General features: G+C 38.8%; 2 protein-coding genes and 1 pseudogene across 7 annotated transcripts; 2 read left to right on the forward strand and 1 right to left on the reverse strand.

Moving 5' to 3' along the window:
- Positions 1-271: 271 nt before the first annotated feature.
- Positions 272-8,806, forward strand: LOC124845649 (SNARE associated Golgi protein family). 2 transcript variants are annotated; one of them, XM_088096732.1, is made up of 8 exons: positions 272-919; positions 1,004-1,056; positions 1,278-1,370; positions 2,014-2,237; positions 3,278-3,344; positions 3,969-4,082; positions 4,787-4,829; positions 8,591-8,806. In XM_088096732.1, exons 1-8 carry the CDS (start codon positions 469-471, stop codon positions 8,671-8,673), a joined length of 1,128 nt encoding a protein of 375 aa, XP_087952858.1. In that variant the 5' UTR covers positions 272-468; the 3' UTR covers positions 8,674-8,806. The 2 variants fall into 2 exon arrangements, with proteins under 2 accessions (XP_087952858.1, XP_047178740.1); XM_047322784.2 differs by lacking the exon at positions 4,787-4,829 and having other exon boundaries at positions 281-919.
- Positions 8,807-12,100: 3,294 nt separating this feature from the next.
- On the reverse strand, positions 12,101-39,730 carry FANCM (DEAD/DEAH box RNA helicase family protein). 5 transcript variants are annotated; one of them, XM_088097300.1, is made up of 23 exons: positions 39,594-39,730; positions 39,316-39,508; positions 39,094-39,237; positions 38,915-38,997; positions 38,715-38,829; positions 38,506-38,597; positions 38,340-38,394; positions 38,136-38,257; positions 37,948-38,061; positions 36,934-37,127; positions 36,017-36,147; positions 35,014-35,074; positions 34,845-34,915; positions 27,830-27,879; positions 27,601-27,766; positions 27,338-27,465; positions 26,923-27,258; positions 26,759-26,813; positions 19,246-19,593; positions 18,703-19,158; positions 18,482-18,533; positions 18,155-18,295; positions 12,101-12,833 (listed from the first exon to the last, which is right to left on the reverse strand). In XM_088097300.1, exons 1-23 carry the CDS (start codon positions 39,642-39,644, stop codon positions 12,287-12,289), a joined length of 3,705 nt encoding a protein of 1,234 aa, XP_087953426.1. In that variant the 5' UTR covers positions 39,645-39,730; the 3' UTR covers positions 12,101-12,286. The 5 variants fall into 5 exon arrangements, with proteins under 5 accessions (XP_087953426.1, XP_087953425.1, XP_087953424.1 ...); XM_088097299.1 differs by having other exon boundaries at positions 37,948-38,085; XM_088097298.1 differs by having other exon boundaries at positions 27,601-27,879.
- A 28,951-nt stretch (positions 39,731-68,681) lies between these two features.
- Positions 68,682-72,089, forward strand: part of LOC148194208 (uncharacterized) — a 5,515-nt pseudogene continuing 2,107 nt past the window's right edge.

The following is a 72,089-nucleotide window of genomic DNA, read 5'->3' on the forward strand; positions in this document are numbered from 1 at the left end:
TAATAATATTATTATTATTCTTATTATTATTATTATTATTATCATGTGACAGTTTAACTTAAAATTTTGAAAGAACGCACTTTCAAAGTTATCTATGCTTAATAAATTATAAGAATAACATAATTTATGTTTTAATATTTATGCATAACATGGGTAAGTTGGTCGGAGATAATAGGGTAGCTTTGACGTGGCGAAGATGAGGTGTGGTTGTAAATGCAACCACAAAAATAAAACATAAAAAAGAAAGTGATTGCCCCACGACGTGACGTGACGCGAGAGGAAGAGGAGTTTCTTGAATCATGATTCATCCATTTTCGGAATTTCCATTCATGCGCGAGCTGAGAGCGGTGGAGTGCAGTGGTGGGTGGAGCATTTGAACATTCTGGTTGGAACACACCAACTGTTTGTCGTTGGTTCATAACATCCTATCCTATCCTATCTCCTACCTCGTACTCCATATCTCGTACCATGCGCACTCTCTCCCTTCCCTGCCTCTCCTCTTCTCTTTACACTCACACTCACACTCTCGCTCTCACTCTCTCCCACCGTTACCACTGTCGCCTCTCTCCCCGTTCTTCTTTCATCTTCACACCCCACAGACGCTCTCACTTCCTCACCCCATGCTCCTCCCTCAGACAGACACAGAGAGACCCCAAAAAGCAATTGGGGGCCAAGATTAGCACTGCCCCCTCCGACTCTGCCTTAAAGCGCTTGTTTAGCCCCAACGATTCCCAAGGAGACGGCGACGCCGCCGACAACACCGACTCCCGCTCTGACTTCCAGGACGCCACAGCCTTCAAGGGCACCCTTTTGGCCGGTTTCTTACTCCTCGGTGTCATCGGCGGTTTTGCCTCCGTTGGCTATATCTACAGGGACCAGATCAACTCCTTCTTAAACCAACTCTCCCTTTTTATTGAAGGTATCTTTCCCACTCTCTTTCTCTCGTCTCATTTATTTATTCCTATTTCTCGCCCCCAACACCTCTCTGTCTTTTAACCACCAGGATATGGCCCTGCTGGGTATGCATTATTCGTTGCCGTTTATGCTGGATTGGAGGTATCAATGTATCATATTACATTCCATTTTCATTCAACTTCTTACTCTACTCAACCCTCTGTATATCTCAACCTTGACATCCACATTCTCCACTCTAAGCTACATGCTACTCTACTCAGTAAACCACAATAATGCCCATTCACTGTTTGCTTTCAAGTTACGTGTCTTCTCTGTACATGTGCAACGCTTCCTCTAACTTCGCTTTGTTTATGTTGTCCCAGATCCTTGCTATTCCTGCAATTCCTTTGACCATGTCAGCTGGACTTCTATTTGGATCCGTTGTTGGCACTATCATAGTCTCTATCAGTGGAACGGTGAGTAAATCATGTGAAGGACACAAAGCAAACCTACTTGCACACAAAGTTCATATATAGTTTCAATCAGTTGACTGCATCATGAACAATTTTTTTCGTTTTATTGAGGTTTTTTTATGTTAACAAACTAGTTAGTATTCTTGCACATGTAATTTACAGTCTACTATTTGGTCATCTACTTGTTAATTTTCAACACTATTTACTTATCAGAAAACTAGATTGTAAGAGGTGATCAGCTGCTTATATACTATGATATACTATAATTTGGTCATAGCTCTTGTTAATGTGATCTCTAACTATCTAACACCCTGAGCCGAAAATGGGACATCTCAAGCATGAAAATAAATATTTATGATAGCCTTTCTGGGAACATTTAAGAAACTGGATTATAAATGTAACTGAACCTCAACTTATAAAGTGTATAATTTGACTCTAGCAGATTTGGAATCTCCAACAATTAAACATCTATAATTTGGCATGCAAGAGCAAACAATTACTTATAACTTAGAAGTGTATTATTGGACTGAATAACATCATATTTTATTTGAAATTATTATTGGGTAAAGAAGTATACAATTTTTTATGCTGTTAATTAATTCTAATGGAATGTGTATTTTCAATCTAATATTTTAAGGCATTTCAGGTGGCAGCTAGTGTTGCTTTTCTAATTGCAAGATATTTTGCTCGTGAGCGAATTCTAAAACTAGTGGAAGGAAATAAGAAGTTTCTTGCTATTGACAAAGCTATTGGAGAAAATGGCTTCAGGGTTGTGACACTGCTTCGTTTGAGTCCTCTGCTACCATTTTCTTTGGGGAATTATTTATATGGATTGACATCTGTTAAGTTTATTCCATATGTACTGGGAAGGTATGGTGCTTATTACTAATCAATTACCAATGTTATACGGATTTCTAGTGTCTTAAAATAATTGGTATGTTAGAAAAACTTCATCCTCTAGAAGAGCATATTTGAGCTCGTCTATTGTTCTTAGTATTTGGATTTAGGTTCTAATATATACAAAACTTACTTGTAAATTAGGTGTCTGGTTAAGCTTATGTGTGTGAATTATGACCTTGTAAACTCTGTCAGCTAATTTGATTAGTTTCGTGACAAAGTTGATTAAATTAAGCTATACACACTGATGGAACATGTTTTTGTTAAATAGTGCTTAATTAAATTATTTATCCTAATGCAATTTTATGTTGTCTTGAGTTCTAGTCTGATCCATGCTAAATGGGTAAAAAATAAGACAATAGGACAAAATGATTTTATGCTTGATTGTGCTTACATCTTCAAATTCACAGTGCCATTATTTGGATTTTGTGTTCAATCTTTACCACCATATAAATGCTATCCTAAAAATTAGGTAGTTTCAGTAAACCTATTTTTTTTGTTTCCCTTTGGCTAAACATAAAATTCAAAATAATTATAAAAGGGTAATTGTACGATTACCACAACATAGTTTCATAAGACTAAGTGAGGCCGACTACATTAATTACATAGTTCTATTTTGATAGTTTTACTTATGGACTAGTCTTTGAACTGCTGTGTTACTTGCAACAATAATGTAAACCTCTTGAAAGTCTCTAAATTTCGGCATGCAATATCTATAGCTTCATGATGACTGCAGTTGCTCTTCTATGTTTTTTAGTGTCTTGTTTTTATGAACTGGTGAAAGTACTGAGAACATTGAACTTATAAATTTTCATTGAAAATACTGAGAACCAGCTTCATGAAACCCTTGTTTTGAATTCATCAGAGTGGTTATTATAGATTTTCATTGATTAGTTGAAGTATAGGTAAATTGTAATGAAACGTAGTTAAAATTAAACTGGGTATATTTTGTACCTATTTGGCACTGTCTCAGTAAGATTATCCATGTCTTAAAACTGATGATTGTTACGCAGTTGGTTGGGGATGCTTCCAGGAACTTGGGCTTATGTTAGTGCCGGTGCCTTTGGAAGAGCAATAATTGTGAGTTTCTACTTGGTTTTTCTCCCTATTCTTTGTACTCTTGGTTATTTAATCATTATTGGATTGTTTTTGTTAAGTGAAAAAGACGGAGAGCATATAGAATGTAAGTTAATCACTAGGTACATCAAACCTCGCTTAGAGGTGAAAATTGGAGACTATACCATAATACAATTAGTATGGTGAATATTTTGGGTCCATCATGCAAAACATAAATAAGTAGAAAGAGATATAAAGGAATTGAGCAAGATGGATACACATACACTGATAATCTAAGTAAATCTTGGTGGAGTAATGGGCATGGGCCCAGCCCAATCAGACTAATATATTGTAAGACTCCAAAAGCAAAAGGAATCTTTATATTCTAACAGAATGGTTAAAATTAAGGTGTTGGTTAAATCATCTCCTTTGTTACTGTTTTAAAATACAGTGTATATTAGCCGGTTCCCCGCAGAATATGTACAAATCCTATATGATAAGCTATATTGAAGTGATTTTTTGCCCTTCGCTTTTTCAATTCATCAATTTAATGGTTTTATTTTACTTTTATTTATGTATAATGGATCATGGAAAGAGAGTAACTTCGCTCACTACTTCTTTAATGTAATTGTTGCTTCTACATTTCAGCAAGATGAATCTGAACTTAGTAATATATTTGGAGGAAACAGTCAGCTGCTAACTCTTGGGCTGGGACTGTTGGCCACTGCATTGGCTGCTACATATGTCACACGACTTGCAAAGGTATTATCCTTTGATTTTTGTAAAATTTAATATTTGATAACAAACAAAAGTGAAAGAGTTTCCATTTAGTGTCTCAACAGCAATGTCTACTCTTGGGAATTGGGATAAAGAGTTTAGATTTTGTGTGGTGAAGATGAAAAGAATTTAAGAATTGTAAGGAAATAGCTCACAAGGCCACTAGACAGTCTACCACACAAATGAATGAAATACTATAACGAAGAACCTGCAAGAACAGTTAAGCGCTTAAACTGAAGGAGTAAATGAAGCATGATAACTAACTTCAATCTACATAGTATGTTAGAAATTCAATAAGAACATAGTTTACAACTCAAGGTTTCTCTTATAGTGAACTCTAAACTTTCGGTTGGTTACAACAATTCATACAAGATCCTGTTTATACAAAAAATAGCTGTCTAACTAACTTTCATAAAACACAAATCCCCCAGTCTTTCCACACTGGTGTTATGGTTAATCAATTATTTAAGATCGTAAGGTTGGGTTATAAGCCACCATGTGGTTTGAATGTGACTTGATTTGGGGCTGAGTTGGCTAGTGTTCACCGTGCATTTGAATCTGTAGTATGAGATATAAATTGTACCCAATTGAATTCCATTATTTCTTGTTTTAACCGTTATATATCATTACATGTTTTCACTTTTTGAAGATGTTTGTCTTTTTAATATTTACCATTATGCGAATTCTAGGTAGCAATGTGCCTTTATTGTCTTAACGTACATTCAAACCTGGGTAAGGCCAACTCACCTCATTCGGCTGGCCTTTGGCTTTTATGCTCCGGTTCGAGAAATTAGAAATGTCAAAATGGGTAGTCAACTTGGTTTATCATGGGTTCAAAACAAGTTAGTTAAAAAAAATCGAATTTTTTTTAAATGTAGAGCAAATAGAATCCGACTCGTGTAACCTGTGGGTTAACCAGGCTTGAGTAGGATTAAAAAAACTTGATAACTTTTTGGCAAGTATACCAAATCGTTCTGAGTAATATAGAGTAAGTTCAAAGTATCGTTCTCCCAAGGGACTTGTTTCGTTTCTTTCTTTTGTCCGGAACTTCTATAAGAAGAGAATGAATCTGTCGCTCTGTCACGTCTTTTAAAGCCACTTAAATTTATTAATTCGCTCAGCGCACATGTACTGGTGCGCTATGCGAATTTTCTTAACTGCTGCACTTTAACTGATGTTATTCGCTAAGCGCACATGTACTGGTGCGCTATGCGAATTTTCTTAACTGCTGCACTTTAACTGATGTTATTCGCTCAGCGCACAGGTACTAGTGCGCTATGCGAATTTCCTTCTTCTGGTAGTGCGGATTTTGGCTTTCGCTTTGCAAAAATTGGCTGACAAAGTCTAAATAATACACCATTTCCTGTACAATATTTTACATAACAATCTACTACCTATTATAACTTTTCAATGAGGGACAACGTGAATAATTACAAGATTGAGCTCATTTATAAGTATAAAAATAACTCTTTTTCACACTTATCAGGTGGTTTGACCTATAGTCCCGTCAATCCCGTCAACAATAATCCTTTATTAGTTTTTTTATCATTTTTTATAAGTTTTTTATTATAATTATTTATTATTTTTTAATTATGTAGGTTGACAATTTGAATTTTTTAAATAGTAGAATTTGTTAAATAATGTTTGAATAGTTTGGATGTGTAACATCCTAAAAATACAATTTAAAACTATATAGTAGAATAATCACATTCAATAATAATTCAGATCAGTCTTACACTAGATTAAAGCGAACGCTCATGGCTGAACGACCTTACATAAAAGAGTTACAAAATTTACTAAACAGTTTAAGGACGGTTTACAAAACTTATACTGAACGGTCAAATAAAAGTTAAAAGGGCAGGTGATCGAACGACCACCTTACTATACTAAACTACTAATCGAACGTCCTATTGTTCGGCCTTCACTTCTACTTCTACCAAATTTTCTTCTTCTAGGAGCTCGACTCTTTCTGCTCACATTCACACGGATAATCATTACAATGACAAGGACGGACGTACAAAACCAAACAACACAGGAAAAACACAGGGTAAGCTTATGTAATTTAATTCAGTTACAATCATACAATTCATACCATCACACACAAGATAACTTAGTCATACGTTCCATTTAAAACCTAATACTAGATTGACTGTCCGGATTGTATGAAATCTGTGTAGCTACGACGTTCGTGCACTCAGGTGATGTAGTAACTGGAATGTTCTCATCAGCTGCCACCCCGAGGTTAGTCCTATCTGTCCAGAGTACTCCTAAGGACTAGGACCTCCTGCCGTTCCCACACATGACCTACCCTCCTCTACGTGAGGACGAGTACTGACGGAACATCAGGATGAACCGCCAGCTTAGCATAACCACATTCATACTTTACAAATTCAATAATCATCCATGAGTCGTTCCTCCTGGAACGCTTGTTCAAAATTCATAACATTTCTTCCATCTCATATTCTCTTCATCTTTCATTATTCATCATTTGAATTTCATTTTTGTTCACCGATTTTTAAGGATGTCAAATACTGAACGTTCAATCCTCACTCAGAACGAGGATGAATACTTGGAACGAGATAGGGAAGTCTCCCGTTCCGGAATAGAATAAAACCAAGAGAGTTACTGTCAGGTTGAGAAAGAAACCGAGTACCATTATACATATCCCAAGAACGAAAGTTACTTACAACATGAATCAGTTAAATGAACTGATTCTCGTGAGCTCAAATCCACACTTCAAAGAATACATCAAGTACTAAGGCTCTAGGTTGAAACTAATGAATGTAGACACGTCAAGACGTTTAAAGAACCATACTTAGAATAATTCTTATACAGGAACCTAATGCTAGTCAATGACCGAACACGGTAAAGGGAAATTTTACTAAAGTTGGACGAACGCTATTTCATCAAGATTGATCAAACCATAAATGAGTACGAGCACTTGGTATAAAATCGAGCACTACTCATTACGAGTGCTTGGTGTGAGACCGAGCACTACTAAATTTATAATAGGAAACTTAATGATTATAATAAAATACTATTGGAATAGTGTTTAAGAATAACTAAACTATACAAATACATATATTTACAAAATTTCAAGTTTATCACAGAATACTCAGATGTAACTACGCTTGGCCGAACGCTCAAGCATAGTATTACCACACTAATACGCTCGTCCTCAACTAGGATTATTTCCAAATGAAAGAATCCAATTTCAACCAAGTTTACTAGAAACACTGAACGGTCAAGGACCATTCAGTGCCGAACGTACCATTTTATAGTGTAAATTTCATACCAGAATCATTTATATTCAAACTCATTTCTCAACATAAAATTTCAAAATTTCATACCTTCATATCATAGTAAATTTCATATACTTCATACATCAGAGCATAGCAACCATCATATTTCATATAGACAAATATCTCAACAATTCATGCTTCATTTAATTTAACAAACCAACTAACGTTCATACAGAACAGTAAACATGCAAATTAAATTAAATAAGCTTTCCTTACCTCTGAGCGTGAACGAACGTCTTAAAGGCCGAATTTAGGCTCGCATGACTACAAATATTTTCTACCCTTATGTTCCACAATTCTTCAAACTAAACCAAACAACAGAAAATCAAAAATAACTCAGACTAGATGACCTCATGCAACCAGAACTTGGTTTGCATGTACCAGAAAACGAACGGCTAAAGACAGAGAAACTTACCTGTTCAAAACTTGAAATTGTTTGGTTCAAAATGAAGCTTGGGATGCCGGAAGTGCTTCCACGATGCCTAAAAGGAGATCAGAGTAGAGAAATGGTGAGTTTCGGTAGAGAGAAGAGAGAGCATTTTAGAGAGAAGGAGGAGAAATGAAAAATCAGATTTTTGGAGAAGAAGGTGCATGCAGAGAGAGTGAGACTAGACTTCAAAAACTCAGTTTTGCTTAAAACGAGCGTCTGCTGACACCTGCATTCCACTATCTGATTTCTGACTCCTCTCAGCTTGACACCTGGCGTCCGTTCAGAGGGATCTGGATGCGTTTTTAATGGTTCTGACAGGATGCTTAATTTATTTGTTGATACTTTAATTTAAGTAAACATTTTGATTGTACTTATCATAAAAAAATTGAGTTGATTCATTTTATTTTGATTATACTGCAATAAATATATAAAATGCAACAAATATATAAAATAAACTTGAAAGATAAAATATTTTTAAGTGAGTCAATCCATTAATCCGGAGTGAGTTGATTACAAAATTGATGTCTGATAAAAAAGTGAGGCGTCCCTAACGAGCCTAGTCGTGGGAGCCAACCTGTGGTGACACCACCTTCCACCGTTCTATCTAGAAGACACTCCTCACTGCCTTAGGATTAATACCGATAAAATAATAGTGCTGTTGCAATTACTTGTACAAACTGTTACATTTTTTTCTCCGTTACCATTAGTTAATGCTTTGATCTGACTCACTAATAACTAATTTTTTTAACGTTGTAATGCAGGATGCTATAAAGGACATCGAATAGACCTTCTAGATTGTAGACAAAACTCAGCATTGGGAATGAAGAGAAATTTACTTGAATAGATTGGAAACTGATACCTGAGTAAATAAACATCGATAATGATAGATTAAAGATAACTGAAGAAAGTGATAGACACAGCACGTCCCTTGTAAATTAGAACATTCGTATTGAATTCAGGTAGGATCATTTTATATCTTTTGCAATGCCCCCCTTCAATTGCCCCAAAAGTTTTCTTGTGCCATGTTTAAAATTATGACGCATTAATTTCTTAACGGGGTTGCTGGGAACGATTAAAATTTATTTTATTTAAAATGTTTCCATTGTAATTAGCTAGCACAATAGCAATTCATTATCTGATGAATCATCAGCGATACGAAAGAAAAAAAGGTGCAGAAATCACGGTGCTGACAAATGGGTAAATGTAAGTTGTGACTGCAGAAAGCCCTAAAAACTCGTTGATAAAGTTGGTGCATTGTGTCGGTAAAAGCCATTTACGAAAGGGTGCTGAAGGGTCGTCTTTTCCATGAAAAAGAAAAAAGGGTGTCGTTTTAATATTTTTTAATTCGATTGGTAATTCTAGAGTAATCAGTTTTGAACAATTAATCCATAGCCCATTCTCTGGACGCACATGTGATTAATGTCAGAACCTGTTTAAAATACATCTACGTCACCTGTCTACTCTCATAAATGCACCCACGTCACTTGTTTAGAGGCATTAAAAACCCACTCCACGTTCCATGCATGCACGTCACTTGTCAAAATAGAAGCTTCTGAAGTCAGTAGTGGGGGTGCAGGTGTCGATAGGGGGGACGTTCGTCCGTTTGAAAGTGGGATTGAACAAAACTGATTTTTTTGAAAAACCCTCCCACTCTCCTGCGCGCACCTTCTCCTCTCCCAAAAACTCAGATTTCATTTCCTCCTTCTCTCTAGAACCCCCTTCCTTCTTTCTACTGAAACTCATCCTTTCCCTTCTCCTTTCTCTGTCCAGACACCATAGAAGTATTTCCGGTACCGTAAGCAGTAGTTGGACCGAACAGTTTCAGAATCTGAAGCTGCTAAGTTCTCTTTTCAAAAACGTCTGTTCGTGGGATACATGCAAAGCCCAGATTTGGTTGCATGCAGGGGTATTATCTAAATATTTTCATATTTTCTTTTGGATAGACTTAGTTGGAAAACTTAAGAAAATCATTGAGGGTAGAAAGCTGTAGTTGGACGAGTCAAAATAATTCTCTTAAGACGTTCACCACTGATTCAGGTAAGGAAGCTTATTAAATTGAATTCCTATGTTTGCACTGTACTGTATGCACGTTCTATGTTGTATGAAGTATGAATTTGTGATATTTGATTTTTGGTATATGAATATGATCATGAGTTGATGTATGAAAATAATGAAATGTACTATGGTATGATTATACCGAAATATGAAATGTATGATGAGATGAATATTTGAAAGTATATGCCGGGAAATGTGTTTAATGAAAATGAAACTTTGATTATGAAATTCTTATAATAATGAACGTTCGTCATTGAATGGTCTTTTACCGTTCGGTATTATTAGTAAATTTTATTTGAAAGAGAATTCTTTCATTCGGAAAGGATTCCAGTCGAGGACGAACGCCCTCTTGTATTAGAGCTACGTTTGAGCGATCGGCCGAACGTAGATATCCTGAGTATTTTGTGAGAAGTGAGAAGCTTATAAATATACCTTTGGACTCTTAGTCATTCTGAATTCTAATTTCACTATCGTATAGTACCCTTACTACTTTTCTTTATTATGAACTCAAATCAGCGAAGGGTCTCGACCCAAAGCGTACGTCTTAAGTGGCGCTTGGTCTTATACCGAACGCTCGTTCTTTCCCTTAATTACCAAACGGATAGAAATAGCGTTCGTCAAAAAGTACAGTAACGTTCGTCCAAAACTTCAATAAATACATATTACCGCGTTCGGTCATTGACTGGCGGTTATTCTCTTTAATTAAATCGTACTCGGTATAATTATCTGAACACCTTGTGGTGACTTTATCCATTTGGATTCAACCTAGAGCTATGGTACTCCAATTTTTCTGAGTATCATTCGTATTGTTCTATAATCAGTTCATTTAACTGAGTCAAGTGGTCATACCGTTCGTCATCTGAAAAGTGTTCGTTTCTTTCTGTTCAGAAACGACGATTCCTCTATCTCGTGTTAACGTTCGTCCTCATTTTGGAAGAGGGCTGAACGTTCGTCATTTTATGAAAGTGGAACGAAAGATGGAGTTGAGATTAATGTGGAAAATTATAATTAATGAACAATATATGAGGTGAAATGATGGTGGTGGAATTTGAACGAGCGTTCCAGGGAGGAACGACTCTTGAATGATTATGAGAATTGTAAAGTATGAATGTGGTAAGCTTAGCTGGCAGTTCATCCTGATGTTCCGTGAGTGCTCGTCCTCATGTAGATGGGAGTATGTCATGTGTGGGAACGGCAGGAGGTCCTAGTCCTAGACTGTACTTAGGACGGAACAGACTAACCTCGGGTGGCAGCTGATGATAAATGCCAGTTACTACACCACCTGGGTGCACAAACGTCGTAGCTACACAGAATTCATACAGTCCGGACAGTCAGTCTAGTTTTAGGAATTGATTGAGTTGATGAATGGATTGAAGTATATGTTGTGAATTATTTGATCTGGTTGATATGTTATGAAATGTATGTTTTACTTGAATTAAATTCAATAAGCTTACCCTTCGTTTTTCATTGTGTTGTCCTGTATCTGTACGTCCGTCCTGTCATTGCAATGATCATCCATGTGGATGTGAGCAGAGGGAGATGCATTGCTGGAAGAGACGCTTGAAGAAGGAATCTTAACGGAAGAAAATCTCGTCGAGGTAGAAGTAAAGGCTGAACAGTAGGACGTTCGTTATATGTTAGTTTAGTTAGGTTAGCGAGCTGTTTTAGAACGAGCGCCCTTTTTCTTTCTGCTAAGTGTTGGGACGTTCGGTATTTTCTTCATCTTTGTAAACCGTTCGTTCGTGTTTCTTATCGAACGCTCCTAAAAATTGTATATAGTTATGTAAGGCCGTTCGGCCAAGAGCGTACGTTATTTCTTTACTGTAAGACTGATTTGATATATTAATATATGTGAATATTCTATTATATAGTTGATGACTGTATATTTTGGGATGTTACAATTAATCACTTGAATTTTGAGAGTCTAAAATCATCCCATATTTCCATGCCTAATTGAAATAATTCATAAATCAATAAATTATGTACATTTACATCCTTATAAGTTCACATTAAATTATTCAGTTTATTAAAGCGAATATAAAGTGCAACTTTTATTTTTGTCAATGTAATTGGTTTTTTTTTTAATATAAAACGGGTTGATACAAAAACACCGATACCAAAAACTGCCCTGGACAATTACTGACACCGATCAAGACTGTCATGATGAGCTGGTTAATAACAATCGGGGTTAGACGAATATACAAGAGGCATTGAAATACCCTTCGAACCAAGTGTTTGTTAGACGAAGCTATAACCGTAGTCTCTTCCAAACAATGTTTAACTATACAATAAAATACCACTGTATAAATATGTAGTCTAAAAGACTTGTATTTGGCTTACACCACGTTGATTAATTAATTTCCAAATGCAAATATCATGCTGCATGAGTTATGTCATGCTTTTCATATCCCAAGATCAAATGAAGGAGACCCAAAAATATCAAGGTTGGGTAAGTGAGATTGAGAGACTTTATCTTGCTTCTGAATGGACAAATCTAATTTCCGTTTTAGAAGCAAAGTTGCTTTCGCCTCCAACTCGTCAAGATCGAGATCATTATAAAACTGATCATCACACAAAACATTTGTAATTGCATCCACTTCCCCCACTTCTTTCTTTGATTGAAGAGCAAATTCTTGTTCAAGGTTCATAGTCGGGAAGTGTTCAGAGTGGTAAAACGACAATCTTCGTTTGTGACTTTTTATCTCTGTCCCATTTCCCTTAGGACAACAACTTGAAAACACTGCTTCTGAGGTTAACTGGTCGATGGTGACGGATTCTGAAGTCCGATTTGCTGACTCTTTGGTTGGCTCTGTATGTAAATGATTGAATGACTTCCCTGAAGAATCCCCACATTCACTAGTACTGGCTGCCACAGTCACACAGTCGGGAGTGAAGGTGGCAGAAAAATCAAGCGGTCCATTACTCGGTGCTTGACTGAGCAAAGAACGCCTGCATCAGAGCTAATTTCAGTTATATAGCTTTAACATTAAGATAATAACAGCACTGCATAGTTCAGAATTAATTCAATGTGATATTTGTAGGCGGATATAAGGATGACTTCTTGGGAGGAGGGTGACAGAAGTTGTGGGTTCAACTCTTTTCACTAATAATTTGAAGATATAAGGTTGGTTTAGAAGGGGGAGTAAGAGAGATTATGGATTCAATTCTCCCATTAACAAATATTAACAACTAATATTGCCTATAAAAAAATGTGATATTTGTAAATTCAAATAATTGGGAAAGATTCTAACAAAGCTGATATTCTCACGTTTAGATAAATATGTAATGAGAGGTGTTAGATATTAAGATGTGTGTTTTTGTTATTTGGGCTTAGTCTATTCTGTATTAGGGCATTGGCCCATATCTTACAATATAAATAAACTACCCTATGTGTATGCTAAACACACAAGGGATATTTTCTCCCAATCTTCTCTATTTCTCATATGGTATCTAGAGCACAGGAATAGTTCCAGTCAACTCCACGGTCTCCGGCACCTATCACTGTCGCCGTCGTCACCGCCGCCGCCGTCGCAGCCGCCGTCGCCGCCGCCGCCGCCGTCGCCGCCGCCGGAGTTCCAGAATCGACCGGCGACCACACCATCGGGATCGTCTCGGCCGGGCGACCACCGTCGCACGAAGATCGCGGCGATCGGAGCACCCACGCGCCGCCACGCGCCGCCGCAAGATTCGCCGCTGCCGCCGCTGCCGCCGCGCGTGCCGGCGCGTCGCCGGAGCTTTCCGCCGCCGATCAGCACCGCCGTGATCGCCTCCTCGCCCTCTTTCCGGATCTGTGGTCGTTGCGTCAATCGGAGCACTTTGAATTTTTAGGGTTTCTCCCTCTCTATGGCGTCTTCCTCGTCTACAAACACCTCTGTTGGTGGCTCATCTTCTGATCCCTCAATATATACCAATTATGTGAATGTACACTTGTCCATTGACAAGTTAGATGGCACAAATTATGCAACATGGGCGTCCGACATCAAACTTTGGTTGAAGAGTCAGGGGTACTTAGATCATCTTACTCAAAATGTGACTATTGCTCCCATAGATGACACTTCCCGCTGGATGAAAATTGATGCTCAGTTATGTATTGTTATAAAGTCCACCATTCACTCCTCACTGAAACAAATGTTTCGATCCTATGAAACATGTTCAGAAGTATGGGCACAAGCGAAGTTGTTATACACCAATGACACTCAGCGTCTTTATGGTGTTTGTCAGGACCTATTAACTGTTATTGGTCCGCGCAATCCTGGTCCCATGGCAGATTATTTGGGTAAAATTCATGCCCTTCTTCATGACTTTAATGATATATTACCTCCTGCTTCCACTCCTGCTGAAGAATTGGAACAACGATCAAAGTTCTTCATGTTGTTGGCATTATACGGACTCTCTGATGATGTTTCTCATGTCCGTGATCAGATTTTGGGTTCTCCTGTCATACCCAACTTTACTTCTACTTGTTCTGCTCTTTTGCGTATACCGAGCAAACCCGTCACTGAGACATCCTCCCATACTGATGATTCCTCTGTTATGGCTGCTCAACGTGATGATCGAAGTCGGTCTCGCAAGCCAAGTAAAGGACGTCCAAAATGTGACCATTGTGGCAAGTTAGGCCACAAGATTGATAATGTTATGCTCTCCATGGACGTCCTCCTCGATCTGTAGCAATGGCAAATTCTGATCCACCTCCCCGATCACCGTCTGCAGACCATCCTACTTCATCTAATACCATAGACAAACCTGCACTCTTCAACGAATTTCTCAGATGGTATGAGGATCATCAGCACTCTGGTTCCACTACATCTGCATCTGTTGCACGTACAGGTACACCTTTTGTTGGTCTAACTCACTCTCTCGGACCTTGGGTCCTTGACTCAGGCGCCACTGATCACATCACCGGTAACAAGTCTTTGTTTTCTTCCTTGTCATGTCCTGATAATTTACCCTTGTAACAATGGCTGATGGGTCTAGAGTCTCATCTCATGGTATTGGTACTGTTAATATTTTTCCATCCATATCCATTGATCATGTACTTTATGTCCCTGGGTCTCCCTTCAACTTATGTCCATTAGTCGTTTAACTCGCACTCTTAATTGTGTTATTTCATTTACTAAAGATTCTGTTTGGTTGCAGGACCGGAGTTCGAAACACATGATTGGCACAGGATGTGAGTCTCATGGCCTTTATCATCTCCGCCTTCTCCACATGTTGGCGTAGTCATGGAGTCACCATCCCTTCTTCATGCTCAGTTCGGTCATCCTAGTCTTGCCAAACTACAACAACTTGTCCCGAGGTTGTCCACATTATCAAGTTTGTCGTGTGAGTCTTGTCAGTTAGGGAAGCATACTCGTAGTTCCTTTCCTCGTAGTGTCTCACAACGGGCGTCGTCTCCTTTTCATTGGTTCATTCTGACATTTGGGGACCTAGTCGTGTTAAGTCCATTTTAGGTTTTCAGTATTTTGTTACCTTTATTGATGACTATTCCAGATGTACTTGGTTGTTTTTAATGAAGAATCGTTCTGAGTTGTTTTCTATTTTCAATCTTTTTTCAATGAAATAAAAACACAGTTTGGGGTTTCTATTCGAAATTTACGTAGTGATAATGGCCGTGAATACCTTTCTCAACCGTTTAAACAGTTTATGGCTTCTCATGGCATTCTTCACCAAACCTCATGTGCTTATACCCCTCAACAAAATGGGGTGGCTGAGCGCAAGAATAGACACCTTATTGAAACAACTCGTACACTTCTTATTCATGGTCAAGTACCCTCACGTTTTTGGGGTGATGCAGTTCTCACAGCATGTTATCTTATCAACCGCATGCCATCTTCCGTCCTAGATAACAAAATCCCTCATTCTATCTTATTTCCTCAAGACCCTCTGCATCCATTACCTCTTCGAGTTTTTGGGTCTACATGTTTTGTTCATGATTTTAGTCCTGGTCTTGATAAGTTATCTCCTAGGTCTCACAAATGTGTCTTCTTAGGATTTCCACGGTCACAAAAGGGCTATAAGTGTTTTTCCCCTTCTCAATCGTCATTTTATCTCTGCTGATGTCACTTTTGATGAGTCTTCTTTTTACTTTTCACATCTATCTTCTAGTTCTGTACCTCTCCCTGTTACTGTTGATATTCCTCTTATCTGTGATCCTCCTGGTGATGCTCCACCCATTTTGTCTTCTCCTTCTTTAGACTCTCATTCACCACAGGATCATCCTTCACCTCCACCCCTTCAGGTTTATAGTCGCCGTAATTCTCCCTCATGACTCACTTCCGGTGCCGCCTCATGTGTCTCCTCCGGCTCCAGCAACTGAGTCTGACTTGCCTATTGCCCTCCGTAAAGGTATACGCTCTACCCGTAACCCTTCCCCCCATTATACTGTTCTTAATTACCACAGATTATCTCCATCTTTTATACTTGTCTCTCATCCATTTCTTCTGTGTCAATTCCCAAATCTGTGGTGATGCCTTAACTCATCCTGGTTGGCGTCAAGCTATGATGGATGAATTAAGTGCTTTACAGGAAAGTGGAACTTGGGAGCTGTCCAATTACCATCTGGAAAGTCTGTTGTTGGTTGCAGGTGGGTGTATGCTATCAAGGTTGGTCCTGATGGCACATTGATCGTCTGAAAGCTCGACTGGTTGCCAAAGGCTACACACAGATTTTTGGTTTGGATTATGGTGATACTTTTTCTCCAGTGGCAAAATGACCTCTGTTCGCCTCTTCATTGCCATGGCCGCTCTTCGACAATGGCCTCTTTACCAACTTGATGTCAAAAATGCTTTCCTCAATGGTGATTTGCATGAAGAAATTTATATGGAGCAACCGCCTGGCTTTGTTGCTCAGGGGGAGTCATCTGGATTGGTATGTCGTCTTCGCAAATCCTTATATGGCCTAAAACAGTCTCCTCGGGCCTGGTTTGGTAAATTCAGTTGTGTTGTTCAACAATTTGGTATGTCTCGCAGTGAAGCGGATCATTCAGTGTTCTATCGCCACTCGAGTGCTGGATGTATCTACTTAATAGTGTATGTCGATGATATTGTTCTCACAGGAAGCGACTATCTTGGCATCTCTCAGATGAAACAACACCTTTGTCATCATTTTCAAACCAAAGATCTTGGCAAACTCGGTACTTTTTGGGTATTGAAGTAGCACAATCCAATGATGGTATTGTCATATCTCAGAGGAAGTATGCGTTAGACATCTTGGAGGAAACAGGGTTAATGAACTGTAAATCTGTTGAGACACCTATGGACCCTAACATCAAACTCCTACCAAATCAGGGGGAGCCTTTCTCAGATCCTGAACGGTACAGAAGACTAGTTGGTAAATTAAACTATCTTACTGTTACGCGTCCTGACATTTCCTTCGCAGTTAGTGTGGTGAGTCAATTTCTAAACTCCCCATGTGAAGACCATTGGGATGCAGTTGTTCGCATACTGAAGTATATTAAAAGATCACCTGGAAAAGGTTTGCTATATGGCCCTAACAACGATACAAAAATCGTTTGTTATTCAGATGCTGATTGGGCTGGTTCCCCTTCTGATAGGAGGTCTACTTCTGGATATTGTGTCTCTATTGGTGGCAACCTGATATCTTGGAAAAGTAAGAAGCAAAGTGTTGTGGCAAGGTCCAGTGCAGAAGCAGAATATAGAGCTATGGCATCAGCTACTTGCGAGCTTGTGTGGCTTAAACAATTGTTGAGTGAATTGAAATTTGGAGATGTCACTCACATGATACTTATATGTGATAATCAAGCTGCTCTCCATATTAGCTCTAATCCTGTCTTCCATGAGAGAACCAAACACATTGAAGTTGATTGCCATTTCATTCGAGAAAAAATCATATCCGGAGATATCAAGACTGAGTTTGTTAATTCAAGCAACCAGTTGGCAGACATATTCACTAAGTCCTTACGAGGACCTAGAATTGATTATCTTTGTAACAAGCTTGGAACATATGATTTATATGCTCCAGCTTGAGGGGGAGTGTTAGATATTAAGATGTGTGTTTTTGTTATTTGGGCTTAGTCTATTCTGTATTAGGGCATTGGCCCATATCTTACAATATAAATAAACTACCCTATGTGTATGCTAAACACACAAGGGATATTTTCTCCCAATCTTCTCTATTTCTCATAAGAGGAAAGAAGCCTTGTATGATACGAGCTTTTTTTCGAAGGATGACATTTGCTACCCAATTCCTTTAATCATGAATTCAGAAGAAACCTACGAATAACAAAGCGCAATGGAAGGAAGATAAAATACCTGTAAATTGTCATCATGTCCATTCTACTAGCTTGAGGCTGACTGGCTGCTGTAGGGTTGGTCCTGTCATCTATGAAACTGTCAAATGAATTGTCATCCTCACCATCTTCATCATTAGATACATAGGCATCTGAAGATACCCTGACCATATTGAACTGCTCGTGAGACCGGATATTTTCACAAAATATCGTCATATACAACTTATAAGTCATTATATTTTCTGAAGCAGCAATAAAAGATATGCTAACTATGATACTGAATATTGTGTAAAAAACGCTAAAACAGGATGAGAATACAGAATTAAGTTAATCTTCAGCAAAAGCTTACTCCGCTTCCTCCTCAATGAAGTCTCTCACATTGTATGCTGATTTCCTTTTACCTAAAAAGTAGAAATGAAACAGCACGGCGCTCAGTTTTCTAAAATACATCCTTCTAGAAAAGAATTTTGTTAAATATATTTCCAATTTCGTTTCAAAAAAACAAGATATGATCTAAAATACTTTCAATAAATAAAGGAGTAAAGAATGCACTAAACGAACTAAAATCACCTCGTCCATGCTCATATTGTGCGGGATTGGAGGCACGGGATGACTTCAGAAAGTGCACTGTTGAATAAAAAAATTTAATATTTTTCTGATTCCTATTGCTTTCAGTATCTTCAGCTTTTCGCAACCTTTTAAATTTGCGTGAAGGTTTAATGCTTTCAGACATTTCACCACAATCTGCTGGAAGTGCTTCTTCACCAAGGCTTAGGTCAGAGTTATGTACATGGCCTTCCTCAGTTTGGGAAAGAAAGACTCGTCCTCTTCTAATTGTACAATTCTTCAGGTCAAGTAAAGGGCTTTGAGTTTCATTGAAAGAGGAAGTACTGACATTCTTATCAGTGCCCTTCTCATTGTCGACCATTTTAGTTTCCCCTGAGCTTAAAGAACTAACATTCTGTTCTTTGTGAACACTGACAGGTAAAATACAGTCACGTATAGCAGAATGGTATCCTGATTTCCCTGAAAAATTCAATTTATTTTAGAACAAAATAGTTAATTACACTAAACTATTGTAAACCGTCCTTTTACCACCTTGAAGTTACCCACCTCTTTCATCAATGGGAGACTCAGGAACTACACCACTTTTAATGAAATTCGTTAAACGTGGACTAAGTTCTTCATCTTTCATGTCATTAATGCATGCATCTGCAACCAACGAAGAAGTCTCAATCTCCATAAGATTTTCCATTTGACCAGCATTATATGCTTCATTTGACACTCTTCTCTTATAAATTGGAGTCTCGTGAATTCCCTCATCATCCTGACATGTTTCTTCTCGCCAAGTTAGATCAAGGAAGTCTTTGCTTTGAATGCCCAAATGATACGAATCAAGGTCCAGACAATTAACCGAGTTTACACTCGTTCTCAATGCATGCATAGAGCATGATTCATTGTCTGAAGAAGACATAAAGTGGACTTAGTTACCATATTTAGAAATTCGATGTCAATAGATATTTGCAAAATGTTCACAGATGTTGAAAGTGTGTTCAGAAAAAGTCATTTATTATGAATGTTGTTGTTTGTAGGATATTAAGTGTATTATTAGAAGTGTTAAAAGATTTTAGAGATCTCTTTGTAATTATTATTTAAGAGTTAGAATTCTCTCTACATAGAAATCGATGTATTGTTTCAAATCAATCAATTAAATAAAAATATTCTTCTCTTCAGATTAATAATTTCAAGTTGGTATTAGGTTCTTGAGAGCCCCCCTTTCACATTTCTTCTTTAGTGTCTTAGCTATGATTCTTTCTAGGGTTACTTAAAGTGAATCCATTTCCTTTGATTCATGTGGTTGTCTAAAGTGCATCAAACTTGTGACTACATTGTTGATTCTGCCACTGTTGTCGAAGTTGCACCTGTCGTCTGCTGGAGCTGTCACCATCATTGGTGTTTGTCGATAATACTGTTGCCAGAGCTTTCTATCTTACTGTTCTATTTTATTTATTGGTTTAATAGTCTTTTTGGTCTCAAGTTTTGTTCAAATTATTCAATGCGGTCCTCATAGGATATAATGTGTATGATAGGAGGAAACAGATTAAAAATTTGTTGTTAGTTCGGTTGTTAGGTTGAGTGAGACTTCCTTTATTTAGTGGGGGTTCTTTGTAGGGAAGGGAGGTTTTTGGATGTTTTAGAGAATTGTTGACAGGATCTTTGGCATTCTATGTGAAGGGAACATTGTCCCTTGGAGGCACTTTTGCTGTTCTTGGTGCCTAGAATCAATAATACAAGATATTTTCAGTGAGTTTGAGTGTTTTGCAGTGGTGTTTTTGGGTTTCTCTATCTAAGAACCTAACAAGTTGGTCCGACCTGTGAGATCTCAGAAAAGGAAAAGAAATGGAAGGAAGAATCAGCATAATAGAAAGAAAAATAGATGAACTAACGGAGGGTCATCAAGAACTCAAGGAGATGTTCAGAGGTCTTATGAAAAATTCCAAGAATTCAGACAGGAGTTCGGAGGGCACTCAAGGGTCGATGAATAGAGAAAGGAAGGACAAGGCTGAGGAGGTGATGAAGAAAGAGTAAATACTTTGGAGAAAGGAGCCAACAAACAAGGAAGAGCCATGACATAAAAAAAAAACAAAAAAAAAAACAAACAGTGTGAAAGAAATAAGGGAAATCGTCCAAGCAAAAAAAGACATGCTACAAGAACTCATAAATCATGGAAGGGGCAGAGGAAGTGAGAAATTTGTCATGAAAGGAAAGAAAGAGGGAAAAACAGGTACGAATGCTGAGAAAGATTGTTAGGTTCCTGGGTTTGGAACCTAACAAGAAAACACTCAAAAGATAGAAACAAAAATGAAAGAATAAGTTTTTGCTATTATTGAATATAGGGAAGAAGATTACGAGAAATCTCCCTAATGTGTTTTGCATACACATAGGGTAGTTTATTTATAATGTAAGATAAGGGTTAAATCCTAAATACAGAATGGGCTAAGCCCAATTAACAGAAACACACAACTTAACATCTAACACTCCCCCTCAAGCTGGAGCATATAAATCATATGTTCCAAGCTTGTTACAAAGATAGTCAATTCTAGGTCCTCGTAAGGACTTGGTGAATATGTCTGCCAACTGGTTGCTTGAGTTAACGAACTCAGTCTTGATATCTCCGGATATGATTTTTTCTCTAATAAAATGACAATCAACTTCAATGTGCTTGGTTCTCTCAAGGAAGACAGGGTTAGAGCTAATATGAAGAGCAGCTTGATTATCACATATAAGTGTCATGTGAGTGGCATCTCCAAATTTCAATTCATCAAGTAATTGTTTAAGCCACACAAGCTCGCAAGTAGCAGATGCCATAGCTTTATATTCTGCTTCTGCGCTGGACCTTGCCACAACACTTTGCTTCTTACTTTTCCAAGAAATCAGGTTGCCACCAATAGAGACACAATATCCAGAAGTAGACCTCCTATCAGAAGGGAACCAGCCCAATCAGCATCTGAATAGCAAATGATTTTTGTATCATTGTTAGGGCCATATAGCAAACCTTTTCCAGGTGATCCTTTAATATACTTCAGTACGCGAACAACTGCATCCCAATGGTCTTCACATGGGGAGTTTAGAAATTGACTCACTACACTAACTGCGAAGCAAATGTCAGGACGCGTAACAGTAAGATAGTTTAATTTACCAACTAATCTTCTGTACCGTTCAGGATCTGAGAAAGGCTCCCCCTGATTTGGTAAGAGTTTGATGTTAGGGTCCATAGGTGTCTCAACAGATTTACAGTTCATTAATCCTGTTTCCTCCAAGATGTCTAACGCATACTTTCTCTGAGATATGACAATACCATCACTGGATTGTGCTACTTCAATACCCAAAAAGTACCGGAGTTTGCCAAGATCTTTGGTTTGAAAATTATGACAAAGGTGTTGTTTCATCTGAGAGATGCCGAGATAGTCACTTCCTGTGAGAATAATATCATCAACATACACTATTAAGTAAATATATCCAGCACTTGAGTGGCGATAGAACACTGAATGATCCACTTCACTGCGAGACATACCAAATTGTTGAACAACACAACTGAATTTACCAAACCAGGCCCGAGGATATTGTTTTAGGCCATATAAGGATTTGCGACGACGACATACCAATCCAGATGACTCCCCCTGAGCAACAAAGTCAGGCGGTTGCTCCATATAAATTTCTTCATGCAAATCACCATTTAGGAAAGCATTTTTGACATCAAGTTGGTAAAGAGGCCATTGTCGAAGAGCGGCCATGGCAATGAATAGGCGAACAGAGGTCATTTTTGCCACTGGAGAAAAAGTATCACCATAATCCAAACCAAAAATCTGTGTGTAGCCTTTGGAAACCAGCCAAGCTTTCAGACGATCAATTGTGCCATCAGGGCCAACCTTGATAGCATACACCCACCTGCAACCAACAACAGACTTTCCAGATGGTAATTGGACAAGCTCCCAAGTTCCACTTTTCTGTAAAGCACTTAGTTCATCCAGCATAGCTTGACGCCAGCCAGGATGAGTTAAGGCATCACCCACAAATTTAGGAATTGACACAGAAGAATTGGATGACAGACAAGTGTAAAAAGATAGAGATAATATGTGGTAACTAAGAACAGTATAATGGGGGGAATGGTTACGGGTAGAGCGTATACCTTTACGGAGGGCAATGGGCAAGTCAGACTCATTTGCAGCGACTATAAACCTGAAGGGGTGGTGGTGAAGGACGATCCTGTGGTGAATGAGAGTCTAAAGAAGGAGGAGACAAAATGGGTGGAGCATCACCAGGAGGATCACAGATAAGAGGAATATCAACAGTAACGGGGAAAGGTACAAAACTAGAAGATAAATGTGTAAAGTAAAAAGAAGATTCATCAAAAGTGACATCAGCAGAGATAAAATGACGATTGAGGGAAGGGGAAAACACTTATAGCCCTTTTGTGACCGTGGAAATCCTAAGAAGACACATTTGTGAGACCTAGGAGATAACTTATCAAGACCAGGACTAAAATCATGAACAAAACATGTAGACCCAAAAACTCTAAGAGGTAATGGATGTAGAGGGTCTTGAGGAAATAATATAGAATGAGGGATTTTGTTCGCTAGGACGGAAGATGGCATGCGGTTGATAAGATAACATGCTGTGAGAACAACGTCACCCCAAAAACGTGAGGGTACTTGACCATGAATGAGAAGGGTACAAGTTGTTTCAATAAGGTGTCTATTCTTGCGCTCAGCCATCCCATTTTGTTGAGGGGTATAAGCACATGAGGTTTGGTGAAGAATGCCATGAGAAGCCATAAAATGTTTAAACTGTTGAGAAAGGTATTCACGGCCATTATCACTACGTAAAGTGCGAATAGAAACCCCAAACTGAGTTTTTATTTCATTGAAAAAAGTTTGAAAAATAGAAAACAACTCAGAACGATTCTTCATGAGAAACAACCAAGTACATCTGGAATAGTCATCAATAAAGGTAACAAAATACTGAAATCCTAAAGTTGACTTAACACGACTAGGTCCCAAAATATCAGAATGAACCAATGAAAAGGGAGATGACGCTCGTTGTGAAACACTACGAGGAAAGGAACTACGAGTATGTTTACCTAACTGACAAGACTCACACGACAAACTTGATAATTTGGACAGACTCGGAACAAGTTGCTGAAGTTTGGCAAGACTGGGATGACCTAACTGAGCATGAAGAAGGGATGGTGACTCCATGATTACGCCAGCATGTGGAGAAGGGCTGAGATGATATAGGCCATGAGACTCACATCATGTGCCAATCATGTGTTTCGAACTCCGGTCCTGCAACCAAACAGAATCTTTGGTAAATGAAATAACACAACTAAGGGAACGAGTTAGACGACTTACGAACAATAAGTTAAAAGGAGACCCAGGGACATAAAGTACATTATCAATGGATATGAACGGAAAAATATGAACAGTACCAATACCATGAGATGAGACTCTAGACCCATCAGCCATCGTTACCGAGGGTAAATTAACCGGACATGACAAGGAAGAAAACAAGGACTTGTTACCAGTGATATGATCAGTGGCACCTGAGTCAAGGAACCAAGATCCGAGAGAGTGAGTCAGATCGACAAAAGGAGGACCTGTGCGTATAACAGAAGCAGATGTAGTGGAACTAGAGTGCTGACGGTCCTCATACCATCTGAGAAATTCCTGAAAGAGTAAAGGGTTATTTATGGTATTTGATGAAGTAGGATGGTCTGCAGACGGTGATCGAGGAGGTGGATCAGAATTAGCCATTGCTATAGGTCGAGGAGGACGTCCATGAAGTGCATAACATCTATCAATTTTGTGGCTTAGCTTGCCACAGTGGTCACATTTTGGACGTCCTTTACCTGGTTGGCGAGACCGACTCCGATCATCAAGTTGGGCAGCCATGGAGAGGGAGAAACCTTAAAAATTCAAAGTGCTCCGATTGATGCAACGACCACAGATCCAGAAAGAGGGCGAAGAGGCGATCACGACGGTGCTGATCGGTGGCGGAAATCTCCGGCGACGCGCCGGCACGTGCGACGGCAGAGGCGGCAGCAATGACTCTTGCGGCGGCGCGTGGGTGGTCCGTTTGCCGCGATCTTCGTACCACGGTGGTTGCCCGGTCAAGACGATTCCGATGGTGTGGTCGCCGGTCAATTCTGGAACTCCGGCGACGACGGCGGCGGCGGCGGCGACTGCAACGACAGCGACAGTGATGAGTGTCGGAGATCGTGGAGTTGACTGGAACTATTCCTGTGCTCTAGATACCATATTGAATATAGTGAAGAAGATTAGGAGAAATCTCCCTAATGTGTTTTGCATACACATAGGGTAGTTTATTTATAATGTAAGATAAGGGTTAAATCCTAAATACAGAATGGGCTAAGCCCAATTAACAGAAACACACAACTTAACATCTAACAGCTATTATTCACCGTAAACGAATCTCTTTACAAGGACTGGGTTTGGGAGCATAACCTCCTTCTAGAGAGCCTAACCTCCCTCTTCAGGATGACAAACCCTGTTAGACTACAATCAAACAATCGACCCCCCACTACAATTGATTATTTGCTATTTATACAACCAATAACCCCGCTCTTCCTAACTGCTAAGGCAGTTGGGCATTTGATGTTTTATTCCTTCACTCGTAAACTCTCCATCCCTAACAAAGATAGTCTGCAAAACAACAAGGCAAGAAATTCTCTGAAGAAGGAGAGTACTTGGCTAATGATGAAGAGAAGGAAGCAAGATATCTACAAAGTAGTAAACCAAATGCGGAGGATGAAGAATTGTTGAGGCCTGGGGTTAAAACAGTGGGGGCAGGGTGCTACCCAGTTGAGGTCCTGGTGTCCATGGGTGCATCCACTATAACAGTTACAGATCCATATCCTGAATTTCCTGATGTTATAACACTTGCAGATCTTGCTTCTAGCAATGACCACAAAGGAATTTGCGGTTTTCTTGGAGAGTAGTTATTAACTAGCCATCTTGAATTACTCACAATGGAGGAAAGTAAAGATGGTAGGAAAGAAACTTCAGTAATGGAAGCAGTGCAAACAGTTTCAGAGCGTACTGCAAAATTTGTGCTTTATGGGGATGGTCCAGTAATTCTGGAAGATCTAGAAGTAGAAATGAGAAAACAGAAGTTGTCACGAAGATATGCTGTAGAATTTTTGAGCCGTGCAAGAAGTCACTGGTTTTCCAGGTCTTTTGGTTTGAAGCAGTTCTTATCATTAATGGAACCAAAGGAGTCATATCGACCATCACCCAAGCCTCCAGACCTAAATGTTGACAGGATCTTTGGCATCCTGTGTGAAGGGAACATTGTCCCTTGGAGGCACTCTTGCTGTTCTTGGTGCCTAGAATCAATAATACAAGATCTTTTAGGTGAGTTTGGGTGTTTTGCAGTGGTGTTTTTGGGTTTCTCTATCTAGGAACCTAACAGCCCCTCAATTTTCTCCGTCCCAATATAGTCCTCATTTTTGTTAATGTTTATAGGGTGACAACGTGGCAATATAAATAACCTGTGGCAACTCCAGTTTAACATCATCATTGCCCACAATCTAGTTTAGCATACACAAAAAGATAGATCAACACTTTATTAAAGAAAAACTGGATGGTAGTCTTATCGCTGCTTCTTATGTCCCATCTGAGCTTCAATTAGCATATTTGTTCACAAAAGGTCTTTCCACTGAAAATTTTCATAATCTTACAAGCGAGCTGGGAATGATATATCCATTCACCAACTTGGGAGAAAATGTTGTTAGGAAGATATTAAGTGTACTACTCGAAGCTGTTAGAAGATTCTAGAGATCTCTTTGTAATTATTACTTTAGGATTAGAGTTCTCTCTATATAGAGACTTATGTTTGTTTCAAATCAATTGATTGAATAAAAATCTTCTTTCTTTCAGATTATTCCTTTCAAGTAATACCCACCAAAAAGTAAATAATTCTGAAAAGTAAAAGATAAAAAGTAAAATACAACTCTTTTCATCTGCAATGTTGACAATATCAATGGCTATTGTCTGGCATTAGAAACTAGGAGAGAAAATTGAACAGATGATATTATCCATATTACCTTTATCAAGTTTGGTAGGGGTGACTGGCTTCCTATGTCCCAAGCACAGATCTTCCTGAACAACTCAAATAGACATTATTTAACCAAAAAAGAAATAACGTTCACAGTATGACTATGATCATATTTCATACAGTGTGGTACTGATCTCAGAGCAGAAGTAGAACCTGAAGTGAAGAAGTTTCGTCATCTTTTGGAAATGATGCTAGTCCTTGCATACGCTGCATCATGTCTATAAACATCAATGTTCCAGATGAATGTTTAACTTTATGCACTCTAGAAGGAAAGGTCTGAAAGTGGGGAAAGGAAATAAGGGAGATTCTACTATTCTTTTCCCTAGTAGAGTGAAAATACGTTTCAAGTAAATCAATTTCAGCCACATTAAGTTTGTTCTTCGATGGAGAAATGTGGAGCTCGTCATCCTTCACATTCTTTTGACGGGGAATAAATTTCTCAATAGACAGTTCAACATATTGAACTTCCGGTTTGAAGACATGAGGAATCTACAAAAATATTTAGCAACATTGATAAGGATAAAAAGCACAGATAAAAAAGAAAAGAAGTTTTCTATCAGTTTCTGACCATCCTTGGACTAGGATGAAAGGAAAAACTATTTATGCCCCCATTGCGCATGTGTTTAGTTATAGTTTTGCTCTTTGCCTGTTTTTGCAAGTAGCCCTTCAACTCTGTCCCTTCACAAGCAAAAACTAGTAACAATTGTTAAGGAACCAACGAAAAACTTGTAGCATTTCAGAAAGCGTATAATAGGAAATGCCAATAATGTTCATTTCTTTCTCAGAAGTAACAATCACCAAGAAATAAATAAACTGAAAATCAAAGGATATCAACTCGTCCATCATGCTTTCTTCCGGTTCTCCCCATTCGCTGAATCATTCTAAGTGGTGAAATATTAGCATCAAAAGATATGACAAGATCAACTTCCATGATGTCAAGACCTTCTTCACCAATTGATGTGGCAACAATGACATTATAGGTGCCACACCGAAATTTCTGTTGATCAACCATGTAAGTGCATCGAAGGAGAGTGAATATTATACTAAAGAGAATACATACCGTTAGCACAGCCTGTTGAACCTTTTGGGACTGACCTTTCATTGCTTTCCCTATAGATCATTAAAATGAAGACTTTTTTGTAAACAACATAATTGATTCTCCTTTACAAACAAAATAATGATGAATGTCGAAAAACAACAAAAGAAAAGAAGGAAGGAAAAACAAAGAGAAGATACAAATTGGAGGATAAAACATTTCCTTTACAAATTGCCCAGAATAAATAAATGCAGATGTCAACGATGCTTAACAATGACTAAGATTTAAGAATTATTTGAGGCAAGAAAAAAGTAATACCTACTTTGATAGGTTTTTGGGTATGAAACCACTAACACACTCACAAACAAGAACTCAAACTGTAAAAGAATGAGTTTCTGTATTTCAATTCAACAAAGTTCATGTACAATCAATATACAGGAGCCTAATCCCCCTCCACAGGACAAATTTTCCTGTCTATACAAACTAATATTCCAAAAGCTACCCAAAACAATGTACCAAACTCTATTTATACAAGTCCTAACTTCCCGCCTCTCCTCTCATAAACTCTCCACCTAACTTCCTGCCTCTCCTCTCATAAACTCTCCACCTAACTTCCTGCCTGCCTCTCCTAACTGCTAAAACAATTAGGACATTATCTCTTCCTTGTCCTCTCATAAACTCTCCACTCCCTAACATTACCCACCGCCTGATGATCAACATTGTCCTCAAGGTTGAAGTCTGGATATTGGTCTTTGATAGTTAGGGCATCTTCCCGAGTCGCTCCATCTCTACCTCTTTCCTGCCATTCAATCAATATCTGTTGCACCATTTCCTCTCCTTGATGTGTCTGTCTCGTATCCAGAATTCTAATGGGCCAGAATGTTGGCCCATCTACCTGTAGGTCTGATGGCAATTCCTTCTCCACACTCTTCGTGCCCACTGCCTTTTTTAGTTGAGACACATGGAATATAGGATGTATCCTGGCTGTGTCTGGTAATTGAAGCTACTTGAGATCTAAAACAGAGAAAAATAGTTCTAAAGGGCTTGAAAGACCCTTCTCAGTTCTATCATTTATATAGATAAAAATCTGATACAATACATAGATGGAAGATGAAGAGATTGTCCTAGACTGCTAGGAACAATCATTATAGATACCCCAACACATAACTACCTACTTTAGGCCCTGCTATACTAATCATAGGTAGACTTAATAATTATTCTAACACTTCCCCTCAAGCTGGAACATACAGATTGTATGTACCAAGCTTGGAACAAATAAACTCAATCTGAGGTCCCCTTAACGACTTAGTCAACACATCTGCGAGTTGGTCATTTGATCGAACAAACTCAGTACATATTTCTTTTGACAATAATTTTTCCCGAACAAAATGACAATCAATTTCTATATGTTTGGTTCTCTCGTGAAACACTGGATTTGATGCAATGTGAAGAGCAGCTTGGTTATCACAATACATCTTCATACTCTGGATGTTACAGAAGTTAAGCTCTTGAAGGAACTGCTTCACCCATATAAGTTCACATGTTAATGAAGCCATTGCCCTATATTCAGCTTCAGCTGTTGATCAAGTCACTACATTTTGTTTCGTACTTTTCCATGAGATAATGTTTCCTCCAAAGAAAACACAATATCCAGTAGTAGATCGTCTATCAATAGGAGAACCTGCCCAATCAACATCACAATATCCTGATACTTGAAGGCTTCCTTTTTCTTCATATAACAGCCCTTGCCCGGGAGCCTTTTTCACATACCTTAGAATGCGAATGATAGCATTCCAATGGCCAACACATGGAGCTTGCATAAACTGACTAACCACTCCAACTGCAAAAGATAGATCCGGCCTTGTAATAGTGAGATAGATTAGTTTTCCAACTAGCCTCCTATATCTCTGATTTGGATCCATAGGGCTATCAACTGGTCTACAATCAATCATGCCTGTTTCTTGCAAAATATCCAGAGCATACTTCCTTTGGGAGATTACAACTCCATCTTTTGACTGAGCTACTTCAATGCCTAGGAAGTATTTGAGGCTCCCAAGATCCTTGGTTTGAAAATGTTTACACAAGTACTCCTTCAATTGAGATATTCCAGCAACATCATTTCCTGTAATAACTATATCATCAACATATACTATCAAGTAAACACATTTCCCGGGAGACGAATGATAATAAAAGACTGAATGATCTGCTTCACTGCGTTTTAGCCCAAATTTTTGAATAATGGAGCTAAACTTTCCAAACCAAGCACGTGGTGATTGCTTGAGCCCATATAGAGATCGGTTCAATTTACAAACCATACCAGACTCCCCCTGAGCAACAAACCCCGGAGGTTGCTCCATATAAACTTCTTCCTCAAGATCACCATGGAGAAAGGCATTTTTGATATCCAACTGATGAAGTGGCCAATGACGAATGGCGGCCATTGGAAAGAACAATCGAATGGTAGTCATCTTGGCCACGGGAGAAAAGGTGTCACAATAATCAAGACCATAAACCTGAGTGTACCCTTTTGCAACCAGTCGGGCTTTGAGCCTATCAATGTCACCATTAGGGCCGACTTTAATGGCATATACCCATCGACAACAAACAGCCTTTTTGCCCGGGGAAGTGGCACAAGTTCCCAAGTATGACTGTGGTCAAGAGCCTGCATTTCTTCAATCATGGCTTGTCGCCATCCAGGATGATCAAGTGCTTCTTTCACATTTTTAGGAATAACCACAGGAGATATTGAGGATAAAAGGGAAGAAAAGGAGGACGACACTCGGTGATAACTAAGAAAATTATAAATGGGATGAGGGTTGCGAGTGGAACGAGTCCCTTTTCTGAGAGCAATGGGCGAACCAGAATCATCTTCACCAGGAGGCGTGACAGGAGATGGTGACGGAGAAGAATCTGAAGGAGGAGATCCACCATTTGCTGGAAGAGGATTACTCACCGGGGTACTGTGTCGAAGGATATCAGTATGGAGAGAGGAAGGTTCGGGAGGACCTTGGGCATGACTTGGACTGACTGAGGGATTGGAGATATTAGACTCAACCACTGGAAGAGGAAGGACCTGGTGGAGGATATGAACATCTTGAACAGAGGGCGAGAAGAAAGGTGTGTGTTCAAAGAAGGTAACATGGGCAGACATGTAGTACTTTTTGGTTTCAGGGGAGTAACACCGGTACCCTTTTTGAAACTGAGAATAGCCCAAAAAGACACATTTGATCGCACGAGCAGAGAGCTTGTCGAGCCCCGGAGACATGTCGTGAACAAAACAAACACAACCAAAGACGCGAGGAGAGGTGTGAAAGAGAGGATCATTGGGAAAGAGAATGGAGAAAGAGACTTTATTATTGAGGGAGGAGGAGGGCATCCTATTAATAAGAAAACATGCAGTTAAGATGGCATCCCCTAGTGATGAACAGGAATATGAGCACCAAGCAAAAGGATACGAGCCGTTTCAACCAAGTGTCTATTTTTTCTTTCGGCTATACCATTTTGCTGGGGTGTATGAGGACAAGTGGGCTGATGTAAAATACCATGGGAGCTAAGAAGTGAAGAAAAAGTTAATGAGAAATACTCTTTAGCATTATCACTTCTTAAGACTTTAATTACATGACCAAATTGGTTCTTGATTTCATTCAAAAAGGATGTGAAAATGGGTAACAATTCAGAGCGATCTTTCATTAGATAAACCCAAGTACATCTAGAATACTCATCAATAAAAGTAACAAAATACCTAAAACCAAAATAAGAGACGCGACTAGGTCCCCAGACATCAGAATGAATAATAGAGAAACTAGAAGTACACATTGATTGAGACCTTTTGGGAAAGACAGATCTAACATGTTTTCCTAGTTGACAGGACTCACATTCTAAAGTTTGAAGACCACTAAGTTCAGGACACATCTTTTTTAACTTTGACAAGTGAGGATGGCCAAATCGATCATGTAACACTTTAGGGGGAGGAGCTGTAACACAAGATACCCGTGGGCGAGATCCAAAATGGTATAAACCTCCAGCTTCATATCCTTCTCCAATCTGTCTCCCCGAGCCACGCTCCTGTATAACAAAAGATTTTGAATCGAAAGTTATTGAACAATGTAACATTTTGGTTAACTGACTTAGGGAAATTAAATTGAATGGACAGTTAGGGACAAAAAGAACAGATTTCAGAGTTAGAGAGGGAGACAGGGAGACTTGACCGACTCCCTTTGAACAAGTTTTAGAGCAATTTGCAAGGGTAATGAAATGGGGTTTTTCTTGGAGGGAAAGGGTTGAGAACAATGAGGTATTACCAGAAATGTGATCCGAAGCACCCGAGTCAATTACCCATGAATTTAGACCTTCCATGGATTGAGACATGCAAGCTGTGAACGTACTTGGGGATTGAGATGATTGTGCCAAACTATTAGACTTTAATCGCAGATACTCTTGATACTCTTCCTCAGTGAACTTGGAGTTGGAAGTGGAAGTTTCAGCCTTAGAGATATTGACGGTTTTTGAAGGAAAGCCATGCAAGGAGTAGCAGTTTTCTTGGGTGTGACCCACCCTCTTACAGTAAGAGCATTGTGGACGTCCCCGACCTCCACGTCCTCCTCCTCTAGTGCCACGTCCTCCTCTTCCTCGCGTGGCAACCATGACAGATGGTTCCATTGTTTCATAAGCTTCCTGAGACTGAGGCACAGGAACACGAAGAAGACGTGTGGTCAAGGCTTCCAAGGAAGGGACCTCATGACTTGTCAGAAGTTGATCTCTGATATGATTCATATCAGGATGCAAAGCACGGAGGATCATCACCATATAATACTTGTCAAGCTTCTTTTTGATATCTTCTGAAGATTCTGCTTCCAAGAACATTCTCAATTCTTCCACAGCTGCTTGGGCTTCAGTCATGAAGGAGACCATATCATGGTCTGTCATTTTGAGACAGGCGAGCTTGTTTGCGATATCATAGAGACGTTGAATATCATTAGCATAAATGCTTTGAGCTTTCTTCCAAAAAGTGTGACATGTCTTGAAGGCTCTAAGAGATATCAAAAGTCGGGGTTCCACAGATTGCCACAATAGGGCACACAATTGGAAATCAGCTTGTTTCCATTGTTCAGCTTTGTCAGAAGGTACTTGGCTCCCATCCTGTTCAAGGTGGTCATAATGTCCTTGACCAAGGAACCACATTTCCACAGCAGCAGACCAAGACAGATAATTATTTTCGTTTAACTTTTCGAAAGTGATGGAGGGACTTCCAGAGAAAGAAAGAGCACTTCCAGACGCCATTCTTTGATAAAAGCAGGAGAAAGAACCAGTAAAACCGTGAAGAACCAGGAAAAAACGTGAAGAACCAGAAAACCCTAGAGGGTTGCTCACGGTTTTCTTCAAGGGGGAGATTCTAGACACACCAAAGTGAGATTTTGAGGGGCAGAATGGACAGAGGAGCAGAGGGCGACAGCTACGGAGGTGGCGCGGCGACTTTCCGGTGAGCAGAGGGCGGCGCGTGGACAGCACGCGCCTGATCGCAGCGCACAAAGAGGCGGCACGTGGCGGAGCGTAGAGGAGAATCAGGCGAGCCCACCGGTGGGGTTGGTCGTCGCGTGAAGAGGCGAACCAGATCCAGTGGTCGCCGGACGGAACTGTGACGGCGGACGGCGGCGGTCGGCGGAGAACGGCGGCGGACGGCGACGAACGGTGGTGGACAGCAGCGGACAGATGCTGTATGGCGGACAACCAAGTTGGAGAACTTCAAACTGCAGTTGACAGCTGCAGATAGTGGCGAGACAACCGCGGACAACGGCGAACGGCACCGGACAGGTGCAAACAGCAGTGACAATGCTGGTGGACAGGAAACCAGAGCAGGATGAACCTGCTCTGATACCAACTTGAGATCTAAAACAGAGAAAAATAGTTCTAAAGGGCTTGAAAGACCCTTCTCAGTTCTATCATTTATATAGATAAAAATCTGATACAATACATAGATGGAAGATGAAGAGATTGTCCTAGACTGCTAGGAACAATCATTATAGATACCCCAACACACAACTACCTACTTTAGGCCCTGCTATACTAATCATAGGTAGACTTAATAATTATTCTACCAGCTTAAAGGCTACCTCCCCTACTTGTTGTATGACTTGGAATGGCTCAAAATATCTTGCTGACAGCTTTGGATGCAGCCTAGATGGCATAGAAGTTTGTCTATAGGGTCTAATCTTCTGACTTTAATCTTCTCTGGTTTCCTTTTTCATATCTCTGCAAGCCCATTCTTTTCAATTTGTAGAACACCCACAATCACTACATTGAACCTTAATGGTAAGAATTATTTATTGGGTTAGATCCTGATGCACACAATACATCCAAACCACCCTATGCACATATTAACATAAACGGATCAAAATGCTCAACAAATACCACGGATTCAAAGCGCCATTTGCAAGTCAACCATTACTATCTTAGTGAACAGCGGGAGTACCCATAGAGTATGTTTTGGTTCAATGGCAAGGCCTCTTTCAGAAAGACTCCACCTAGAAGCTTTTGGATGACTTTTTACAAGATTCTTCCAATTTACCCCATGTGGACAAGGTATTTGTCCATCGGAAAGGGGATAATATAATTCATGATGAGGAGACCCAAGAAGGCATGGATTCCATCCATGAAGAATAGGAACAGTATCATAACAAACAAGATTATAAGAAGTCCAATAGAAAGAACAAAAATGCCAATTTGGATGGGAGATTTTGTTGCTTAGAAGGATAAGTGTAAGAATAAAATGGGTAGCAAATCGGGAGCACTGATATGTACAAATGTCCTTTATAAAAAAAGGCATGAATAAAAGATTTTATCTCTCTCTTCTATTCTCTTCTCTCTTCGTTCTGTTGTGTTTTTTCGCCCACCCCTTCTACTTTCTTACTGTTGCAGGTGATTAATCATAGTCAAGCACAACATATCAATTCCACCAAGTATCACATGCTTTGGGAATAACCAACAAATGTTACATTCAGCACACAATCTAAATTCTAAAGCAAAGTAAAATCAAAAGTACCTGAACTTTGACCAATAAACTCAGTAGCTCTAACTAATTCCCCAATATCTTCAAGTGCATTCATTATATCCCTGAAGGAATTGAATTGACACAATAAATTTTTTAATTTGGCTAAAATTTTCCAATAGCTGTGTAGAATATGATTTTAAATAATTCAAATTAACATTACTTGACACTTTCTCTGTAATTGGAGAAGATAATTACCCTGGAGCTTTGTGGATCGTGGGTTTCTGCAACCACATCCAAAGAAGTCATCCATCATCTTATCAGTATAATGATAGTTTATTAACCACATCCAAATGAATTCATTGTACGCATAATGCATCCATTAAAGAGTGTGATGGAAATTTATTAGAAAAACAAAAAATCAAATCAAGATTCAACCAGAAGCAAATGACTAAAATTTTATACCAAAATATTTAAGACTGTCTTGAAACAGTAAAGAATTCAAAATCAAATTAAGTTTTATAACAAAATAGCTATTTTAGAAAAGGAAAAAAAGAAATCCAAAAGGCAAAGAAACATATCTTCTAACCTCCAAAAAATACTCAGCCTTGACGCCATGGCATAATATAACTTCCTAAATCATAAAGGATAAATAGCATCCTAAACACACTGTTGGGATATCTTATAATATCAATATTTTAACTTTGAATATTTTAGAGTATATTGAAAATTCTCTTAAAATTAGTTTTATAATATTTGATGATCTGTTTCTTTATTTCATTATTATTATAGCATGTAGCTGTGAATACTTCAAATTTTATAAGAACATTATCATATCATTATAAAACACCATACACAAGTAAATATTATTCCAAGGGCGTATACTCTCTATTTTCTTCAAAGAAGCTCTTCTAAACACCCCTAGATCAATCTAAAAGAAGCATACCGAACATCATTTTAAAACTCATAACTAGTCTTTTCATTGGAATTTAAAGCATTCAAACGTAAAAAGAAAATGGCTGTAAATTTACATCAAATTCCCTACTTCCGTTAGCTGGTGGCACAGTTAATATTCAGTCAGAGCTTGGTCTTATGGGGTATAATATGATGTGAGAACTAAGACCGATGTCATTTACCTCAAGAATTCAAAACTTTCTTTACATAACAATACCGTAAGAAGGTAGTAGCAAATACCAACACCTTTTGAAAAACAGAATAATACTTACTGAAATGCTCCAGCAATACTTCTAGCATTTTGGACAATTTTGGACTAGATGCTCCATGAGACAAACTTTGCTGCATTAGTTGCCTTGCTTTAAAAATAACTTCACTTTTACTCATAAATTTTGCAAAATATCTGAAAGTAATCCTTATAGAATCATTTTTCAGAACTCCAAATATATATATAAATATGTAATTCATAAATGTTGGCAATAACATAGTAAAATATTCCTACAAGGCCCACATAAATTAAATATCAAAAGACATGCACAACACGGTTAGAGAAGTTTCTTAGATATTCTGCTCTCAGCCATATCAACTAAGAGCGTAAAGTTAAATGACTTTACATGTAATAGAACATTGGTCTTCTATTAAACTAAAGACAAATAAATATCAATTACCAGTGATCTATTTTCCAAATCTAGTTCAATAATTTATACATAGAAATATTACAAATAAGTGATTTAAATATGAAGAATTTACCACAAAAAAATGCATAATATAGACATCTCTATTGCTTCTAGAAATTAATCAACCAAGCCATCACTTTTATGACATATCTATTGGCAATGGCGACTGACTAACATCTTTTGTTGTTTTAGAGTTTGGTTCAGCTGTGTTAAATTTCATAAGTAGACCATATGACGAGAGAGGAAACAGCATGCATGTTTAACTATCAAATCAACACTCCCAATATGCCCCCATATGTTCTGTCCTCGGCATTTTTAAAGATATTTTTGGAGTTTAGATATTAATCCTTTGAATGCATCTGACATTTACCATTAGTGTGTACTAATCTTAATCTTTAATTAAGTTCTTATTTAGCCTGAAGGATCATACATATAATAATTTAAACATGAATCTAAACATATCCTCCCAATTTGTTTACTAACTTAGTATATAATGTACATAGGAAGTATACCCTTGCTTCAATTTTCTCTCAAGCATCTCGTATGCTGGCCTTATTCCATGGCTTGAAAGTAACTTATGGAGGTAATAAAGAGTGATGAGAACTCCAAAATACCCTTCAACATCTTCGTAGTTGACATGAGAAAGATCTTGCCCAAGCCTTTGACGAAAACTTTCCCTAATTTCAAGTAATTGGCAAGGGCTCAACTGCCAAACATTCAAAAGAAAGATAGATAATGATTTGATATATCATCCACGCAAAGTAAGTTTGGCTAATCATAAGCCAGACAAAAAGGTAAGACAACTAACAGCTAAAAGTTCATAAATCTTCCAAACAATAGTTAAGAAAACTACCAAAATTAATCATGTTTCAAAATGCTATTCATGCAAAACATATACTAAAATAGAGTGGGGGAAGAAAGGCCTGCCGCCACTACCAAAACATTTATATAGTTTTAATAAATATAAAGTATTAGACTTGAGTTAAAAGGAATCTGACTTTATTAGCCTCCAATCATTTCCAGAGGTCTTTTAAACATTATGTTTTTGAATCTGTAGCAATTATATAATTTGATGTTCAAACCCAACTTTATGGATATGTCGCTATTCAAAATATAGAATTATATCACAATGCAGTTTCTTTAATTTCACAATGTGTGACAAACTGAATGCATCTTATGAACAAAACAGATCACAAATTATTGTTACTCTTCTACTACATGTATCTCAAGAATTATCTCCTTTGGTTCAGTGTTCAGGTTACATCAATTAATTGACTATATAGTTATATATTATATTATACAACTTTGAAAGAATTGATAAACATAATAAGCCAACTTTAGATGATCCCTCAATAGATTATGAAAGTAAAATGAAGGGGGAAGGAGAGTGTAATCCTTACTCAAATATATATTTCCCCGTATTTCAATAAAAATCACTAATAAGTCATGTATTTATTTGCTGACAATAGGTAGAGCTATCTGACTCTGGTAAAAATGGAAACAAAACAGAAGGCAGAGAGTCTTACAGTGCGGTAATCTCTGTTCTGAATGACACCAATATTTGTAAGCCTCGCTACTATAGGGCGTATTGCTTCCATAAACTTATTATTTATTTCTGCAGCTTCCGGGCCCATCACAACCTGGTAAAATTGCAACAAAGATCTCTAAATGCAGAAAATATGACTTAGATTTCAAATAGGCATGCACAGACTACCTGTATCAATTCTATCTTCCTATTGTGAACATATGACATAACATCATGGTCAGTTTCGCTGCGATATTCAAGTCTGGAGATATGCAGATTATCAATGACAGCCTGAACTGTCTGTTGCTTGGCTGAATATCAAACTTAAAATTAGAACACAATATTGTTAAAAGGTTAAAGACTGAAAAGAACATAAGATACTCAAAAACTTACATCCTGGTGTTGCAGTTAAAGCTAATATTCTCAGCTGTACCGGTACAGCCATCAACTAAAAACCAGATAAAAAACTAAAAGGTATGAATAAATTATGTGCAATAATGATGAAACATACTCTATTAATAAAAACCAGTAATAAATAAAAGCCTCGAAAGAATCAGACCTCACGAACTGCTTCACAATAAGCGTAATTTCCCATAGCTCTGTGAGCTTCATCAATTACCAAACATACCAAGCACTTCACCAAACATGTACCTGAAACAAATCAGGTCGTGCAAAAAAGCAAAATAAAGCTAGAGCCTTATTCAGACAATCAATGGAATTAAATCAATATTCAGAGAATTTATGGAATCAAAATGACATTAAAATCACCAGAATGAATATCCTTTTCTAATACTTGAGGAGTGACAAAGAATACTCGCTTCGTTTTCCAAAATTGAGCCCTTTTAGGGGGACTTAGCTGACCAGTCATGTCAACTGTCCATTCCTGAAATTAAATTTTCCCCAATACTTCAAGATTTTCATCAAAGAAAAGATAAAAGTGAATCAGAAACAAGAAAAAAAGTTGTTACTTGAGGTATTCCAACAATATTGTGGCAAGCTTCGATCTGCTGCATGACGAGTGGCCGAGAAGGAGCGGTAAAGACTATTTTTCCTGTTGTGAAAGGAAGCATTTTATCGGTTAAAGGGTCTGTGGCATTGAAAGTGTAAGACTTGTGGATACACAAGATAAGGCAGCACAAGAAATTACCTTGAGGAAACCATCTGAAGTAGTTATACATGACAACTGCAGCAATGAGTGTTTTGCCAAGTCCCGTTGGCAAGGCCACCAATGTGTTGGAGAAGAGTGCGGACTGGGTAATATCAAATTGATAGTCACGGAGGGGAACATTAACTGCAATGCAAATTCCAAAAGGTGATTAATTAAAACTCTTCAAGTGTGAAAGAAAGTGTAGGGAATCAACAGTTGTACCCGGATATATCCAGGTTTTGGCTGCCTCCGCATCTATGTGGTGGACAAAGGTAGGGTTTTCGTCATCTTCTTCTAACTGCGGTGTTGCGGATTCCTTCTTGAGACCCGTTTGCTGCTTTCCCTTTCCCTGTGCGTCGCTCGCCATCTCGCAAACAACGTCAATTTCTCTAGCAGCTGCTTCCCAATCAAATTCCTAAAATTGCATCATTAACAGTCGAAAGAGTGAGACTCAGTTGGAGTTTGCAAATTGCAAGAAAGCTATTTTTCCATTTTCATACCTCATCGTCCATGATATCCAAAGGATTATTGGATGTCATTCGCACACCCATGCCAAAAAGAAAACAAATACATAATGGCGCCAAAATATTCACTGAAAATAAGCTTTCAAGTGGACTATCTGCACTCCTTTTATTTCATAACTACTGTGGTAATGGAGAAATCTTGAAGATAATTTAACTTTAACTATATTTTCTTTTTAAAATCAGAAGGCCTAAATCTTGAAAATTAGACATTACTAGTCGAAATACATGTATATAAACGCAAGAGTGTCTAAAATATAATAAAAATATAAAAATTATTTATTATTGCTTTAAAATAAAAAATAGGCTTAATACCCTATTTTGTCCTCAATTTCATTCGAAAATGTCAAACTAGTCTATCTTTTAAAAAATACATCAATTACTTCTTCACTTAATAAAATTTGCATCAATGAAATCTCTTCTGTTAAATCCGTACAAACAGCGTTAATTAAAGAAAGAGAAAAATAATTAACGCTGTTTGTATGGATTGGATTTAACGGAAGGGATTTCATTGATACAAATTTTATTAAGTGAGAACGTAATTGACACATTTTTTAAAAGATTGATTAATTTGACATTTTCGAACAAAACTGAAGACAAAACAGGGTATTAAGCCTAAAAAATATTATTACATTTACAAAGAAAATGTCATATTTATGTAATTTAATTGTAAAATATTTTTCTTTACAATTTTAGTATAAATTACTATGTATAAAAGATACATAAATTTGATTAAGAAAATAAGTTAAAAACACTATGTATAAAAGATACACACAGAGTTAGGGGTTAGGGTTCAGGGTTTAGGGGTTAGGGTTGAGGTTAAAAACACTGACTGAAGGACTTGCAACATTAATTTTAGGGCAAACATTGCAAGCGACTACACTGAACAAATTTTTGGTACTTTTACCAAAAACATTGGCAGCCATGCGTCCTATGGATGTAATAAAGAGTGATATGAAGTCTATGAACCCGTTCCGGAAAATGAAAAATCCTTTCCGGCAAATGATGATGATGAACCGAATGTGAAAGGTATGAACCCTTTGTCCACATCATAAACCCGTTCCGGGAAGTACAAACCCATTCCGGAAACCTACTAAACTCGTTCCGGTAGGTATTAACACCATATTGTGATAGAAGTATAAACCCTACTGATAGACCGTTGCCATCAACGACGAAGAAGATGACTAACAATATGGTGTGGGTGGGAGGCAGCCACCCACCCAGAGGAAGAGTTATAGTTAAATTCTATTAATAGTTGCATTCGTGTTAGGGAAAACGATCGTTGTGACATGCTTCGTGGCATGAAAATAAGCAACACTGCTATCTATTATAGAAACATTGGCAACAGTATTTGACCGCTGCATGGATGCACAAAGAATTGAAAGTTTTTCATTAGGCAAGACTTTGCAAGCAAGCTATGACATTTGAGTGATAGAAGCAGTTTTAATAGTGATAGAAATGTAATATGTCGTCATAATATATGTTGTTAAGGAGAAGTAAGTACACTACGATGATGAAAATTATGATGATTCCATCAATTCATAGGAAGTAAGTAAGCAACTTCCTATGGATGTAATAAAGAGTGATGAGAACTCCAACACATAAGCTAGCTTGGGAATGCGTAAACCATAAAGTATTTGCATGTTTCTCTCAAATAACTCGTTTTTCGATGTCGATGTTAACATTGACAGTGTTTCGAAGACATTGACAGCCGTAGTTATAAAATTTTCTACCGTCTCGGAATGACCTAAAAATTTTTGTGGTTCCACAACAAGTGTTGAACAACGTGAAAAAAAATATGAGATCAAAATTCAAATAGTAGGTATGTAAACCGACACAACAGAGTGAGCTAACTACTAAAAATTGGTTCATGGACCTAGGAATGTTATTTTTGGACGAATTTTGACGTGCGGAGTCGTAGTAATAGGTATTTTGTTGGAAAAATATCAGGAGAGGTAACAAACAAACGTAAAAAAATATCAGGGTTTAGTGTTTAGGTTTAGGGTTTTTTTAGGGTTTAGGATTTTTTAGGATTTAGGGTTTAATAGGGTTTAAACGAATTTAGGGTTTAATAGGGTTTAGGGTTGAATAGGGTTTAGGGTTTAATAGGGTTTCGGGTTTAATAGGGTTTCGGGTTTTGGGTTTAGGGTTAGGGTTAAGGTTTAGGGGTTATGGGTTGGGGTTTAGGGGTTGGGGTTTAGGGTTTTTTAAGGTTTAGGGTTTACGGTTTAGGGGTTAGGGTTTTTAGAGTTTAGGGTTTAGAGTTTTTTGTTTAGGGTTTATGGTTTTTAGGGTTTAGAGTTTTTAGGGTTTAGGGTTTTTAGGGTTTATGGTTTGCGGTTTGGGGATTTGGGTTTGGGGTTTGAGGTTTGGGGTTTTGAGTTTGGGTTTTGGGTTTGGTTTTGGGTTTTGGGTTTTGAGTTTTGGGTTTTGGGGTTTTGGGTTTTTTAGGGTTTACGGGTTTTAAGGGTTTATAGTTTAGGGTTTGGGGTTTTTTTGTTTTGGGTTTTGGGTTTGGGTTTAGGGTCTAGGGTTTTGGGTTTTGGGGTTAGGGTTAGGGTTTTGGGGTTTAGGGATTATGGTTTGGGGTCTAGGGTTTTGGGGTGTAGGAGTAGGGTGTAGGGTCTAAGGTGTAGGGTTTAGGGTTTTGAGTTTAGAGTTTAGAGTTTTGGGTTTAGTGTTTTGGGTTAGGGTTGAGGGTTGAGGGTTTTTGGGTTTGAGGGTTTTTGGATTTTAGGGTTTGAGGGTTTGGGGTTTGGGGTTTGGTGTTTGGGGTTTGGGGTGTGGGGGGTCGGGGGTCTAGGGTCTGGGGTCTAGGGTCTGGGATCTGGAGTCTGGGGTCTTGGGGTTCAGGGTTATGGGTTCAGGGTTTTTAGGGTTTAGGGGTTAAGGTTTGGGGTTTGAGGTTAAGGTTTTGGGGTTAGGGTTATGGGTTTAGGGTTTCGGGTTTTAGGGCTTAGGGTTTTCGGGTTTTGGGGTTTAGGGTTTAGGGGGTTTAGGGTTTTGGGGTTTTTAGGGTTTGGGGTTTGGGGTTTTGGGTTTGGGGTTTTGGGTTTGGGGTTTGGGGTTTGGGGTTTCGGGTTTGGGGTTTGTGGTTTCGGGTTTCGGGTTTAGGAGTTAGGGTTTAGGGTTTAGGGTTAGGGTTTTAGGGTTTTGAGTTTAAGGTTTTGGGTTTAGGGTTTTGGGGTTAGGGGTTAGGGGTTATAGGTTAGGGGTTAGGGGTTTAGGGTTTAGGGGTTAGGGGTTAGGGGTTAGGGGTTAGGGGTTAGGGGTTAGGGGTTAGGGGTTAGGGGTTAGGGGTTAGGGGTTAGGGGTTAGGGGTTAGGGGTTAGGATTTAGGGGTTTAGGGGTTAGGGGTTTAGGGTTTAGGGGTTTAGGGGTTAGGGGTTAGGGGTTAGGGGTTTAGGGGTTAGGGGGTAGGGGTTAGGGGTTAGGGGTTAGGGGTTAGGGGTTAGGGGTTAGGGTTTAGGGGTTAGGGTTTAGGGGTTGGGGTTTGGGGTCTGGGGTCCGGGGTCCGGGGTTCAGGGTTTAGGGGTTCAGGGTTGAGGGTTCAGGGTTGAGGGTTCAGGTTGAGGGTTCAGGGTTCAGGTTGAGGGTTGAGGGTTGAGGGTTGAGGGTTGAGGGTTGAGGGTTGAGGGTTGAGGGTTGAGGGTTGAGGGTTGAGGGTTGAGGGTTGAGGGTTGAGGGTTGAGGGTTGAGGGTTGAGGGTTGAGGGTTGAGGGTTGAGGGTTGAGGGTTGAGGGTTGAGGGTTGAGGGTTGAGGGTTGAGGGTTGAGGGTTGAGGGTTGAGGGTTGAGGGTTGAGGGTTGAGGGTTGAGGGTTGAGGGTTGAGGGTTGAGGGTTGAGGGTTGAGGGTTGAGGGTTGAGGGTTGAGGGTTGAGGGTTGAGGGTTGAGGGTTGAGGGTTGAGGGTTGATGGTTGAGGGTTGAGGGTTGAGGGTTGAGGGTTGAGGGTTGAGGGTTGAGGGTTGAGGGTTGAGGGTTGAGGGTTGAGGGTTGAGGGTTGAGGGTTGAGGGTTGAGGGTTGAGGGTTGAGGGTTTAGGGTTGGGTTTAGGGTTTGGGGTTTGGGGTTTGGGTTTTAGGGTTTGGTTTAGGGTTTAGGGTTGGGTTTAGGGTTTGGGGTCTAGGGTTTTGGGTTTTAGGGTTTGGGGTCTGGGGTCTAAGGGTCTGGGGTCTAGGGTCTAGGGTCTAAGGGTCTGGGGTATAGGGTCTAGGGTCTAAGGGTCTGGGGTCTAGGGTCTAGGGTCTAGGGTCTAGGGTCTGGGGTCTAGGGTCTAGGGTCAAGGGTCTGGGGCCTAAGGGTCTGGGGTCTAGGGTCTGGGGTCTAAGGTCTAGGGTCTAGGGTCTAGGGTCTAGGGTCTAGGGTCTAGGATCTAGGGTCTAGGGTCTAGGGTCTAGGGTCTATTGATTGTCATATGATTATTACTTAATCAGTTTCAAAATATATCTAAAATTAATTAAGCAATCACTCAATCAATTTGTTAATTTTCTCACCTATTCCAACATATATAAGTAAGATTCTTTTTAAAATCTATATCTACAACTACAAACAATGTAAAGTCCTATCTATTATTTTACCTCTTTTATTAAGTTAACAAATATATAAGCTTGAGTTAACCAACCAATTAATTCATCTAACTTTCTACTTCATTCCAACATATGTGAATAAGACTTTATTTACACTTTATCCATTCCATCATATAATAATGAAGTACAACATATAATTTATGTTTATAACTGTTAACAATGTAAAGTGTAACTAATTTTTTCAATAGGAGATCAAAATAAACTCAATTATCAATGAGAGATCCGAAAAATATTTGCCTTAGAAGTTGTGTGTCACGTCTCATTTAATACTGTGCTGAGTCACCTACTAGCTTCCATTAATACACCACGTCACACGTGCAGTGCCATTAATATGCACTCACATTCTCTGACGCACGTCTGCCATGTGTCAAATTGGAAGGTTCTGAATTCGATAGTGGAAGCCAGGTGTCAGCGCAAGAGAGAACGTTCGTTTGACTTGGGAAGGGAATTGATTTTTTCTGAAATGGACTATGATATGAGAAATTAAATGTATGAAAGTTATGCTGAAAAATGAGTAACTGGAATTGAATCTGAGAATATGAATTTCCTATGATATAGTACGTTTGTCATCGAACGGTCCTTAACCGTTCGGTATTGTTATTAAACTCTCTTTGAAAAATGAATTCTTTCATTTGGAAAGAATACTCGTTGAGGACGAACGCCCTCTTATATTAGCTTTACGTTTGAGCGTTCGGCCAAACGTAGACATCATGAGTGTTGTGTGAGAATTTGAGAAACTTGAAAATATACCTTTGGACTCTTAGTCAATCTGTTGACAACATAACTTTAAATATCTCATCTTATATAAATCCCAAATTTCTAGGATTTTGAATCAGCAAAGGGTCTCGACCCAAAGCGTACGTCTTAAGTGGCGCTCGGTCTTATACCGAACGCTCGTCCCAAAGCGTAAGTGATAAGTAGCGCTCGGTCCTATACCGAACGCTCGTTCTTTCCGTAATTACCAACGAGCAGAAATAGTGTTCGTCCTGTACTTTAATAGCGTTCGTCCATAAACTTAAATAGCGTTCGTCCTAAATTCCAGTGAATTAGCGTACCGCGTTCGGTCATTTATTGGCAGTCGGTTTATTCTAACTAAATTGTACTTAGTACATTTAGTATTCGTCTTTTGTATCTTTATTCAGTTGGATTGACTCTGAATCTTGGTTCTTGAATTATTCTAAGTATAAGTTGAATCGTTCTAGAGTCAGTTCATTTAACTGATTCAAATTGTAATGACGTTCGTCATGTAAAATGTGTCAGCTTTATCCTTTCAGAAAAGAAGATTTTTCAGTCTCTCTTTTAACGTTCGTCCTCGTTATGAAGACGATTGAACGCTTCTTCTTTTATGAAAGTGGAACAAAGAATGAAAATGTTATTAAGAGGAACAATTATAATGTGCGAACAGTATAAGAGATGAAATTATGATTTTGGATTTTGAACGAGCGTTCCAGGGAGGAACGACTCTTGTATGAAAATTGAGATTTGTGAAGTATGAATGTGGCAAGCTTAGATGGTGGTTCATCCTGATATTCCGTGAGTGCTCGTTCTCAAGTAGAGAGGAGTATGTCATGCGTGGGAATGGCAAGAGGTCTTAGTCCATAACTGTAACTTGGACAGAACGGACTAACCTCAGGTGGTGACTGACGAGTATTCCAGTTATTCCACCTGTGTGCACGAACGCCTTAGCTACACAGAATTCATACAGTCCGGACAGTCTGTCTAGTACCAGGAATTGGTTTAAGTGAATGAATTTATTGAAGCATGTGTTGTAAATTATTTGATGTGTTTGATATGTATGAAATGTATGTTTTACTTGAATTAAATTCAATAAGCTTACCCTTCGTTTTCCTTTGTGTTGTCTGTATCTGTACGTCCGTCTTGTTCTTGCAATGATCATCCGTGTGGATGTGAGCAGAGGGAGATGCTTCTTTGGAGGAAACACTTGAAGAAGGATTCATTGCTGAAGAGAATCTGGTAGAGGTTGAAGTGAAGGCCGAACAGTAGAACGTTCGGTTATTATGTTAGTTTAATTAGGATTAGCGGGCCGTTTTAGAACGAGCGCCCTTTTGCTTTACGTTGAATATTTGGACGTTCGGTATTTATTTTGTAAACCGTTCGTCCTTATTATTATTGAACGCTCGTAAGTTTATACGAATCTATGTAAGGCCGTTCGGCCACTTGCGAATTTTATCTCTTTAATTGTAAGACTGTTTTGTTATATTAATACATGTGAATATTCTATTATATAGTTGATGACTGTATAATTTTGGGATGTTACATTATTGGTATCAGAGCAGTTTTGTTCTCTTAAGGACATTGTAGGTTATGGGTGAACTGTGTTTTTGCTGTGTGCTGCATGTATGTTTAATGAGTTATTTTCAACTCTTGGAAACATAACTAACATTAGTTTTTCTCTGTGTTCCAGAGAACAAATGGCGCCTAGACTTCCTCCTCCCCCGCAGCCAAATGAATCTGAGGCACCCAACAACAATAGGTTGTTGGAAACAGTAATAGAAAGGTTACAAAGACAAAATACTGTGTTGATGGAGCAGAACGCTGCTGCATTACAAAGTTTGGAGGCCGCTCGCGCCAACTCAGAGGCGACCCAGCGGCAATTGATGAAGATTATTGCTGCCACCAGAGGCACGCCAGGAGCGTCCTCTTCGAACGCCACACCACATGCTGAGTGGAGCTTGGAAAGCTTCCTTCAACATCACCCAACCAAGTTCAGTGGGACGTGCCTTCCTGATGAGGCAGATCAATGGCTGCGTGACATGGAGAGGATTTATAATGCAAAGAGGTGTCCGGATGAAAATCGTTTGGCTTTTACAGAATATCTTCTAACTGGAGAAGCGAGCCACTGGTGGGCGAGCGTGAAAGCTATACTGACGGACGCTCACAGCCCTATTAATTGGGAAGTTTTCAGAAGCAAATTCTTTGAGGAGTACTTCCCGGATAACGTCCGTTTTGCTAAGGAAGTGGAATTTTTGCAACTGGTGCAAGGGGGAATGTCGGTTTCTGAATACACGAACAAGTTTAAGCACTTGGTTCGTTTCAATACAATGGCGACCAGTGAGGAATGACAGTGTAGAAAATTTGTGAATGGGTTGAGGAGCGATCTAAAGGTGTTGATCTCCAGTTTTTGCATTCGGTCTTTCCCTGCAATGGTTGAGAGGGCTAAAGTGTTAGAGAAAAATATGGCTGAGGCGGAACAACAGAAGAAACAACAGGTGTCACGGGGACCGATTTTATCAAGACCCAATTTAAATCGGAACAGGACTCCATACGCTCGTCCAGCTCAGGCAAGTGGGTCTCAAGCTTTGGTGGTAGATGGACAATCAGGACAATCGGGAACAGTCAGGTGCTTTCAATGTGGGGGACCTCATTTTAGATCAGCATGCCCTCAGTTGGTCGGAGGAAAGTATTGTAATCGGTGTAGAAGAAATGGCCATCTGGAGAGCGAATGCAACATGGGCGGACGTGCTGTTATAAGGCCACCGAACGCTGGAAGAAACCAGCAAGGGAGAGGTAGTCGAGCTCAGGCTGTTGGACGAGTGTATGCCATTACAGGAGCGGAAGCCGCGAGCTCAGGTACGCTCATCACCGGTACCTGCTTAATTCATGGAAATTCTTGTTGCGTGCTGTATGACTCGGGGGCAACACACTCCTTCATCTCGAAGGCGTGCGTTGAGAAACTGGGGTTAGCAGAGAGTGAAATGCAGTTCGACTTGGTGGTGTCAACCCCAGCGGCTGGTGAGGTGAGAACGTCTACAGTATGTGTTAGATGTCCTCTTGAGATTGAAGGGCGTAGGTATAAGGTGAACCTCATATATTTGCCTCTCAAGGACTTAGAAGTGATTTTGGGAATGGATTGGCTGACTACCAATCACATTCTCATAGATTGTGGAGCCAAGGAATTAATTTTTCCTGAAGAAGATGAAGAAGAATTGGGTGTTACACTCGGTCAACTGAAAGAAGATATTATGGAGGGTGCTAGCTGCTTCTTGATAATGACGCACGAAGACAGGGAGGTTGGGGACATGAATTTGGAACGATCGTCCAACAACAAGCAAAGAGGAGGACGAACGGTTGTTGATGAATTTCCGGACGTCTTTCCGGATGAAGTGCCAGGACTGCCTCCCGTTCGTGAAGTGGAGTTCACAATTGATTTGGTGACTACAGCCGCACCAATCTCAGTTCAACCGTATCGAATGGCACCAGCTGAATTGGTTGAACTTAAGAAGCAAATTGAAGATTTGATGGACAAGAAGTTCATTCGACCTAGCGTATCACCCTGGGGAGCGTGTTGGGAGGGTCGCACCTCCCAACAAAAGTTGTGCATAAAAGAATGCAGTATAGACTAGGAAGTGACTCCTAGGTCGTCTCTCAAGGACCAAATGCGGTTCAGTTTCAGGTCAACACGTAAAGGGGGGGTGTTGTGAAAGTGTTTTTGACAGTAATTGAACTTAAATTAAAATGGAAATTAAACACGGATATAAACACAAATATAAACACAGAATTAAAATGATTGGTCACTTAAAGCTACATTACAACTAAATTAAATGAAAACACTAAAATAAAACATTCAATGTAAAAGTGCATGGACTAAGTGCAATGCAATAAATAAATAAGAAAACTCATCTACTTAAATTAAAACACAATGCGTTAACACTAGAAACCAAATGCAGCGGAAATAAAATAAAAACAATGCTGAATGCAACTTAATATGTAGAATAAAAAAAACTGGGTATCTTAGTTCAAGCAAGGAGAAGAAGGAAAATCAAGAAACCTCCTGGAACAAACCGTGTGCACCTCTCCATGCCGTGACAGCACTTCTTTCTTTTCTCCCTCGCTACATTGCTTTTCCCAAATAAAAATCCCACACCTCTGCACCGTTTTCATTCAATGATTAACAAAAAAAATAAATAAAACTTTCTAGCCTTGACCGTGTTCCATCACCGTGCACACCCCTTTATCCATAAACCACTGTATCCTATTCTCTAGAAAAATGAATCATCCCCCTTTTCCTCCAGCCAGACCGTGACACCTTGTGCTCCTACTACCTACTCCCATCAAATCAATGAGCTCCTTGCTTAAATCAAAAACCATTCTCTTTTCTTCCAAATCCCACTCTCGGTCGTACACACCACACTACCAATGTGCCTTTTCTAAATTGAAATTAAAATTAAAAGGTGTTCCCCCTTCGTTCTCCGTGCAGTACCAAAATGAAATATACTTCTCCCATCCCATCATTATCAACTCGTGACAAGCATACTGTGCACCGCTGGCCGAGACACTATTCTCCAATTAATACATGTGTTCTTCTTTCTTGAAACACTATTCTACCTGAAACACGTTCCAAGCTCCCTCCTAAAAAAAACGCTCAAAAGCCAAGCCTAAAACAAGTGGCTGCTTCTCCTTGCTGCACGTGACATTGATGGATTGAAACATTCAATCAAAAAGTGCATGAACCAAAAATGAAAAGGGGGCAATGAGTAAAAAAAAACAAATTGAGATTAGCATCCAGCTCCTCAATCACCAGCGTAACAATATCTGTTTTAATTTCCTCATCCAAAAAGAAAAAAGCAAACATTCCAAGCCCATGAAAACCCGTATGACTCTCCGTGGCAGCACACTTCACACCTCCCTCTTAATTGACTCCAAACTTAAAAAAACGTTGCCAAGAGAGAGCCAATTCCGTAAGGGTGGCGGCTGGCTTTTCCAAGGGCCGTGGGTCACCTTTAATAAGGGTGGGGTCCACACAAAAACCCTAAGGTGCCAAAGTCATTTTTTTCCTTCACATTTTGGGTCTAATCTACTTTACCAAAAATTGTCCCAAAATGTAAAAGTTGATACAGAAATTCTAAATTACTGAATTACAATTTAGTTAATTCTAAAATGTCTGTGTGGAGAGTCTTGGATTTATTTGGCATTCTTCCTGATGTCCCAAAATGTATTTCCAAAATTTTCCTGCACTTCAAAAATGCACTTAATCAGCTCAGAAAACCCAAATTAGCGCAATTACAAATTTCCGACCAAATTAAGCACAATTCGGAAAACGGTGAAATAACAAACAATTAAACACAATTCCCTGGTCTATTTAAGTGCAATAAACTAAATATAATTCAAGAAATAACGACTCATCAGAGCGCCCGTACTGTTAGTAAAGAAGAAGGATGGCAGCTCTCGGCTCTGTATTGATTACCGTCAATTGAATAAGCTGACCATCAAGAACAAATACCCACTGCCTCAGATTGACGACTTGTTGGACCAGTTGCATGGTGCGAACGTATTTTCTAAGATAGATTTGAGATCGGGCTACCATTAGATTCGAGTTAAAGAAGAAGACATTCAGAAGACGGCCTTTAGGTCTCGGTACGGACATTATGAATACGTGGTAATGCCGTTCGGTGTGACGAACGCTCCAGCAGTTTTCATGGACTACATGAACCGCATTTTCAGGCCGTACTTGGATAAGTTCGTGGTGGTATTCATTGATGATATTCTCATCTACTCCAAGAGCTGTGACGAACATGAAGAGCACTTGAGATTGGTACTTGGAGTTTTGAGAGAAAAAGAGCTGTACGCTAAATTGTCTAAGTGCGAGTTTTGGATGAAGGAAGTACAGTTCTTGGGCCACGTGGTATCAGCTGGAGGCATCTCAGTTGATCCAGCAAAAGTACGAGCGGTATTGGAATGGGAGAGCCCGCGCTCGGTCACTGAAGTTAGAAGTTTTGTGGGATTGGCGGGCTACTACAGGCGTTTCATAGAAGGATTTTCTAAGATAGTAGTACCGTTAACGCAGCTGACCAGGAAAGACCACCCGTTCGCTTGGACCGATCGGTATGAATCCAGCTTCCAAGAACTGAAGCAGAAATTGATGAGCGCTCCAGTTTTAGTAATTCCGGACATGGCCAAACCGTTTGAAGTCTACTGTGATGCATCTCACCAAGGTTTGGGCTGTGTACTAATGCAAGATAAACGAGCAGTGGCGTACGCCTCTCGGCAATTGAAAATACATGAGAGGAATTATCCAACGCACGACCTGGAGTTGGCAGCGGTCGTCTTTGCTCTGAAGATTTGGAGGCACTACTTGTATGGATCAACTTTCCAAGTCTTCAGCGATCACAAGAGCCTCAAGTACCTCTTCGATCAGAAGGAGTTAAACATGAGACAAAGGAGGTGGCTTGAGTTCTTGAAGGACTATGACTTCGAGTTGCTGTATCATCCGGGAAAAGCGAACGTTGTGGCGGATGCATTGAGCAGAAAGGTGGTACATGTGTCGTCCATGATGGTACGTGAGTTGAGTCTGGTGGAGAGCTTTAGAGACCTAAGGTTACAGTTCAACTTAGAACCGGACAGCATCAAATGCTGTAACCTTAGGATATCTAGTAATGTGTTCGACAGTATCAGAATGAAGCAGCTTGAAGATGAAGAATTGGTGAAGATAAGAGGCGCGCTCGGCACAGATCAAGCAAAAGAATTCAACACTGGGACGGACGACCTATTACGTTATATGGGTAGGACGTGCGTTCCAAATGATGGAGATCTGAAGAGAATTATATTGGAAGAAGGACATCACAGCCGTCTTAGCATGCATCCTGGCATGACTAAGATGTACCAATATCTCAAGCAGTCGTTCTGGTGGCCAGGGATGAAGAATGATGTCGCACATTTTGTGGCATCATGCCTAACTTGTCAATGTGCAAAAGCTGAATATCAAAGACCGTGCGGCCTACTGCAACCTCTGGAAATTCCCGAATGGAAGTGTGACAGTATTTCAATGGACTTCGTGACTCACTTACCTTGCACAGTCAAGAATCACGATTCCATTTGGGTGATAGTGGATCGTCTAACGAAGAGTGCTCACTTCCTAGCGGTCAACCTGAAGACGTCTATGACCAACTTGGCAAAGCTTTACATCAAGGAGATCGTTCGTCTACATGGAGTGCCGTCCAGCATTATCTCTGACCGAGACACAAGATTCACCTCTCGGTTTTGGCAGTCTTTGCAAAGTGAACTGGGTAGCAAACTCCAAATGAGTTCAGCGTACCATCCTCAGACGGACGGTCAATCTGAGAGAACCATCCAGACGCTCGAAGATTTATTAAGGACGTGCGTGGTAGATCACATAGGCGTTTGGGATGAGGTCTTGCCGTTAGTGGAGTTCACCTACAACAACAGCTTCCAGTCCAGCATTGGGATGGCTCCCTTCGAAGCTCTTTACGGACGCAAATGCCGCACGCCACTTTGCTGGTTTCAAGAAGGTGAAAACGTACTGACGGGACTAGAGCTCATTCAACAAACGACTGAAAAGGTGAAGTTAATTCAAGAGAGGTTGAAGACGTCTAGAAGCAGGCAGAAGTCATATGCAGATAAGAGGAGACGACCCTTAGAGTTCAAAGCTGGCGATCACGTTTTTCTGAGATTGAATCCAATTACTGGAGTAGGCAGAGCGTTACGATCCAAGAAATTATCTCCCAAGTTTGTGGGGCCGTATCAGATCATGAGGAAGATTGGACCAGTTGCATACGAGCTAGCCCTGCCTCCTCAATTGTCCAATCTTCATCCGGTATTTCACGTTTCTCAACTCCGAAAATACATAGCGGATCCCTCGCACATATTGAAGCTAGAGGACGTTCGTCTTCGTCAAGACCGAACGCTGGAGATGAAGCCGGTTCGTGTTGAAGACGTCCGCATCAAGTACTATAAAGGAAAAGACGTTCGGTTAGTGAAAATGGTGTGGGACGAGAAGACTGGCGACTCTACATGGGAAGTGGAGGATGCCATGAAGGACTTATACCCTCATCTATTTCCGGGTAAGTCTTAATTTTCGAGGACGAAAATTTTTTAGTTAGGGGGATTGTCACGTCTCATTTAATACTGTGCTGAGTCACCTACTAGCTTCCATTAATACACCACGTCACACGTGCAGTGCCATTAATATGCACTCACATTCTCTGACGCACGTCTGCCATGTGTCAAATTGGAAGGTTCTGAATTCGATAGTGGAAGCCAGGTGTCAGCGCAAGAGAGAACGTCTGTTTGACTTGGGAAGGGAATTGATTTTTTCTGAAACACTCTTCCCCTTCTCTACGTGCACCTTCATCTTCCTCAGAAATCAAACCTCCATTTTCTCCTCCTTCTCTCTAGAACCCTCCTCCTTCTCTCTTCTGTAACTTACCATTCTCTTCTCCGATCACGTTTCAGAAACCATAGGAACGTTCCCTGCACCTTGAGCACCATTTTGGGCCGAACAACTTTCGATTCTGTAACCGGTAAGTTTCCCAACCTAGACGCTCGTTTCTGGTTTGCCTGCGAACCCAGTTTCATCTGCATGCAAGGGTGTAGACTAAGTTCTTACGCTTTCTTTTGGTTAGATTAAATCGTTGAGGGTAGAAAGCTGTAGTTGGGTGGAGCAGAAACCATTCTCTTAGAACGTCACTACTGATCCGGGTAAGGGAAGCTTATTCAATTTAATTCATATGATTTATTGTACTGTATGAACGTGTTGTGTGTTGAATGAAGTATGATCTGTATTAATTGATTTTTGGTATATGATTATGATTATAATTTGATGCATGAGAAGTATGAAATGGACTATGATATGAGAAATTAAATGTATGAAAGTTATGCTGAAAAATGAGTAACTGGAATTGAATCTGAGAATATGAATTTCCTATGATATAGTACGTTCGTCATCGAACGGTCCTTAACCGTTCGGTATTGTTATTCAACTCTCTTTGAAAAATGAATTCTTTCATTTGGAAAGAATACTCGTTGAGGACGAACGCCCTCTTATATTAGCTTTACGTTTGAGCGTTCGGCCAAACGTAGACATCATGAGTGTTGTGTGAGAATTTGAGAAACTTGAAAATATACCTTTGGACTCTTAGTCAATCTGTTGACAACATAACTTTAAATATCTCATCTTATATAAATCCCAAATTTCTAGGATTTTGAATCAGCAAAGGGTCTCGACCCAAAGCGTACGTCCTAAGTGGCGCTCGGTCTTATACCGAACGCTCGTCCCAAAGCGTAAGTGATAAGTAGCGCTCGGTCCTATACCGAGTGCTCGTTCTTTCCGTAATTACCAACGAGCAGAAATAGTGTTCGTCCTGTACTTTAATAGCGTTCGTCCATAAACTTAAATAGCGTTCGTCCTAAATTCCAGTGAATTAGCGTACCGTGTTCGGTCATTTATTGGCAGTCGGTTTATTCTAACTAAATTGTACTTAGTACATTTAGTATTCGTCTTTTGTATCTTTATTCAGTTGGATTGACTCTGAATCTTGGTTCTTGAATTATTCTAAGTATAAGTTGAATCGTTCTAGAGTCAGTTCATTTAACTTATTCAAATTGTAATGACGTTCGTCATGTAAAATGTGTCAGCTTTATCCTTTCGGAAAATAAGATTTTTCGGTCTCTCTTTTTACGTTCGTCCTCGTTATGAAGACGATTGAACGCTCGTCCTTTTATGAAAGTGGAACAAAGAATGAAAATGTTACTAAGAGGAACAATTATAATGTGCGAACAGTATAAGAGATGAAATTATGATTTTGGATTTTGAACGAGCGTTCCAGGGAGGAACGACTCTTGTATGAAAATTGAGATTTGTGAAGTATGAATGTGGCAAGCTTAGATGGTGGTTCATCCTGATATTCCGTGAGTGCTCGTTCTCAAGTAGAGAGGAGTATGTCATGCGTGAGAATGGCAGGAGGTCTTAGTCCATAACTGTAACTTGGACAGAACGGACTAACCTCAGGTGGTGACTGACGAGTATTCCAGTTATTCCACCTGTGTGCACGAACGCCTTAGCTACACAGAATTCATACAGTCCGGACAGTCTGTCTAGTACCAGGAATTGGTTTAAGTGAATGAATTTATTGAAGCATGTGTTGTAAATTATTTGATGTGTTTGATATGTATGAAATGTATGTTTTACTTGAATTAAATTCAATAAGCTTACCCTTCGTTTTCCTTTGTGTTGTCTGTATCTGTACGTCCGTCTTGTTCTTGCAATGATCATCCGTGTGGATGTGAGCAGAGGGAGATGCTTCTTTGGAGGAAACACTTGAAGAAGGATTCATTGCTGAAGAGAATCTGGTAGAGGTTGAAGTGAAGGCCGAACAGTAGAACGTTCGGTTATTATGTTAGTTTAGTTAGGATTAGAGGGCCGTTTTAGAACGAGCGCCCTTTTTTGCTTTACGTTGAATATTTGGACGTTCGGTATTTATTTTGTAAACCGTTCGTCCTTATTATTATTGAACGCTCGTAAGTTTATATGAATCTATGTAAGGTCGTTCGGCCACTTGCGAATTTTATCTCTTTAATTGTAAGACTGTTTTGTTATATTAATACATGTGAATATTCTATTATATAGTTGATGACTGTATAATTTTGGGATGTTACATTGTGCACTAACTCAGACTTGCCATATGTAAATGCAACATGTTGCGTATGATGACTCGATAGTGACGTGTCATGTGCACTTCATGGGAATCCACCTACTTCTTCTTGTTGGGCAACATTCTCCTACTCAATAACATATTTTTGTTGCTCTTCATTAACATAACATCAACATCAGCTTCTTGAGACTTTCTTCTACAAATTGATGTTGTAGGTGTTCTCCTTTTACCTTGTGATGAACTCTCACCACAATAGGTAGATTCACCTATTGTTTTAGCTATATTTGTGAACCAAAATATATAAAATTACAAAATTAAAAAAAAAACAAAATATAACAAAAAATAAAATAAAAAAAATTCGTAAAATAGCCAAAAGATTCAAATAACAAAAAGAATTAAAAAGAATGAAAACAAATTTTGAATGTTAGCAAAGGATTAAACGACTAAGCTTAATTGGCATTCAAAATTCATTTAATCCATCGTTGGCATTGAAAATCTGTCGAGGCCTTAACCAACATTCGAAATTCAGTTAAGGCTTCGCTAGCTTTCGGAAGCTCGTTAAGGTCTCGCTGAATAATTTGTCAAGGTCTTAACCAACTTTCGAAAACCGACGAAGCTTAACGGGATTTTATATGTCGGTTAAGGCCTCCTAATGCTCACGTTCCACATCAACCAAAACAAAAATGAAATTCAAACTAACCAAACTAGCCAAATCAAGAATCAAACAAATTTCAAGCAATTCTTACATGTTTTTTATAAAGGGGAGTGACCACGAAAACTTTTTTCATTAATGAGAGTGACCACAAACAACATTGGAATGCATAATGGAAACCAGACTAGCAAAGGAGAACAGAGCAACCAAGAAAATGGACAAAACAAAGAGAGAATGAAAACAAAACGAGAATAAATGAGAAGGAGATCTAAGGAAGGAAGCTGCGAGGGAGGTTGTGGGAAAGTTAGGGTTGAAGAAGGGTGCAACGGTAGCGTGCTATGGTTTATCCTTTAACATGCAACAAAGAAAGATAAAAAAATAGGTGAAAAGTAAAAACGGTTTTACTTTAGTATAAATTATTTTAATTAAAGGTTAGATTTTTCATTTTTAAAAGAATTTTAAAAAGTTGGAGGTGGAGGGAGAAATCAGTAAAGTGCAGGGAGAACAACTTTTTTTCCATAAAGAAAGACGGGTTTTAAAATATCTTACTATTTCTAAGACATTAGGTTTAATAAACTATCATAAAACAACACATAATTGGAACATCAATTTCTATTACTAATAATTTATCTTTAGTTGAAACAACATTAAAGATCAATATATGTGTTTTTTTTATTAATACCACGTACAAGACAAACAAATATTGTCTCCCCTTACTTGAGATAGTTGGCATCACATCTACAGAGTTGACCTTCTCAGCTGCTTTTACATTATTATCAAGTGAACGCCAAAATAATTTCACTTAAGCATTGGAAAGTTTTAGAGGTTTATTTATGACATATGAGGACAATCCACACGTGATTGTTACTGACAGAGACATTGCTTTAATGAATGTATTGACAATGTATTTCTTAAAACTTATCATATGCTATGTCGATTTCACAATATGAAAAATGTGAAAGCAATGGATTCTGTTGAAGCATGAGATGTGTTGATGGAAGCATTGGAAAATGTGATGGACTGTGAGGAGGAGCCATGTTTAATGCTTATGTTGATCGTCTTCAGTATATTTCTACTGTATGTCCTTTGGTTTTTGAATATGTTAATCACACTTGGATAATTTCGTGTAGGGCATACTTCGTTAAGGTGTGAGCGAATAGAGTTTTGCATTTAGGCAACACAACAACAATCAGGTAATTATTATTGTTATTTTCTTTACTTATTTATGTTTTGTATTATGATATTATTAATGTCGTTTACATCAGGATTAAGTCTATGCATGAAAACCTGAAGAGAGTATTAAGGACCAATATAGGAGACCTATGTTCGTGTACTAACAACAACAACAAAATATATATAAAAGATAAAATCAAACTACTCATTACCAACTAAACTTTAAGTTGTGTACTAATTCAACCTTGTCATAAAGTAAATGTAACATGTTGTGTATAATGAGTCAACAGTGATGTGTCCTGTGGACTTCTTAGGAATCCCCCTACTTCATTTTCTTGTTTAGCAACATTCTCCTACTCAATAACATTCTTGTTGCTCTTCAATAACATGATGGTCCTCAGCAACATCAACATTACCTTTTTGAGTTCGTCCTCTACTAGCTGATGTCTTAGGTATTCTCCTTTCATCCTATGATAAACTTCCATCACAATAGGTTGATGCACCTCTTGTTCTTGATATACCTGTGAACCAAAATATTTAAAATTACAAAATAAAAATAAAAAACCTACAAAATATAAAAAAAAAGTTCGTAAAACGGCCCAGAAAATTCAAATAAACAAAAAAAACAAAAGTTAAAAAAAATGAAAATATTTCGAATACTAGCAAAGGATTAAATGGCTCTCGAACCTACATTTGAAATTTGTTTAGTCCTTTGTCGACATTCAAAATTCATCGAAGCCTTAACTAGCATTCCAAATCCAATTAAGGCTTCGCCGACTTTCGAAAGCCAGTTAAGGTCTCACTGAATAATCCATCGAGACCTTAATTGGCTTTTGAAAGTCGATAAAGCATTAACCGAATTTTGAGTGTTTGTTAAAGTCTCTCGGTGTTTGCGTTCACATAAACCAAAATGAAAATGAAATTCAAACAAACTAAATCAAGTATCAAACAAATTTCAAACAAATCTTACATGTTTTTCATGGAGAGGAGTGATCAACACAGTGATCTTCATCAATAGGAATGACCACACAACAATGAAGTACAAAATAAAAACCAAACCAACAAAATAGAACAAAACAACCAAGAAAAATGGACAAAACAAAGATAAAACGAAGACAAAATAAGAGAAAACGAGAAGAAGATCCAGGAAGGAAAGCTGCAAGGGAGAGTTATGGTGAAAGGAGTTGAAGAGGATGTCCTGACTATGACTAGGGTTTATCATTTAAAATGGAACAGAGAAAGATAAAAAATATAGGTGAAAAGTAAAATCATTTTTACTTTGGAAATTATTTTAGTTAAAGGATAGATATGTTATTTTTAAAAGAATTTTAAAAAGTTAGAGGTGAAGGGAAAAGTCAGTAAAATGCAGAGAGAACGGCTCTTTTTCCACAAATAAAAGCGTGGTTTAAAATATCTTATTATTTCTAAGACATTATATTCAATAAACTACCATAAAACAACACATAATTGGAACATCAATTTCTATTACTAATCATTTATCTTTAGTTCAAATAACACTAAAGATTTAATACAATGACATACTTTACAAAAAAACTATATACACAACCTGACAATCTAACACTTCTAATGCAATTAATAAAGGAAAATGTCACAGCCAAATTAATTTCATCTAAGCTTGTAAAATTAATCCTTAATAATAATCACATTATTTGAATTAATCATTTATTCAAATGTAGCATCCAATATGCAACTTTCTATAATTAAATTGATGATGTAACATCCCAAAATTATACAGTCAGCAACTATATAATAGAATATTAACATGTATTAATATTATAAAGCAGTTTTACAATTAAAGAGAGCAGTGTGCAAAAATGGCCGAACGGCCTTACATATACTCAAAAAAAAAACGAGCGTTCACAAAAGAATAAGGACGAACGGTTTTCAAAACGATTACCGAACGTCCTAATATTTACAATCAGAAAAAGGGTACTCGCTCACCAGCGGCCCATTATCCTAAATACACTAACTAAAAACCGAACGCCTCACTGTTCGGCCTTCACTTCTACTTCCACGAGATTCCCCTCAGCTATGAATCCTTCTTCCAGCGTTTGCTCCAGGGAAGTATCACCTTCTGCTCACATCCACACGGATGATCATTGCATTTGACAAGACAGATATACATATACAAGACAACACAATGGAAAATGCAAGGGTAAGCTTATTGAATTTAATTCAAGTCAAACAGATATTTCATACTTAACAAATTCAGCAAGTACATTCACAACATATACATTCAATTCATACATAAATTTCATCCAAAATCCTGATACTAGACCGACCGTCCGGACTGTATGAATCCTGTGTAGCTAAGGCGTCCGTGCACTCAGGTGGGGTAACTGGAATGCTCATCAGTAGCCACCTGAGGTTAGTCTGTTCTGTCCAAGTTACAGTTATGGACTAGACCTCCTGCCATTCCCACGTATGACATACTCCTCTCTACTTGAGAACGAGCACTCACGGAATATCAGGATGAACCACCATCTAAGCTTACCACGTTCATACTTACAAATCTCAATTTCCAACCAAGAGTCGTCCCTCCCTGGAACGCTCGTTCAAAATCCACAACCGTTTATTTCATCTCATATAATGTTCATCATTCATAATCTTGCACTTTTATATAGATGGACGATCTGTATTAACACGGGTGCTCGACACTGTCGGTCGACCCAAATGGACGACCTGTATTAAGAAGGTTGCTCGACACTATCGGTCGACACAGATGAATGATCTGTATTATCAAGGGTGCTCGACACTGTCGGTCGACACAGATGAAGGATCTGTATTACAAGGATGCTCGACACTGTCGGTCGACACATATGGATGATCTGTATTACTAAGGGTGCTCGACACTGTTGATCGACACAGATGAAGGATCTGTATTACAAGGATGCTCGACACTGTCGGTCGACACATATGGATGATCTGTATTACTAAGGGTGCTCGACACTGTTGATCGACACAGATGAAGGATCTGTATTACAAGGATGCTCGACACTGTCCGTCGACACAGATGGATGATCTGTATTACCAAGGGTGCTCGACACTATTGATCGACACAACACATACTCAACCAGAATTCTTCCCAAATGAAAGAGTTCAACTATTTTAAAGGAGTTACTGAAAATACCGATCGGTCAAGGACCGTTTCGACATCGAACGTTCATTATCATAGAATTTCATACTTAAATTCAACTTACGGTAAACACATTTTTCAGTATAAACTTTCATACATTTAATTAACCCTATCATAGTATATCCCAATAATTCTCATGCATCGAATCATAATCATATACCAAAAATCCAATATCAAAATCATACTGCATACAAATTTACAGAACGTTCATACAGTACAACACATCTAATTCACAAAACATTCATACATCACAGTATAACACAAGAACTAAATCTAATAAGCTTCCCTTACCCGGATTAAGCAGTGTGCGTTCGTTCTTCAGAAAGAAAATAAGATTCCAGTATACTCTTCTACCCTTAACGTTCAAACCCCAAAAACTCCTCAAACCGTTTCAGAATCCAAAACTGTTCGGTTTGATGGAAAGCTCACGGTGCAGGGATGGTTCTCACGGTGCTGAAACGTGAACGGAGCAGCGTAGGGTGAGTTACAGAAGAGAGAAGGAGAGGGGTTCTAGAGAGAAGGAGGAGAAAAATGGAGATTTTGAATTTCTGAGGAAGATGAAAGTGCACGCAGAGGAGGGGAAGAGTGTTTCAGAAAAATTTAATTCTCTTACCAAATCATACAGACGTTCCTTCCTGTGCTGACACCTGGCTTCCAGAATTGAGTGCAGAACCTTCCGATGTGACATATGTCAGAGAGATTCAGAGAATGAAAGTGCACATTAGTGGCACCGCATGTGGGGGCGTGGGTGTATTAATGAGGACACAGTGGCATTAAATGGGGCGTGACACCAGTCCTTGTCAGGTTCACTTTCCCAAAAATCCAAATTTATCCATAACAAATTGCTTGAACAATTCCTCAAACTTTTCAAGCAGTTTCTAAAAGAACTACGTAACCCTGATTTCTCATTCTAAATGAGAATACGTAGGAACAAGGTCAATCCTTGTCGGACACAAAAAATTAAAAAATATATTTTGTTTCTTTAGATTTTTATTTTAGGGAATATTTAAACATTTTGAAAACCACATCGTATATTTAGTTAAAGGTACTGTCTTAGGACAGACGTTGTAGGGTGCTAATACCTTCCCTACACGTAACCGACTCCCGAACCAATAATCTGGTTCTTGTAGACCATGCCTTATCATTTTATGGTAGAGGTCTTTGTTGGCCAACATCGAGACCGTTCGTCCTCTTCACTGGGAGACCGTTCGTCCTCTACCATGCACTACTGTTTTACGTTCTGTTCCTTCCACCTGCATGCAACCGTTCGTCCTTTATTGAATAATATCACAGACGTTCGGCCGTTCGTCCTCAACCGTTCCGCCGTGCCGTCTTATTGACGTTCGGCAATTCTCATTCTTAAGCGTTCCTTCGTTCGACCGTTCAGCCTCTCAGGTAGCAAGCGTTCGGTCTTGGCTTATTGGTGTTGAGTTTAATATGGCGTTCGGTTTTGAGACTTTGAACGTTCGGTCCTGATGTTGAACGCTCGGCCTTGATGTTGAACGTTCGGTCATGATGTTGAACGTTCGGTCTTGATGTTGAACGTTCGGCCTTGATGTTGAACGTTCGGTCTTTTGTTGTTTAACTTCCGGTCATATTATGTGTTAGAGAACGTTCGGTCATGCTTATTCTTAGTGAACGTTCGGTCATGATGTTTATTCTTAGTGAACGTTCGGTCATGATGTTTATTCTTAGTGAACGTTCGGTCATGATGTTTATTCTTAGTGAACGTTCGGTCTTGATTGAGCGTTCGCCCAAACAGTAATTTGTTTTAAAATGGTCGTTCGTCATTCTATCGTTCGTCCTGACCCTCATCACTTCTTACCGCTCGTCCTGATCGTTCCCCATGTATGCCGCTCGTCCTGATCGTTCCCCATGTCTGCCGCTCGTCCTAATCATTCTCCCTCTTCTACCGTTCGTCCTGACACTCCTCACTCATTACCGCTCGTCCTGTTCACTATCCCCTCTCGCCTTGGTCGCTCCCCTTTGTTTAGGGCCCAGAAATGATTCCCACTATCTTCCACTAATGATTCCCACTTCACCAACCCTCCAATTATGTCTACCAAATTATTCCAATGGTCCCCCAATCAAAGCTACCGACAGTTTCATCCAATGAGGCTTGCCGACAATTTTGAGTCTTCTGCCCATTTAAGGAGTGCACTTCGTCTTGGGGGGACAGGACTGAACGGCCAACATCTATCTCTTCCCCACAGCTCACGATCAGATCAATATCCTCATCCTGATACCACCTCCAGGATTCATCTTCAACCTATCCTCACCCTCCAATACCTCACGGCCAACACCCGTAACCTCAACAAACCACTTCCTTTTCACTCCCAACTCCATTGCCTTCAACCCTTCATCCATTACTTTCAGCTCCATACACCGTCTCCAACACCTATAATCTTCATCCCATCTCTTCCTCATCACTCACGGCCAACACCACCATATTCACTCCAAAACTTCCTTTTCATACCCAACTTCAACTTCATCTTTCAACTGTCAAAAACCCCCAACCATCAGACTCTCACTAGCTATCACGATTCATCCTTCACTTTTGCCAATAATCACAAAGAATCCAACAATTCAAAAAGAAGAAGGAAGGAATCAAAAAACTGGAATACTAAAGAGTACATTGAAGGCAATCGTCGGCGGTATCGTCGGCGACATTGCCAACACCGTTTCTGGCGCGGGCGACACCACTCCTGGCTTTTAGGAGGCCAAGGGGTGTGCGGTGACGCTAGCCGTGGAGCTGTCGTGGACGATGAAGAAGTGAACCCTGGCCGGCGTGGTGGCCGAGCTCGCCTGGGAGGCGATTCACGAGGGAAAGTGTCCCCCTCGCGCGCAAGGAGTAGAGGAAGGAGGAGGCTCGATTCCATGGCCGGCGACGAGCTCGACGGAGGGCAGTGACCCTAGCTTGGTGGCATCTGTAACTCTCGACGGTGAACGGCCGACATTGTTCCAGAATGAGAAGGTTTATCTCGCGTGAAGAGAAGGGAGTGAAGACGGAGGCCAAAACTGCTCCGACGATGGAGGTTCGAGCGGCGGCATCGCAGTCCACGCTTCGCGGTGTCCGAGCTTGCCTCACGAACGCATGGAGGGTGCGGCGGTGCTCCCAGCATGGGTGATGACGCCGGCGACTTTCTCGGTCGGCCACGGGGATGTGCGGCGGGCTGGTCGAAGATGGTGGTCACCGTGGGTGGTGAAGAAGTAGCTCCCGTTCCCATTTGTTTCATGTTTCTGGATGAGAAAGAAGACCTTAGTGGTTTCTGATTGAAGAGGATAAAAGCGGTATTGGGCCAGGACCAGCAAGTGTCATCCCAATATTTCAATTGCACCCCTTCCATTCGGGCTTAAGCCCATTTTGTGCAAATAACACAAAATAAAAAAAAATAGAACAAGAATTGGACCTGGGCACACATTTCGGGATGCACCTCCATTTTTCATCCTTAAAAAAAAATAGATTGACTTTTTTTAATGGAATGAATGGCGTTAAATTAGCCAGTTTTTTTATAGGATAACTCTGATGATTATTGTGGATGTTTTTCTCTACTATATCTCAATTTCGAAGAATGCAAATATGAGGGGATTCCGAACACTGGAGTTATACACTACTATCGCAATGAAGAGGGAAGCACATGTTTATATAACTTAAAATTACACTACGTGTATTGATTTTTAAAATTACACTACGTGGTGATGATGGAAGATTAAAGTGTTTTAAATACTCTAAGCAAATCAATCAAATTCTAAGAAAATGTGTTTTAAATGTTATATAAATTAATCCAACAAATCAATCAAATTTTAACAAAACATAGTTAGAATACTTCTACAACTCTAGTATATCTTTTTCTTCTGAGTTACGTTACTCTATTGGAAAATCTAGTTGTCACGTGGAACACGGTAGCTTAACTCATGACTTCAATGACAAGAAAATGACTCTAGTAATCTCTCTAGATTATTTAATCTAATCTATTTTGCCAATCCATTTTCAAATTCAGACATGTAATAGTTCCTCAAATTTCAAAATTTCCCAGTTTAAGCTCACCATCAGTTGAATATCCATGCTAGATAAAGGAAAGGACAATTTTTTTTTACTTTCAAATTAAAAAGTAATAAACGTCAACTTGAGGAAGAAAATGAAATGGGAAAAATCACATTTACATGAAGTATTATAAAAAAAAATATAACAGAAAATTCGCCACTGTGTGTGTATCTTAAAAAATTTTGAGCTCTCGTTGTGTTTGTCCAACAGAAAACCAAATATCAATACATTGTAAACGATTTCGCATGACTACCGGAAGAACAACATAGCGCTCCTTTGATCAGCTGTTATGTCTCTTTTTCTCTTGTATTCTCTTAGGATCCAAATCAAGTAACGTGTATCTTTGAAAATTTCGGAGCTCAAGTTCTTTTTGTAGGCAAATTATCTGAGAGTCGCATACGTTTCTTTTTGTGTACATTTGTTTCTTTTCAAATGCTTCAATTTTTACTTGTCCGATGTAACATTCCTTTGGCAGTGGCATAAACAATTTGATTAACCTTTATAATCCGACGTTTATCAAGCAATGCGTAGGAAGTTTGCCCTCTTCACTTAAAACTTTCATACCAGAGGATGTTCTGTGATCCTTGGAAAATTTGTCTATTGCATCCATCACAACGGGGTAACTTTTATCATGGGATTCTGGGAAAAATCCTGAATAAACCATCTCCTTAAAAATCTCAAATGCAGAGGCCAAGTCCATATCAGACAGAAAAGCACTGAGCAATGCAATATAAATGAACGAGTCGGGCTTCATTTCTTTCTGTTCCATCTCGCGTAAATAATGGAGTGCAGCAGATGGCCTCTTGCAAATGCAAAGACCATAAATAAGTGCCATAAAAGCAACTCGATTAGGAGAACAACCTTTTCTTTCCATCTCTTTCCAAACCAAGAGTGCATCATCAGGCCTTTCTTCTCTGCAAAACCCATCCACCAAAGTTGAGTAAGTGACGACATTGGGCTCCCTGTCTTCTTCAGACATTTTCGACAGAAGAGACATCGCCCTATCAACAGAACCACTTTTGCACCAACTATCTATAAGCAGACTGTAAGTCACAACTGAGGGACAGAGGCCCTTTACAACAATCTCCTTATCCAACAATTTTTCAGCTTCTGCAACTCGGTTGACCTTGCAGAGCCCTCTGATCACTATGTTAAAAGCCTTTAGATTTTCACTATATTTTTCTCTTAATCCTTTAGTTTTATAAAATTCTAGTTAAAATTAGGTTTTTGAGGGTAATTTTTAGCATTTGTAAATAATTAGGACATTAATACTTTTTTAGAGAAAATCTTCTAATGAAAATCTTTTTTCTTTACTTTTTCTTTTAATTTTTGAATTGCAGAAATATTTCTTTTATTGTTTTTGGGCATTAATTCATTTTCTTCTTATTGTAGAAAGGTCCTAAAAATTGGGTTACAGATGCAAAGCAATTGGGCCGTTGGTGCAATGTACAATGAAAGGCATTTGGGTTGGATTGGGTGCTCAAATTGCTGGAAACTACTGCTGGAACGCTGCTATTGCAAGCATTGGAATGGACTGGCTGCACATTTTAATTGGAGTGCTGATTTCACAATGGATTGGCTGCTGATTGGAAGCCCACTTAATCAAAACGCTACAGCTAAACTTGAGTGAAACGACTGCGTTTTGGGAGGACTGTTGCTGTAAACGCTGGTGGGCTGAAATCCAATTAGTGATGTGGTGCGTTTTGGTGCACTGTTGCCTTAGGGGTTCTTTGCTGGAGCACTTCATTTGGAGAAAGGAAAAGCAAAACCCAAAGCTAGGGCAGAGTGAGAGCTGAAGAAGAGGAACACATCACTTACCTGAGGTTCGTGCCACTCCACCGAAGTTGCACACGTGTTGAAGAAGATGACCAGTGTGAAAGAAGAGCTGACCGGAGCTGCCACGTGAGAGCTCGAAGCGTCACAGCAAGGTTCTCCATCTCCCATTTTTTTCTTATTCCCCTTTCCTTTTCCCTCTTTCGTTTTCTTTTGTTTTTCTGACCCTATAAAAAGGGCTTTCACCTTGTAAACATATACTTTTGCACACTTTGAGATACATTTTTTGTTCATAGTTCTAAGCTCTGTAGATTAGGGTTATTTTCCACTTTCTATAGAGTAGGATTCCGTTCTCTTTGCTTTTAGAGCGCACATCACGGTGGTGACAGCCGCCGTGACTCTGATTGAGCATGTATTCGGTACAATTTTTGTAATTTTTCTTTTCTCGTTAATAATACAGTTTGTTCTTGATGTTTCACATGTTCAGTGTTTTGATATTCTGTTATGTTTCGTGCTTGTGTGTTTCTTGTGTTGTTTCAATGAATAAACGAATTGTACTGTGATTCTTTGCATTCTATATTTCCTTTTGGAATCAAATGACTCTATTTTAAGCATTCACTTTCGAGATGTCTTCTCGAGCCAAAGATGAGTCCAGTAAATAAAAACTCATTCAGTTTTGTGTTTTTATTCTTTTTCTTCTGTTATTTTTGTATGTGATTTTAAATCTGGAATTGAATTTTATTTGAGATTTGTGAAGGAAAATATCCGCATTTCTACATCTGTTTTGGATGTAATGTGACTCCATAGTGAGCATGACTTATCAAGAGGTCTTCTTGAGAGATGTTAAGCTTCATAATTGTCAGATTAAATTCAATTTCAGTGTTGTTATATTGTTCTTGTTTTGTTTCAATTATGATTTCTGCTCCTATTTTCTATTCGATGATATATAGATTAGGTTCAGTTTTAGTTTTGTTTTCCTTGTGCTGTTAACTGTTAGCATTCATAGGTTAGTTTTAATTGCATTCAGTTCTCATTTTAGTTTAGGTTCTGTTCTGTTATACATAGATTCTATAGTTTAGTTTAGGTTTTATTTTCTTGCATTTTATTTTTCTTGTTTTCTTTTTAAAACAGTTTTCGTTTCTTTACTGTTTTCTTTTAAATTTTCTTTGTTTTAATTCCGTTTCCCCACCTGTGAGTTAGTAGTTAGTAAATAAAATACAAGAATTAATTCTACACTTTAAGCTTAATTTTAGCCGAGTCTTTGGATTGATACCTAGGTTGTCCCTATACTTCATTAGTGGGGAAACTTAGTTTGTTCTGATTTTAGGCGAAAAAAAATCAGTTTAACAAATGGCGTCGTTGCCGGGACTCGGCGAGTTAAGTCTTAGAGTGTTAGGTTAGTCTTGTTTAGGTTTGTTTTCTTGATTTTATTTCTGTTTTGTGTTCATATATGTTCCTTTTTAGTTTAGGATCTGTTTGTTTTGTTTTCATTTTTGTATATTAGGATCTGTTCTGCAGAGTAGAAATTGTGAATATAGCTTGTATAGATTTTCTTTTCTTTCAATTCTTTTGTTGAATTCTGTGATAGAGGCTTTATTGGTCTGATGGGTTTTTATCTTGTGAGCAATTGTTAAGCATGGATCACTCCTCTGCATATGGTAATTTCTCATTTCCTTATAATGCTCAACCACCAAGATTTGACATGTTTTATGAGCCTATTCCTGAGGTTTTTATGCAGCCAGCCAATCAAGCTTTCCAGCAGCAACCACCACATTGTTTTCAACCATATCATGAGCAACCACCCTTGCAAGTGCAGCAGCAGCTGCCACACGTATACTGGGACCAATATGCTGAACCAGAGCAAGAGAATTTCCTGTCGGAACAGCCACGGCAGCCATCTTTTTTCCATTATGATGCACCAGAGCAAGAGGAATTCCAATCAGTACAGCCATGGCAAGATCCATTATGTGATCAGCAGCAGGGGATTCCAGCATCTGAACTTTAAGGACTGACTACTCAAGTGGTTCAGTTAGCTGCTGTTGTCAACAAGCTGATTGAGAGAGTTGAAGGAGAGAAAGAGGCATCAACCAATGAAGCACCACTAATGGTAGCTGCTGCCGCAGAGTTTCAAGAGATTGAGTGTCCAACCACCTCTGTAACTGTATACTCTAATCCTTCTTTCATTGATTCACATTCTACTTTAAATTTTGATGATGATAATTCCAATTCTCTGATGAGTGATGATTGTATGAGTGCATCTGTTGATATTTCTGAATGTGTATTTGAACCTTATGACCATAATTACACTGATACTCATTTTGAAAAGCTAGTTGATGGTTTTAGGGAGTTGGCTGTGATTCATGATTGTAATAGTTTTGTTGTTGTTCCTATATCTGATTTTACCACTGCTAGTGCTCAATTAAGTGAAAATGTGTATTATGATGGTGATAGTATTGAACCTCATTCTTGTTTCAAGGAAATTGATTGTACTGCTGATTTAAAAGTTGAATCTACTGTGTTGAAAGTACAAACTGATTTCAGAAAGTCCAAAGAGTATTTGAAAAAAATGAGGGAAGCTGCTGACCATGTTTTGGTGCTTCAGTACTATGAAATGGATTTTGATGCTGATGTGTGTGAGCCTGAAAATGATTTCAATGTGTTTGATCATATGCATGATGTGCCTGTAGAAGTTGTTGATTTTAGTCCTTGCTTTGATCATTCTAATATCATAAAATTAGCATTTTCCATTGATAGAGTTCATATACCTGCATCTACTGCTTTTTATGATTGCACAGATTTAAATGCACTTCTTGATGATGAATCAGATGCTCATGATGATAGATATGTAGTTTTTGATGATGTGAAAGTTGATATGGTTGATTTTGAAAATGCTTGTGCTGATTTAGGATTAGAACTTGAACTTGAGTTTGCTGGGTTCTTAAACTCTTTAGAACTGAGTAATGAAAAACTCACTGGTTGTACATGCCTTGGGGGTGGTTGTGAAATTTGTGAAGAAATCAGTTCTGCCATATGTTCTGCTTCTAACTATTTTGCAGGTGCCAAGGAAGAGATCATTATGTTCAAGCTGGATGGAAATGACCCTGATGAGGTAGCTAGTGATCAGAGAACACAGGTTTATTCTGAACTTAGCATTCCCATAGAGTTCTCTAAGGTTCAATATGAATTTAATGCTTTGGATCTGTTTAAAGTTGAACCCATAGAACCTACTCTAGATTATGTTCCTGTTATGCCTGCACACACTCATATTTTAGATTCATCCTTTTCCATTGAAAATATTGACATGCCTTATGCTGTTTCAGAGTTATGCACTGGTTTTGACATTATTCCAGTTGATGATAGCTTCACAGTAGGTGTTCATTTAGCTGCTGATTTGATAGATGCTAGTGAGGTCATTTTTGAGGAACCAGTCCAGGTTGAATCTGACTTTAATCCTTCTACTGGTATAGCTGAAATGCACACTCGTTTTCATGTCTTGCATGCTTTACCTGATGTGCCTGATACTTCTAAGCATTTTAAATTGCTTGATGAAATTTCTGTTGTGCATAATGTAAAGATACCTACTGATAGGTGCTCTGAATTTAAGTCATTGTTTTCTGATAACCTGTTTGAGAACCTGCTGAATGACTGTAATGTAAATACACAGGTTATGATGGAGACACATGCTGACTTCGAATTCAGTGATGGCATTGCAGAATTAAACAAAGAGGAAGCTGCAGAGACAAAGGCAACCCTGGTGGAGGCAATAGATGGTGTCAATATTGCTAAAGGAGTCTTGAACGTGCAGAAGCAATTGAAAAATTTGAATGGAGAACCGCAGTTACTGCAACAAATGCCTAAGCAGGAGAACTTCAATGCAGCCATGGAGACAATACACAAAGGAGCTGAGCACAATGGAGAAAATCCAATAAGCTCTTTCTTTTCCCTTCTTTTAAATAGTAGTTACAGGTCTTTTATAGTAGTTTACATAGCTTTAAGTAGCATAATAAATAGTAGGATAGATAATATGTTGTTTTTCATAAAAATAAACGAATTAACTTTGATTTGTGGCCAATCTGAATAAGTTCTTTTCCTCTTTAGTTTTATAGTTTTACTTTTTAGTCTTGTTTCTATTCTTGTTCAGTTGTTGTTCTTTTTGTGTTTTTCAGTTTCTATTCTTGTACATATTTGTTGCTGTTTGATTTGAGTATGTTTTTGTTGATTAGAAAACCTTACTCACTCACACATTGAGGGCAATGTGCCTCTTAAGTGTGGGGGTGAGGGGTTGTAGTTAAAATTTTTGCTTTTACTTTGATAGATGTGTTTAGTATCTGTTTTAGTAATAAAATAGGGGTATTTTTTTTCTGAACTGTTTTTCTCTTAGTTTAGGTCTGGTTTGGTTTATAAATCCCTAGAGTAGTTTACTATTCTTTCTTTAGTCTGTAAATACTTACTCTTGTTACTGATCTGTTTTAGTTTAGTTGTTAGTTTTGTTGATAATAGTTCTTAGGTCTTTTAAAGTTCATTCATTTTCTGGTTTATGTTGTTTTAGCTTAGGTTCTTTTACTGTTTTTTTTTTTTTGTTAAAGAACTTCTTTTAGGTCCCTTTTTCTTTGCTTATTTCTATTATTTTCTCCTCCTTTGTAGTTACTTGTTCTGTTTTAAGCTCTTGATTAGTTTCATGCTTTGTTTCAAGTTTTCAATTAGGATTTTCTTTTCATAATTAGTTTCTATTTTCTTTCTGCTACTGTTTGTAAAATTTTCTGAATTTAGTTTGTCAATACTTAGTTTTTTATGCTTTTAGAATATGTTTTAGGCTGTAGGATTAGACTTTATTTTTGCTTATAGTTTCTGTAATTAGAATTCATATTAGAATTTCCTTTCTCTGCTTATATTCTTGCCTTCTATTTCACGAATTAGATACTCTTTAATTTCTGTTTTAGCATTTGTTTCAGTTTTATTTTACCTTATAGGTTCTGTTCTGAGATTTTAATTTCTGAGTCCTGTTCTGGTTTTCAGTAATTTTCTAGGATCTCTTCCATTCATTGTTACTGTTATGATTTTCTTAGTTTTTTTTTTCTCTTTTAAATTCGAGTCTGTTTTAGTTTAGCTAGGTTCAGAGTTAACTCTTTGATTTTTTTTTCCTTTTAAATTCAAGTCTGTTTTAGATGGGAGTTGGTTTAGGTTATGTTTAGAGTTCTTTCTTTCTTCTTTTGCTGTTTTCTTTCCAGACTTGTAATTAGGATTTGTTAGCTTAATATCATTCTGCTTTAGATGTCTCTTTTGCTGTTTTACTTTGTAGAGCTTTAGTTGAGATTCTTTCTGGTTGCATTCTGTTTAGTTTTACTTTGTCTAGGTTGTAAATAGCTTTAGGTAATGTTGTGCAGGTATTTCTAGATTCTATTTCACATTTTACTTAACTTTTTGCTGACTTACTTAACTTCTTAGCTTTATTTCTTTAAGATAGATTGCCAACAGTGTCTTTAGCTCTAGATTTGAGTAGATGTAGCTCTAGCAGTAGTTTTTGCAGTTAGTTCAGTCTAAATAAGCAGGTTTTGCATGATAGAGAGTAGCAATTCCATTTTTTACAAATCTTTAACCCTGGAGAGTTTTGGGCCAATTTTTTCTTTCTAGTGTGAATGCATGCATGTATAGTCATAGTTCTGATTTTGTATTAATTCTC

The sequence above is a fragment of the Vigna umbellata genome, chromosome 8 (genome assembly GCF_029865625.1).
Source record: "Vigna umbellata cultivar VRB3 chromosome 8, Vumbellata_1.0, whole genome shotgun sequence".
Taxonomy (NCBI): Eukaryota; Viridiplantae; Streptophyta; class Magnoliopsida; order Fabales; family Fabaceae; genus Vigna; species Vigna umbellata.

Bases quoted from the DNA above. Each gene is read 5' to 3' on its own strand.
- LOC124845649 (XM_088096732.1), top strand. From the start codon at position 469: ATGCGCACTCTCTCCCTTCCCTGCCTCTCCTCTTCTCTTTACACTCAC. The intron at 920-1,003 runs GTATCTTTCCCA...TTTAACCACCAG, and splicing joins ACTCTCCCTTTTTATTGAAG to GATATGGCCCTGCTGGGTAT. The intron at 4,830-8,590 runs GTAAGGCCAACT...GTTGTAATGCAG, and splicing joins TAACGTACATTCAAACCTGG to GATGCTATAAAGGACATCGA.
- FANCM (XM_088097297.1), bottom strand. From the start codon at position 39,644: ATGGGTGTGCGAATGACATCCAATAATCCTTTGGATATCATGGACGAT. The intron at 39,509-39,593 runs GTATGAAAATGG...ATGCAATTTTAG, and splicing joins TGGATATCATGGACGATGAG to GAATTTGATTGGGAAGCAGC. The intron at 12,834-18,154 runs GTATTTTATCTT...GCTCTGATGCAG, and splicing joins GACATGATGACAATTTACAG to GCGTTCTTTGCTCAGTCAAG.